General features: G+C 33.4%; 1 protein-coding gene across 1 annotated transcript; it reads right to left on the bottom strand.

The window, feature by feature from the left end:
- Nucleotides 1–12,612: 12,612 nt before the first annotated feature.
- On the bottom strand, nt 12,613–71,369 carry LOC115889686 (transcription factor Sox-8). Its single transcript, XM_030909744.1, has 3 exons — nt 70,952–71,369; nt 40,879–41,025; nt 12,613–14,263 (listed from the first exon to the last, which is right to left on the bottom strand). The coding sequence occupies exons 1-3, from the start codon at nt 71,170–71,172 to the stop codon at nt 13,450–13,452; spliced, it is 1,182 nt and encodes a 393-aa protein (XP_030765604.1). The 5' UTR covers nt 71,173–71,369; the 3' UTR covers nt 12,613–13,449.
- Between the last annotated feature and the right edge of the window lie 720 nt (nt 71,370–72,089).

Below are 72,089 nucleotides of genomic sequence, written 5' to 3'. Positions count from 1 at the left end.
TAGTTCCTCTTCAATAGCTCGCTTCCATTCTGCATGATCTGGCCTCGACATGGCTTCTAGAACACTCACAGGAGTATCATCTGTCACTAGAACTTCTTCGGGAACAATACTTTCATTTTGCTCAGCAGTAGTTAGATACGTAACATAATCAGTGAACTGCTTTTCTCGCCTTGGCCTCTGAGATCGTCTTGCTGCTTCTGGATCAGACAAAGTCGTGTCTGGCACATCTGGTTCATAGTCACTGTCTGTAGAGTCCATATGAACTGAAGATTGTTCTTCTGACTGTTGATATAGACTGTCAAGTGAACTATGTAAGCTGTTTTCACTAACCTGTGTATTTTGCTTATTTTCCCCCACTTCAACTGACTCCTCTGTTACTTCACTGCCATAGCTAACATTCATTTTATTGGTTTTCAGGTTTTCATGTATAATAACATCTCTGCTTGTTGTTACATCATCAGTGTCTGGGTTGTAGATCCTATAACCCTTGATATGATCTGAAAAACCAACTAAAATATGTTTACAAGCTTTTTTGTCAAATTTAAGACGCTTCTCTTTAGGAATATGAGCCATTACTGTACTGCCAAAGATTCTTAGACCTGAAACATCCGGTTTCTTCCCTGTCCACTTCTCAAAGGGTGTTTTTCCATTTAGTCCACTGGCTATGCATCTATTCCGTAGATAGTTAGCGGTATTTACTGCCTCTGCCCAAAATCTTTTTGGTAGACCTGCATCATACAGTAAACATCTTGCTTTTTCAACCAATGTTCGATTGTGTCTTTCTGAAAGTCCATTTTGTTCAGGAGTATAAGCGTTCGTCTTCTGGTGTATAATACCTTCTTCCTGAAAAAATCTCTCGAACTTATTGCTACAGAACTCACCACCTTGGTCACTGCGGAATATCTTGATGTTTCTGCCTTGTTGTTTTTCGACCATTGTTTTAAATTCCTGGAAATACTTGAACACCTCATCCTTTGTCTTCAAAAAATAGACAAATGACATTCTTGTAAAGTCATCGACTAAAAGTAAAAAATATTTTGAGCCACCAATAGAAATCGTCTCCATAGGTCCACAAACATCTCCATGTATAACTTCAAGCACTTGGTTGCTTCGTGTTCCTGTGGTTGGGAAAGGTAGCCTGGTTTGTTTGCCTTCACAACATACCACACAATTTGACTTGTCAATTCTTGCTACTCCTTTCAACTCCATGCCACTTACACAGTGTTTCATCTTGTTTAAGTCTTGGCAATTTATGTGTGCAAGCCTCCTGTGCCAAAGTTCACTGTCATCGCACGCTGCAAGCATACATTTTTCAACTTTCATGTTTACTTTATACACACCTCCAACTAGAGTTGCTGTAGCCACCAAGTCGTTATTCCTACTGTATATCGAACAACCTTCTTGGTTAAATGACACTCTATTTCCTTTAGCAATCAGTTCACTCACTGACAAAAGATTTGTCGTCAGATTAGGCACGCACAAAACACCATAAACAGTTATATTGTTCTGTGTGTCTTTTACACTTGTAGAAATGTCCATATCGCCTAAACATTTCACTGCTAATTTTTCGTGGTTAGCAACAGTAATTTCTTCAATGTCTGGTTTTCTCTTGTTGTATAATGCATTTTCATTGGGAGACATATGCCTACTCGCACCAGAGTCCAAATAAAAATCATTCTTATTGTATTTTCCGCTTAAAAATACAGCACTGAAAGCATATTTCGAAGAATTCGACGAAGAAACACTTAAATTTGGGCATTTCGACTTAAAATGTCCAGGTTGTTTACATTTGAAACAAATTATTTTACTTCTGTCAATTTGGCGTCTGTCAGAATCACGCCGGTCATCCACAGATTGATTACTACTGTTAATTGACACTTTTCTGTTAGAATTACTGCCACCTCTTGACTGATTTCTGAAGTTACTACCGCTTGCTGCAAAGGCACCTGCTTTGCCGACACTGCCAGAGTTTTCTTCTTGCATATCAAGCAATTTACTTTTGATGGTATCTGTTGTGATTGCGATTCCTGCATGCTCGATCGCCATCAACATGGGGGCGTACTTGTCTGGTAAACCGGCCAGCAGAAGGGAACCTACCCATTCTTCGCTTATATCAAACTTGGTTTTCCTTAACTTCTGTGATGTTTCAATCACTTGATTCACGTACGACTCCATATTTTCACAACTACTCAATCTCAAGGATATTAAATGTCGCAAAAGCCCTATTTTTCTGGTAAATCCCACATCTTCATAGAGTGATTGGATCTTTTTCATAGCTTCATTGCATGTGGCCGCGTCTTTAACATGCACATATAAGGAAGGATCTAATGTCAACACGAACTTCGCTTTAGCTTTTGCCAGAAGTACACTGTCTGTCTCGGTGCCTTCCAAACATTTAGAAAGTCCCTCGAGTACAAAAACGTTTTCTACCGCAAAGCACCATTCGTCGTAGTTTTCTCGACCAACTAGCTTCGGAACGCTTGCCAAATAGTTGACGGCCATCTTGTGAAAAAAGGAACGCCACCGATACCCGATTACGACGCAACGAAAAACGACGTTTTTTCTCTTCCCTTTCACTCCGTAACTACCGAAATTCCGTAAACTTGCCGTAACTACCGAAACTCGCGTTTTGGGCTGGTGTCTGGGTCCATAACCTATTAGATTTTAGGATAAATAAAACACCAAAACGACCTATTTTGTACTCGATACAACACACACCATCTTTTATTTCAGACTACTTTTTATTACCCATAATTCCCATACACAGTTCCCATATGACATTCTCATCTACTTCCGCTAGGGTGCCGGTAAATTTAAATTTTTGATACAATATTCCAACAAAGCCTTTGCCGTAGAATAGACCAGACGCCCATTCTTGGGTATAAAAGCTACCCTGGTCAGCCTCCAAATTCTCGGTATATATCCTAAGGCCAGACTAGCTCTTAGTAGTGTACAAAGTTTGCTCGTCACGTTGGGTATCTAATTTGGCAAATAAATAAAGCTGTCTCTTTAGTTGTCAGTTTTGAGTCAATATTCTTTAATTCTCTTTCGTATCGATTGCTTTTTGAATTGGAGCCAGAAATGACTCAAAACGAAATAAGTAAATTACCAACAGATATTCAGGCTGAGGGGACAAACGCCATATCCAGACTACTTCCATTTAAATCCCGAATAACTTATGAAAAGGAATACAAAAATTTTCAAAAATGGAAGCAATTAAAAAACGTGCGAGAAAAAATAAAGTTGTTAATCCATCCTCGCTGTTAAAGTATCATTTAATCTACACTTACGGTTAAAGTACTATTGTATCTACTATTTTTGATAGATATAAGGCAATTTTAAGAGTTGCTATGGAAAAAAGAATTTTCTTATAATATTATGTAGTCAGAAAGATACGTTGACTAAACAAAGACATTGATTTTTTTTGTTTTGCGTAGAATTTTGAACATCCTGTACGATTTACGCGATTACCATATTTATATCAAAGTTAGTACACATCATCTAAAGTAAATACCTAATATAATTTTGATTTCATGACAGATCTAGTATTTTTAATATTTTTTTTAAGAAAGACTGACAAATACATATTTTTTATTTATTTATTAATATCTCTGAAACCAGCGAAATATATTTACTCATATCTTAGGATTATGTAAAGTGATCTAAAAGGAAGCCAAAATGAAGTAACATCTAGGGCGTTCCATTAAAAAAAAATATCCCGATCCACTTACACTTTTTTGAACCACCCTACAGAAATTAAAATGTTTTCTTGAAATAGATAGTTTATTTCAGCAACCAAGGAAAAATGGATTATACATTCTAAAGGCACTTTTATGTGTAGAATACAGCGGCGTAGTCAGACTTTTTTCGAAAAAAAAATTTTTTGAAATATTAACTATACTTATGTTTTTTTTTAAATAGAACCCCCTGTATATTTTTAAATTTTCTTATTCAGCTTGGCATGGGCTTCTCGAAAATGTATAACACTCTATATTTATTTTCACTATTAACCTCAACATTTCAAATTTTTCTTAAAATATCCACTTAGTAGATAGTGGGCCGCGCCGAGTAACAAAGTAAACGGTTGTCATGGTGATCGGGACATACCTTTGATGGATGCGTGACATTTCATCTCAACAGATTGAAGTGTGTGTATTTTAAATAATAAAAAATGAGTAAATTTGAAAATTTTGAGAAATACACTATGTTAGAATGTTATATTGAGTCTAACAAACATAAGCAAATGGTAGCTGATTTATATTTTGAGCGGTATCCAGAGCGAGAGCAACCAAACCCAGCCATTTTTAAAAGGTTAGAAGATAGTTTAATCAATTTTGGATCTTTTCAAAAACCGCGTCTGAAAAATTATCATGGCGCATCTTTTTTGAAACACCCTGTACAAACTTAAATATTTATTATTATTTACGTCTAGCCATCCCAGTACATCAATATGTTTCGATTTGTGGCACACTCTGATCTTCACGTTGTCATTTTTTCTTCCTTACCCTATTTTATTTGTTTGCTTGTTTATATAAAAAAAATAATTATGTCTCTATTTAGGTTCACGTCATTAGCAGCTCGTGTGGCTGTAGTAATTGGCCCCGAAATTGAAATTGCTTTTTAAGGGTTTTCGGTTCCTCGCAGTCATAAAAATAAACCCCAAAAATTATGGGTACTAAAACCTAGTGGTGTAGAGAGGCATGTGGATCGCTTTAGATTTTTAGATGTTGAATGTTGAACTTTGCTTGAATAATGTCGAGAGGTTAATAGTGAGTGGAAATATAGCTTAATTTTTTTATGATATGATGTACCATGGACGTTAGAAAAGAATAAAATGGAATATGATCTACATCGATATACTTTAAGGGTCTTTAAAATGTAATATGATCTACGTCGTACTTTATGGGTGGTCCGAACTGTATTCCGGAAATATCGCCGGCATATTCTGCAGATAAAAATAAGTAAAATAGTTCGCATAAATGTATGTCCTAAAATGCTAGGTTCCGGAGATACAGGGTGTAGAAGTTTCATTTTTATTTCGATTTTTTCCAAATAATTTCTGAAGTAACGTCAATATTTGGATGAAAATTGGTGTCTGGGAGTTTTTTCACATGAGAAATTTGATTATATGGCTCCTACTTGGAAAGGGCGCCACCTACATATTTTTAACTGGTTTGAAGAGTAATAACTTTTCATCCGTAACCTGTATAAAACGACTAAGTAAAAAATATACATTTACGTTTTATGCATAAAAGGGTCTCTTGGTAAAAATCGCTACGAGTAATGGCTCTCGAGATATTTGGAATCAAAATTATGAATACCTGCCATTCATTGACATAAATTAGGTTTACCATTTTTTTCGAAAAAAAATTTACGATTAATTTAAAAAATAAAAAGTTCCCAAATTTATCATTTCAGTCAAATAACTATCTACTCAACATGTTTATTTTTGATCAATAATGACGTGTATTGACCATTTCCATCCTAAATATCTTGAGAACGGTTGCTCGTAGCAATTTCTACCAAGAGACATTTATTACGTCAAAAATCACGGGAATGTATACTTTTTCACTCAGTAGATTTATACAGGTACGAACGAAAAATGATTACCCTTCAAAACATTTAAAACACATGTATAGGTGACGCGACCTACAAGTAGGGGTCATGTTGACTTCAAAATCAAATGTTTCGTGTCAAAAAACTCCCAGATACCAACTTTAATTTAAATATTGACGTTACGTCAGAAATTATTTGTAAAAAATCGAAACTAAAATGAAACTACGTGCTACGCGCTGTAGCACAGAAACTAAGCATTTTAGGACATAAATTTATGCGAACTTTTTTACTTATTTTTATCTGCAGAATATGCTGGCAAAGTTTCCGGAATACAGTTCGGACCACCCTGTATAAGAATAGAGTCTCTGCAATCAAGTGAAATCTGACTGACTGTAAATTTTCATTAACCTACGATAATTTTGGCATATCTGTAGAAGAAAAGCATGTGATTGTTAGATATTTGTTTGACCAGGACCGGATTATTTTAATTTTTTTATAATAGATACCATGCGGTTATAAGTCTATGATAATATAATATTAAAAATGCTGATGTCATATCCAAAGAACCACTCGCTAATGATCATGATATTTTTGGAATAAACTTTATATGGAAAATTTAGGGAGTATATAGAACATACCGCATTTCGTTTAAAAAAATATAAATTTGTTGTCAAAATACATTTCAATTACTGATGTATATAATCCCACTGAAAATATTTTTTAAACGTAGATTACCAAATTTTATAAAAAGGATAGTATAAAGCTTCAAATAAGAAACCTCGTATTGACCTTTTTGTGGACCGGGTGTTTCTCAAAAGTGGTTCATCCTTATAACGTTTTTATTTTTTCAGATAAAAAAAAACAAGATTGGGTACATAAGTATATGACATAAATCAGCATTGATTGACGTATTCAAATCTTTTCGATCAGTTCCTGTTTTACCGGAAATTACTAAAACTTTTGATTTTCAAATGACACCCTCGGTATTTGGTTAGTCTTTAGTCATTTTTGCATTATTGTTTATTTGAAATGGTAACACGCGGTTCATAACGGCAATTTGACACAAAATACCAAGTTTGTGCTAACCAATTATTCGTAGAAAAATGCTTTTTTCAAATATGCTAATGAGCCAGCCGTTTGTTTGTAAAAAATCAGATATGATTAAAAATACGATTTGGCCATCTTTTAACCGGCCACAAGACACGAAAACCATGGATCAAATCAATTTTTCCAAGGCTCTTAGATACAAAATTAGTATTTTACCAGAGCCATGGCACTCTAGGTTAAAATTTAAAATACGAATTTTTTAAGCATAAATGTCAAAAGTCAGTGTCATTTTCTATCGAATAAAGTAAAAAAATCCCGAGGGTGCCATATAAAAATCAAAAGTTGTAGACATTTCCTGTGAAACACGAAGTGACCGTAAACAATTGAATGTGTCAATAAATCCTAGTTTATATCATATACTAACATAGAAAATCTCGTTTTTTAATCTACAAAAATAAAGAAGTTATACGGGTGGGCCACTTTTGAGAAACACCTGGTATAAGGCAGAGCAGATTATAAATTATATTTAATTAACTACAAACCCCCTTGTTAAACTGATAAAACTAAAATTAATCCAGTAAAATTGTATGGCCGTATAGAGAGTGAAAAAAAAATTACGGGCAAGCTGATTTTTTCAGAGTTTGTCAGCGACTTGTCTTCTGGGTGTAAAATTAAAAAAAATCGGAAATTTTCCCCTTGGGGTTTTTGAGCAATAGGGGTGTTTTTTTTGGTACTACAACAAAATAATTAGACCCAAATTGGACATAAGAACATTCTCTATACTTCGCCTAATGATTTTTTTATAAGTTTATTATTTCCGGACTTAGCGACCGTTTCATAAGCCCTTTGCACAGTGGTTCCCCTTAATTAGCTGCGCGGTCATAACTGTTAGATAGCTAGATATAGCTTGACTGCGCCTTTTTTAATAGAAATTGATAACAAATGCTAAATAAACGTATATAAAAAACTTAATGTAATATGTAGTAAAAAAATTGGGCCCAGTTCGTGTGATTTGTATTTTAAGTTCTAACTATTCGGAAAGGTACTATACAGATTATATTTGCACATATGTAGGTACATGTTTTTTCATGTTGAAGAGGTCAAATTTATTTTAGATGTTGAAAAAATAAAAGAGACAGTTGTTTAATTTTATAAATACAATTTTATTGTCAGTTGATATACAGTGTGTCCACGAAATAAGTTGACACAAAGAGAAAAAATAAGTTACTTTTGTTTTAAGACAAAAAGTCAATCTTTAACCACCCGGTATAAGATCCGGCGGCAATTCGCGGCAGCCAGTGGCAATTAATTTATATGCAATATACTTTAAGCAACAAGTATTATCATGCCGTTTAAGAGGATTTGAAAGGGAAAATAGTTAAAAGTCTTAAAGAGTGACAAGCAAAAATGTAAAAATACTCTTTTTGTTGCATTCAAATAAATTGCCATAAAGTAATACCTATTACTTAGGTTTAATAAGTCCAAAAAAGAAATTTTAATATGAACTACCCCAATTTATTCATGAACTGGACGCTATCTCCAAAAATAATGAAGCTACAAAAAAAATCACGAGGAAAAGTTGCTTGTCCATTTATTATGAACAACTTTCATACGGGTCAATTTGCTGTAAAACAAACTTTTTGAAAACCACCCCAAAGGGCTCATGAAACCTTTGATGAAACGGCCGCTAAGTCCGGAAATAATAAACTTATAAAAAAAATTCATTAGGCGAACTTATAGAGAATGTTCTTATGTTCAATTTGCGTCTAATTATTTTGTTGTAGTAGTTTTAAAAAAACCACCCCTATTGCTCAAAAACCGCAAGGGTAAAATTTCCGATTTTGTTTATTTTACACTCAGAAAACAGTCGCTGACAAACTCTGAAAAAAACAGCTTGCCCGTAATTTTTTTTCAAATGACAATTTTATTGGATATAAATAGACACTTTATTTTATTATTGTATTACATTATCCTAAAATGTTTATTACTAAGAATCGGATAGAAAATGATCAGCTAAAGTTTGACAATGTATTATTTAAAAACAATACCTCTAAAGCTCCGGCTACACATTAAGTTTTACCTTACGTTTTGCCTGCCAGTTAAAACGGAAGACCGTCTGAAACACTGACGGCAGTTATCTAAACGGCCGCCCTTCCGACTTACTTGACGTTTTGAGGTTTTGTGATACGAATTCGCCCAAAAGGCCTCGCATCTTCTTATATGTTCAATCAACGGTAAAACATTATACAGTCATATATAAATAGTGTGTACTAATTAAATTATACTTATTCCAACTTATTAACCTTATTGTTATGTTAAAAAAATACTTGTTATGATGTAAAACATTGTTAATTAGTGGTATGTGTATATTTTAGACACGATTAAAAAATAAAACAATAACGTTAATACAAAAATATTTATTGACTACTAAAACGGAACAAAATACGTAAATAAATGTTTTTCAGAATATTTATAAAATTAATCTTAGGTTTACAAAATATCTGTACAGAGATTCTAATAGTACAGCGGAAAAATTCTCATTAATTTTCTCATTAACATAAAAAAAATTTCCACTTATTAGTTTAAACATTGTAAATATTTAGAAATACGGAAAAAATGTCGAATATAAAACGCTCTAGTAAACTTAAATAAGTCTAAAAAACAAAAAAGCATAATGAATATAGAGAGAGTCGTTTAATACTTTCAACCAAAATGGTTAAAAGAAAAAAAATATTATATACATATATACAAAAATAAAAAATTATTATAATCAATAACCAAATTCTAAAATACAAAAAATGAGATTCTTAATCCATCATGTAAAGAAATTCGTGTAACAATTTCAGTATTTCAACTATTTTCACTATTTCCACTGTAAACACTATCAATTTTATTTACAACCTAACCTTTTAAAGTTGTATTAATTAAATACAAGGTTACTTTTTATGCTCTTATATAATTAATACTGAATTCGTCAGCAAAGTTATCGCAGTTATTCAAACGTCAATCAAATTATGTACAGTTTAGTATCTTTGAAATATGCGCAACAATAATGATTCTCAAAAGAGAATAAGAATATTTTTTCTTTAAGTAATCTATACAAAACTGGCCCTTTTCATTGTAAACCAAAACAAGTAATTTATGAAAGAGAAACAAATTATATAATTTTATCAGGAAAAAAACCGCCTAAATATAATCCAAAAATAATTGTGCAGTATCAAAATAAAATATATGGAGCGATCAACAATGATTGAAATAGTTGGCAATACTCTGATAGAGCATTTCAAGGGTTAGTGATTGGTGCTGTCGCTAGAGCAATTATCAATCGAAAAATTTTAGGAAATGTCAGTTCAACGCAGTCATTATGGCTTTTCTTTACCTTCTTGAAAAAATTTTGACTTTGATATTTTAGTCTGGTCAAATTGTATTTTTTTGAGGAAAGTTTTGGGGTAGTTCTGATTTATTTTGTTATTTATTACACATGTTGTATTTTAATATTCCAGTGATAACCCATATGCACGTCCCTGGTGGATTTATCGACACTTTTTTTGCATTAAAATATGTAGCACTTATAGTAATTTTTACCCTCGATTTCATTCGAATCACTAAAAGTACTTCCGCAACTTCAGGAGGCACAGGTAAAGGCATCTTCTCAGAGGAACTAGACATCCGACGATCTTTAAGGCTATCGGATGGCTGTAATGTTCTACAAGCAGAGGTTTACCCCTTGTTTACCCCATAAAGGAAGCGGCTAGTTGTATACGAGAAGAAAGTGCTGATAGACCAATAGGGGATATATATAGTGATATACTCTGACAGCTTAGCCGCTTTAAGAAGCATCACCATGCAATCAGTGATATCCAAAACTGTGATGGAATGCCGGGAAGCACTGTCCTGGCTGCGTCAGGGCGGGGCTACTCTGTGCTGGGTGCCAGGCCACAGCAATGTGGTGGGCAATCAGGAAGCAGACAGACTCGCCAAAGACGGGACCAGGAGAGAGGCCGTGGCAGATGACCCACCACCTGTGATAATCAACACACTGAAGGAAGCTATAGGAACTGCCATCAAGGCCAAGCAGCAAGAGACGTGGCAACACCGTGAAGACTGCGCTACAGCTCGAAGACTATGGCCAGTGGTAGATAGCAAAAAGACAAAACAACTACTAGAGCACAAAAAGGACCTAATACGCATAATTGTAGGTGTCGTCACTGGAAACTGTCCCACGGGGCTGTAAGATGGAAAAAAGTCTCACCTCGTGAGATGGAAAGTTTCCAACGACGACTACTGCAGAGAATGCGGAGAGGAAGAAGAAACCATAGAGCACCTGCTGTGCCAATGTCCGGCACTGGAATACCGACGCTTTAAAACTCTAGGACAAGGTTTTTTGGAGGGACTAAAGGAAGCAGCGGAAGCCGACATCAGCGACATCGGGAACTTTGCAAAGAGCTGGAAGTGCTTTAACGCAAAAAAAGAATGAGAGGAAGGTTTGGTACAACAATAACAGGGGTATCACAATGAGCCCAAGGCCTCCGAGTGAGGGATCAAACATGATCCCAAACCCCAGCAACCTAACCTAACCTAACTTAACTAAAAGTACTTGGAAGAAAATTATAATAAATCTAAAGATTATTAAGATTTTAACACCCTGTAGCTACGAAACAAAGCAGAATCGGACCTATGTTGATATGAAAAATAAATCTTATTTTTACATGAGGAACAACATTTCAAACACCTTGTATATAATATAAATTTGATTTTTTAATTATGGGAGGTAATATTAAAAATAATCATAATATTTACTTAATAATTAAGGAAATATACAGGGTGAGTCATAAATAAGTACAAATATTTTCAGGACTGGTATATCTCGATAAAAGAAACATATTTTCTCTTTACCATTTTTTCAAATAAATCCAAAATAACCAAGTTATTTAAGTTAGAAAATTTAAAAAAAATATATTTTTTTGGAAAAATTTTGAGAGCCACCGGCTTTTTTTCTGTATTTGCATCCCTTTTAATGCACTAACCATCGAGTAAAGCTGTAACTATGGTAATATCAGATATTAAGAATTATACCGTGGGAAAATTTGCGGTGAACAAGCAGTTCTAGAAAGTTTTCGAAAAATATACAGGGAAATTTAAAAGAAAATGCACGATTTTCAACATTTTTTTTGCGAAAAAAAACCTCATAGACGTGTTCCTGGGGTCGAAATATACCACCCCTGAAAATATTTGCACTTATTTAAGACTCACCCTGTATAATCGTTGACATCACAGTCTATATGACACTTAAAACTAAAAAAAAAACATACTAGGGTTTTTAATAATAAATTAACAGTATTGGAGTAAAAAAAGTAGGTATTAAGGTACGCGCACACTGACCAGAGCTGCAAGCGCCGCATCGACCGAAAATAACATAGATTAAATGAAGCGATGCGGCTCTGATTAGTTTGCGCACCTTCATTGAAAGTAACACAAACAATAACAATATTTGTCTTCGGTCAATGCGGCGCGTGCGGCTCTGGTCAGTGTACGCGTACCTTTAGGCGGAGACAACCAAAAACGCTAATTTTCAACTGGCTGTTGAGCCAAAACAGTTCTTCAGAGAAAAAAAACTAATTAACAAAAATTATAGGAAATTATATTTACTTTAATTTTGAATAGAAAGATTATTTACGAAAAGTTAATATTTTTAAGGTGCCCGGTGGCGTAGAGGTACAGGCTCTCGTCTACAAATCTCACGGTGTGGGTTCGATTCCCACACCCGGCATTTCATCAGCCGATTATTTTTATTAAAATAAAAATAGTTTGGGTACCTAGGTCGACTCAGCCTTAAATGAGTACTTGGGATTCACAATCCTGAGGTAACAATAGGCGGTTGAAGCGTAGTGCTAGCCACATTCATTACCTTCCTTGTATACCGAACGGCTCTAGTATAGCAAGCTGTACCTTGCTACTCCCAAGGCGTTAAAGGCTATATACGGGAGCTATTATTATTATTAATATTTTTAAAGTTATATACAAAAAACTTTTTTTAAAGGTTTTTTTTTCGACTTTTTTGCATTTTTCTCCATTTTGTTCCATCATGAAATTATGTTAGTAAACATCAGATTCGAATTCAGCACCCCCAAAATTACACCAAAAAAGTGTTTTTGAGTACAAGATGACTGGATATTATTCGTGATATCGGCATATGTTGCTATTTTTCAATATAACTATAGTGTTCAACAAGAAAAAGAAATACTTACATAATCATGGCTTATTTTCATCCCAACGTCCAAAACAAGCTTAGAGATTGGACGCAATAGGTTAAGTAACTTAAAAACAACCGATAAATATACGAATTTGTTAAATTTGCCAACCAAAAGAGTAGCCATCTATTTCAATCATTGTTGATCGCTCCGTATGTAGATGGCACAAAATTACTACTTTTTTCTTAAATAATAATGTCAAACAATTAATACCGTATGATCGAAAAATTGGCATCCATTTGGCGTGGAAATGACGATCGATGACAATCTCCATATAATTTTACATACAAAATAACAGCATTCATTTCCAAGCCATCTCTGAAGCCGATGATTTTTTCAATCGTACATTATTATCACAGAATACGTAATAAATAATGATTTATTATCCTGCGATATTATTCTGTCGTCGGAAGTTTTAAGAAGCTATTAAATTATTTCGTAATTTTTTTAATTCTTATTGCTCTATTCATCATAAGAATCATGTTGTAAGTATCCAGCAAAAAGATTTGGTAAAGTCACTGTATATATTTACAAATACCCCACTTATATTTTCGGTAAAAGAGATACTTTGGATAATATTCTATTCAAGTCACTTCTATATGTTGTGATGTCCAGTCCAAGGCTCGCTGTTTGACATGCTTTCTACACTACTGAAGTTACCAACAGCAGTACTACTAGTGAAATTTGGTCTCTGTTGCATATACTGATAAGAAGGATATGTGGATACATACTGACTGTTCCCCGCATAATACGGTGTAGCAGAAATGCAAGACTGATGCGTGTAAGAACCAGAAGCATTCGTATGATCATATCTCTCGTTTTTTATTACTGACGTAGGTTGAAGTTCATGATACCTACTGTAATATGGCTCCTCAAACACTTCCGATGAAGCTAGAACGTTTTCCACGCAAGGTCTCTTAGATTTGTAGTTGTTATTGCTCTCTTCTTCATGAGAATTATTTTTATGATATCCGGCAAAATTGTAAGGCACTTCCGAGGGCAAATATTGGTCCAGATCACTACTATCCAAACCATCATCGTTACCATAAATGGCATAACCGCCATCGACCAAATCTGTTATGCGATGGTAGTTATCGATGTCGATACCATGAGGATCGCAAGGTTTCAGTAGCTGATGCGAAGTTATCTGGGGGCTGTTTGGTTGGGATGAACAAGTTGATGGACTGGTAGAGCTGTGACTTCTCGGGCTACAAGGCGAATCTTCTTGTTTGAGCGATCTGGAGAAAGAGGTGCTTTGGCCGTGGGACATCTGGTGGCTGGATTCGGAAGCTTTACTTGGTTTTCGGCGTCTTGGTTGGTACTTATAATCTGGATGTTCCCTCTTGTGGATCACACGAAGTCGTTCGGCTTCCTCGATGAATGGTTTTTTGTCGTTTTCGCTGAGTACCCTGAAACAAAAAAAGTATATAAAATCAAAGGTCATACTTGCATTTGATAAAAATGTATAAACTATAGTGTGTCAGATTTAAAAATGTTCTTTTCTTGCAGTTGACATCACTAAAGCTAATTAACAAAATGACGACATCTTAAAAATATATTTATAATTAATTTTCAGAGAGCTAGGCGCTGGGTCATACTATTGGCCTTAGAGAAAGTTTGCATGCACGTTAGTACTGTTTCACATCGAGCGGATCGTCTGCGCGGACCCTTCGTTGGTTGAGCAAATACCATAAGTTTATATGAATATTGTCACATAGACGCGGATCCGGATGATTTCGTCCGACGACAATCCGAATGCGAAGATTGACAGAACGAGTACACCGTTTAGAGATGTGCGATTCTGTAAAAAGAATCGATTTTTTGGATCAATCTAGATCGAATAATCGCGAATCGATACAAGAAAAATCGTAAACTAAAAAATTCATCTCAGTAAGAATCGATCTTTTTTTTAATTCAATTTTTGACTCTGATTTTCCGTTTCCGGAATAAATTAAAAATATATTTTTCTATTTTTTATGATTTTTTTTTATACACAAAGACACAAAACATATAACAATATAGAGTAAATCCCAAATCACCATATGTGTAAAAAATTCTTCTAAAAACCAAATGCAAAGTCTGTCTACAAACCAAATGCAACAACTCCAAAGTCCATATGTAGCATTTCTCATACCGGGTCCAGACCAAGCAGACAAAACAACGACAAGACAGAAACATTCATGTTTTACGACAAAATTGCGACAAATCCAATACATTTCTGCGACATTTTTGTCTCATTTTTCTTTTGTTTCAAAATTCGGAGACTTTTCAATGTCCCGTCTCGAGTCGGTAAAGATCAAAGCGTCTATATTTTGTTCGTATATTTTACAAGTTGTCAGCGCAGTGTGGATGGCGTGTGCTGCCACTAGTAGGAGACCAGTGAAATCACACATGGTTAATAAAACTCATTCGCAACAACTAAATTTTTGACTTTGTTGTACTTTTGTCCTTGCGGTGTGGACAATTTGTCTCAAGTTTCTCTTGTCAGAATTCCCCATTTTTTGTCGCAAGTTTGTCTTGTATTTTGTCTCAAAATCGTGTTTACTCTTTGTCACCTTGGTCTGGACCCGGCATTACATCTATACTGTCCTAAATACTAGTACTTTCGTAAATCACACTGGTACAAATTGAGTAACAATATAGAGAGTTACTGTTTCGGCATCATTGAAAATAACAATATAAATTATTTAGCGGTTTTTTTGAAAACCTTACTTACCACATGGTAAATATCACCTTACTTCTTAAAATGATATTACCCTATAACCTTGTGGTATGCATTGAAATATCTCAAAATAATTAGAGCACAGAACAAAGAATCTATGATATGTTTTTTTTTTCCTACTTTACTTGCACTACTTGTAAAGTCTTATGTATTACTGGACGTCTTATTGCCCTAACTAAATACGATATACTACAAGGTGTCTCCGCCATTGCAATTATGAGCTAGACATTAAACAGACAATTTAGTAGCCGGTTCTGTATAGGTGACTTCATCCTAAAATCAAACGTTTTTACCAAGCTAATGTTTCGATAAACAAATTTGGAGACAAATTTATATCGAAAAATTATTATATTATTTATTTTAATCCAATAAAATTGTCATTTGAAAAAAAAAATACGGGCAAGCTGATTTTTTCAGAGTTTGTCAGCGACTGTCTTCTGAGTGTAAAATTAACAAAATCGGAAATGTTTCCCTTGCGGTTTTCGAGCAATAGGGGTGGTTTTTTTAAAACTGTACTACAACAAAATAATTAGACGCAAATTGTACATAAGAACATTCTCTATAAGTTCGCCTAATGAACTTTTTTTTATAAGTTTATTATTTCCGGACTTAGTGGCCGTTTCATGGAGCCCTTTGGGGTGCTTTTAAAAAAGTTTGTTTTACAGCAAATTGACCCGTATGAAAGTTGTTCATAATAAATGAACAAGCTTTTCCTCATGATTTGTTTTGTAGCTTCATTATTTTTGGAGATAGCGTCCAGTTCATGAACAAATTGGGGTAGTTTCATAATTTTTGTTTAGTTCTAGAAATTTACCAACTTAAAGGTGTTCATATTAAAATTATATGCACACTTCCCTATGATATGTATTTATTTCCCCAAAACGAAACATGGAATTCATCAAGTGAATGAATATTATGATTTTTGTTTAGTTGTATCGTCTTCTTTTATGTCATGGATCCTCAGATTTATTGTTGGTTTCTTTTGTTGCTTCCTATGAAGTAAAGTCGTCGTCGTCAGAATCGCAAATTGTAGGAGAATTGATATTTTGAACGAGTTTCCTAGGGTGAATTTGCTGAAAAAAGAGTAACATTGAAAACTACCCTAATTTGTTCATGAACTGAACGCTATCTCCAAAAATAATCAAGCTACAAAAAAAAATTCATGAGGAAAAGTTGCTTGTCCATTTATTATGAACAACTTTCATACGGATCAATTTGCTGTAAAACAAACTTTTTCAAAACCACCCCAAAGGGCTCATGAAACGGCCGCTAAGTCCGGAAATAATAAACTTATAAAAAAAAATTCATTAGGCGAACTTATAGAGAATGTTCTTATATATTACAATTTGCGTTTAATTATTTTGTTGTAGTACAGTTTTAAATAAACCACCCCTATTGCTCATAAACTGCAAGGGGAAGATTTCCGATTTTGTCAATTTTACACTCAGAAGACAGTCGCTGACAAAGTCTGAAAAAATCAGCTTGCCCGTAATTTTTTTTCACTCTCTATACGGCGATACAATTTTAGTGGATTATTTCGACAATCAAAAACATGTAAAATCAGGTGATGGAGATTATATCAATACAAAATTCCACTGCAATGAGTAAACAATGTTTATAAAAAGGAAATTGTTTGGTTGTGGGACGAGCGGAATTACATGCGCCGGCACAAAACGTAAGTAATAACAAACACAACAAAATCGAGATTAAAAAATAGTTGTCATTCCGGTCATATTTATCCCTTATCTGTGCCATGTGCTGCTTATGCACTTCTCAGAAAACGGAGAGTAATGCAATAATGTGCGGATCTGGGACGCACATCGTGTCTTAATTAAGCGTTTACGCTTATCAGAATAAACGTATTAATTTTTGCGATTTCATTTATTTATTCAACGGTCTGCAAGTCCGCCGCTGCTAATTTTCAGATTTTGCAGATAGTGTGCGGTGGAGTTGTAAGCAACAGAAGAAAGAAGCAAAAAAATAAAGTCCTGGGACAGAAGTTAAACCTTTAACAGCTAACATGCTGAAATGGAACACAACAGTTAACCTGCGATCTGGCATACAGTTATGGTATTTTTTATGTTATAAAGCAATATAGACAGAAACAACTCCCCTTTTGTCAGGACCATTTATTGATAAATTATTTAAAGAGTAAGAAAAATAAACTAAAATACACATACATATATCGTAACCGTAACAAATATATCCCATCAAAAATGATACATGTTCGAAAGGGTTGCCACCCTCCCTATTGCACAAATTTATTTTTCTTTCAGTTTTATTTATAGCTCTTTGAACATATCTTCTTTTTATACTTCCGAATACATTTTGTACTCTTTATGGTAAATGTTGAAAAATATTGATTTGGTTGGTTTTGAAACATCGCTGGTCCAGAAACCTCGCTGGCCATTATACTGCTCTACCATTTTCAATCCATCTTCCGGGGAAATGATTTTGATTGTTTATATTATAATACTATATTCATCATTTATTTTATATTATTTTTTTATTTTCATTGTATTTGATTTTCGGTATTCAATGTTTGTTATTTCAACGTCATTGTTAAGTTTGAAAGCTTATCAATATTGTAACGATGAATAGTAGATTAAATATTAAAAAAAACTGAGGCAAACTTAAAATTAGTTTAAATAAATTGTGTTCAAATGTCCGAAACAAAAAAAAAGTATAAAGTGTGGCCTCGAGTGTGGCATATCATTGTACTGGGGAGACCGAGTTCTTTCAAAAACTGAAATAAAAACTGCAGGTTTGCATTTAAAAAAATTAAGTCGGCCTCTGTATCTCACAAATTATCAGCTAATTTGAAAATCTAAAAATCCTATCAGATAGCCCTAATAAAGTGGCTATGAGAATGTGCAATTTATTTTTTGATTTTCTAAAAAGTAACGACAGGAAAAAATAGAACTGATTTTCAAAAAAAATCCGTTTTTTTTTTCAAAAAACTCAGCATTCCTTGAAATTTTTAAAACCTTTTTGATGGCATCTTGTGAACATCCCAAAGCGCAACTTGCCCCAATTTAACCATGTTTGTATCTATTACGGTTACCGAGATACCAATACTCGTACCCCGAATTTGTACACCCTGTATAGCCGTTACCGGTAACTGACTATCCATTCGACTCGAAGTTGCACAAATGAGATTTCAGTGGGCGATTCTTATTATCTTTTTATTTTTGTTTTAATTTTGTCTGCTTGGAATGTCTTGATTTAGCCATAGTCTCACGCCAAATTATTATTCTGCTATCCGCTCTATTAGCTGCTGTGTAATAATGTCAAAATAGACAGCGACTGTTAAATCTTGTGCTACAAAGTAAAACATATTTTAAAAAAGTACACCTGGAGATAACATTATCTTTAAACATTTAAACATGTACCTATCTACATTAGCTCCTAAGAGACTTCCAACGAACCTAAATAAAATCAGTATTATTAGAAGTATTTACTGACCAGTAAATAGCCTAAAGTGGGTCATACACGACCGGAACATCACGCAAAAATCCGTCTTTCCGCCCCAGTCATTCTATCTAATGACCGGTAACGACCGAAGGAGCGTCGGTGGGGCTCCGTTATCGGCGCATAGCGATGGCGTGCGTCGCCTTACGCGGCCTCTTTGAAGAGAGGGGCCCCCGCAGAGGCGCGGCCCGACTGAACGTCGCGGGGGGCGTAGCGGGTGGGCGGCGTGGTACCGGCCTAGACGCGGACGACACGGGATTAGGTTTGGAATTTTCGCGACTTTAGGTATTAAAGAATAGATCATATAAAATTTCGAAGAAGTAGCTTTAAACCTCATACCATGATGTCAACCAGAACTGCAACCAGGGTGCAATAATTTAAATCAACTTGATTTAAATCCAATGGATTTTTTATTGTAATTATGGATTTAAATCAAAATACCTAATTAACTTCTTTAAAAACTTATGATAAATAGAAAGATAACTGCAGAAATTATAAAAACTTTTCCTATAAAGCTATAAAAAAAGTATTCTTATATTAAATATACCTATATCTATTCACCAAATAAGTACAAAGTTACACTTGCTGTTGTAACGTTTAAATAATTTAATAGATCGAAAAATAATTGTAAAAGATATAACCATAGACTTAAAATAAAATAATAACATATATCACATATTCCTAATATCTATTTATCTATTAAAATGTTGGACCGATTTTTGAAATTATTTCGTGTGAATCCATTAAACTTCTAAACGAAAGAGATTTATTTTGAAATTGTGAAGTGCCAGAAATCCGGTATTTGAATACATTTCATTCGCAAACTCTGGTGCAGAACTAGTTTTGTCTGATGTCAGGTTATATTTTTATTCTCGCGGATTAATCAATATCAAAAGATAAACTAGAGTCAAGGCTGTTTTATAGCTTTTTTGACAGAACAGCTGAATGTTGATCAAGCTAACTTCCGCCTTCCCTAATTTAGGAACTAGTTCATTCCAAATTTCTACCGACATTTTGTTCTGCAATAAGAACTTTGCACTTTGAACATTAGATGGTAGTAATTTTATTCTTGACTTAAGCTTAATACAGTCATGTCTATTTCCAAAAAAAAATCCCTTTGATCTAAGCGACCGATTTTGTTTTTGCGGATATAGGGGCATCGGCAAAATTCACAGAATAAAATATATCGGTGATCGATGTGGAAAAACGTCACATGCCGTAGAAATGTTAATATTGTCAATATCGGGCAGAGTTACAAAGATTTAGCCATTTAGGATAGGACTTTAAATAGAAAATTGATTAAATAAAAAAAAATCCGATAAAATCAAAGAAATTTGATTAAAATCAAAAAATCGATTTTTTATTTTTTTTTAAATCGTGATTTTTACACCCTGTAAGTTATTTTTAAAATGAAAATGATTTAAGTCAATTTCAACATAAAGTTTAAATTATTTAAATCGTAAGTCTTTAACTTAAATAATTTTCTTTCAAGTCAAGTCATGTTTGTAAAAACTTTAATCAATAGAATGTGATTTAAGTTGTTTAATTCCTGATGACCTGTGGATTTAAGTCGGCAAAATGACTTATATCAAAATAATTACCGTCAAGTCAAGAGAGCCAAAATTCAACTTGAGTGCCTATTCTCTAATGTAATAATTCTTTTCTTGTATTACCAACTGCCGATTTTCTTATTGCCTATAAAACAAATTCATTTTGCTCTTAAAAATTAACCTAGGCATGTGTTGATATGAGTAAAAAAACAAACTATTCAAGAGGCATGGTTCTGACCAAAAATAATGTTTTAGGAAAATTTGCCCACGAAATTATTGCACAGGGTATTTTAAAGATAGGGTAAAAACAACTCTTCGATTAACCCTGTATAATAAGTCAAATACTAATATATATTTATAATAGACTGAGTTTACGAATTAAAACTGATATATTTATATACAGTTTGTTAAAAAATCAAGAAAATAGGGCTAAAAATTAAAAAAAATATAACATTTTAAACTAGACCAAAAATGTTTCCATTGCGTTTTTTTTTTGGCATCTGAGTCTTGATTTAAGTCTTATATAAAACTTAAATCATTCTAATGGCTTAATTCTTTTTCTATCTCGGAATAAAAATACAAATTTAAATCACACAGTGAATCACTAAAAAAAAGTTGAAACCAAAGTAATCAAAAATAATTCGTGCAACTTCGTGTCGACAGGATAGTGAGTTACCGGTAGCAGTTTGACGTTTGACTTTTAATGATCATTATTTTTCATAATAAAAAATAACTAGATCAAGAGTTTTAATTTTTTCATTAAATTATAGTTAAAACGCTAACTAAAATTAATTCAAAATTTGAAGTTTGTGAGACTTTGGAAGTACCGTAGAATTTGATGATCGGTGAATGAATCGAAATTAAAAAACTTTGACTACCAATAACTGATAAACTTTAAGCTTCATTATTAGATATACAGAGTGTCCCAATATTCCGTGGACATAAAACTACTACCTATTTTTGGAATCAAAATAAGTTTTATCAAAGCAAACCTTTGCAGGAGGGTAAAAGGACAATAACTCACAATCTTTAAGTTGTTTAATTTAAATTTTAATGCTTAAAAAGCAAGGGGGGCGACATGTTTCGGGAATTGAAAATATTCCCATCTTCAGGCCCAAAGCTAAAAACAATTACAGAGGTCAAATTTATAAAATACAATCACAAACAATTAAGTAGAAGAAGAAGTAATTTACTCTCAACTTACATTACTAATACAAAAAATATATATAAAAAAAAATATATCACTAAAAATAAATTTAACTATTGCTTAAGTATTTTTCTTTGAATTGTGCATTGAGGTATGATTTGATTATTACCTTGTTTTTTCTTTCAATTTATCTAATTATAGTTGATTATACGGCTCCCCTCACCTTATGATTTTAGTCTAGTTGTTTTTAATTTTTCAAATTTAACATACCATATTGTTATCTGTGATTGAACAATTTTTGTGATAGATATAATGTTTTGACTTTGCAAAAAAATTTTTTTTGACTTTTTAACTTGTTTGTGATTGTATTTTATAAATTTGACCTCTGTAATTGTTTTTAGCTTTGGGCCTGAAGATGGGAATATTTTAAATTCCCGAAACATGTCGCCCCCCTTGCATTTTTAAGCATTAAAATTTAAATTAACCAACTTAAAGATTGTGAGTTATTGTCCTTTTACCCTCCTTCAAAGGTTTGCTTTGATAATATGTACTCACACTGGGTTAGAGAACGTTTAGTTTCAAAATAAGTTTATTGGACACAATTTACCTCTAAACGAATGTGCTTCGTTTGTTCCGCTAGAGTGCATCTCGAGCGTCGTTTTTTAACAAGAGAAAAAAATGTAGTAAATACTAGAAGGACCATTCTACGAAAAAAAAAATCGGTCATCGGTTAAGTTGGAAAACATTTATACCAAAATTTATGTAGGGGTGAGGGTAGTTTTCCCCTTCCCGTACTTATTATTGATTTTTATGAAAGTGAAATAAAAAAACACTTATAGCAAAACAAAACACCCAAAATCTCATTCAAATGGTTCTTAAAATATCTGAAAAAAATATGTTTATTATTTTAAAGTTTGATGCCCTCTAACTCTTTTAACCTCTAAGAAAAGTACACTCTCCTCTTTTCTAGACTTCTCTCGACTTGTTTAATAACACTAGTTTAGCACAATTTATACACTAAAACACTTTATTATAAACTCAGGACGACCGTTTCGCAAACAATCGAGGTATCATCAGCAAATGATGAAAACCGATTAGTCTTTTTTTTTGTAATAGCAGACATATATTGCTAACATAATGAGCAAAACATGCATTCTGAGCCCAAAACAAAATAGATATGTAGCTATATTGTAGTTAATTAATGTTATTTTGTTCTTGTAAGGTCAAAGGTTTCAACATTCAACTGAATTCGTGAAACAAGTGACACAATTTTAAAACTTAAATATTAACTTAAAACTTTAATATTTTTCTTCTATACAGTAAAGTTTTAAAATTTTTGTACACTGTTAACTAAATTAACTAAGTGCAAGTAAATTAAATAAATATTATATTCGAATTAGATGCGATAAAGTTGTAAAAGTGTAGATGCCGTTAGTCGGAATTCTAATAATAGATATAGTAAAGCCGATTAATAATGTTGATAAAGTGTTCTGCCCGCTGGAGATCTAAATGGTCTTTGAGAAATTCAGTGGCCTATGCCAAGATTCTTATTTATAAATCTGTCATCGTATATTCATACATCATGTTGTTCAGAAAAACATAGTAACATTGCAAATATGTTTTTATGGCATATTATAAAACACATAATTGCGTAATAAAATTTTATATCCTCCTTATGATTGAATAAAAAAATAGTTATATATTTTTTTGTTTTATGGAACAGAAAATCTAAATTATTGTATGGTAGATGTCTTGGAAAAGGCCTATACGTATAAGGGTCTCAAAAATACACAGGATATGATTAAAAAATCCGGGGATTAATACCGACTCCTTATGCATATACTCATATTAATTTGTTTTATTTCGCTATTTGAAAACTAAAATAATCAATGTAAAAACTGACAATGTCAAGAGACTGATTGATCTATACATGTTGCCAATTTTGGACTTTGGAATGGCAAACTCTTAGAAACATTGTAAAAATACCCAAGACAATGAAATTAACAGTCGAAGCTTTATGTCGCAACACAGATTTATGTAAAGCAGATAGTGGATTAAAATTCATGTTGAAAGAACTATCAAAAGTTAAAACGCCACGAAGCGCAAATCTACAAGATTCATTAAGAAAACGAATCAAGCAACCCAGAACCATTTATTCTGACATTCTCAGCTTTCTTACAAATTCCAACTTTATAAACTCTGAACCAGATGATTGCTTCAAAACATCGAATTGTTCCCTAATTAAATCTGAACTAGAAAAACTCTTGATCAGGCTAGAGTTCAACAATGGAGATGTAATATTGGAAAAAGCAATGGAAATATTAATTCTATGATAACTGTAACGTCATTTTCATTTTTTGATTACCCGATATTACTATCGTTCTATTAACACCTATGTTTAAAACAAAGTAAACTAATTTTAAATATTTATTTATGTAATTAAAATGTTGTTTTGGTACAACATGATTCACCAAGCAATGTGTCATACACTAACATACCAAATCTCTTTTTTTTATCTGAAAAAATAAAAAAGTTATAGGGATGAACCACTTTTGAGACGCACCCGGTATTTGGATTCAGGACGTCATTTTGCATAAGAATCAGGGGAAATCTTACAAGGGTTCGTGAATTATACTTTTTTAGTCAGACCAGTGTTATCAGACAGATACAAGACTAGGTTCCCTAAGTTTTTAACTCAGACTGCATTTAAATACCGTATGATCGAAAAAAAACGGCGTCCAGTTGGCTGGGAAATGACGATCGATGACATTTCCCATATAATTTTACATATAAAATGACAGCGATCTTCACTTCATAGCCATCGTTGACGCCGTTTTTTCTCGATCATACGGTATTTTTCAACCTATTATAGCTCATAAGTGCACTGTTTTAAGTGTTGGAAATAAAAAAACATATTATTATCTTTTCTTTTATTTTATATTAAACTTGTTTTTTTTACAACGCGTGCACCCTTCCCTATTGAAATCTTATTTATAGATGCAGATACCTAAGCACAGATGGTTTCACGTGCTTGCACAGATATCAAAATCCACCAAGAAGCTTCGAGCAAACAAAGATTACTATTTTACATTCATTATTTCCTGTCTTATCAAGAAGAAACGTACAGGGTGATCAATTTTGAGGCATGAGTTAATATTGTCAAGGTCAAGGTTTATTACTGGTTGCATAACTGCATTACTGCTACGTAACCGCAACGTGCATTGAGAAACCTAGCGAATTCGCCAGAAAGTAAAAGAAAATTACAGAATTCTTTAGAACGTTCCAGAAAGACTCTCCAGGGGGTATATAAAGGCCCGCGCTTTGGCAGTTGGCAGTTTTGAAGTTTGATATACCCCGCTTTAAATTGTGAATTAATTGGCGAAGGTGCCAGTACTGTTAGAGTAATAGTAGTTGCATAAATTGTGTTGTAAATAGTATAAGTTGTGTGTACAGAGTGAGACAAATAAAATCGTTAAGTATTTTATCGTGAGTTTAAATTAGTGGATCCACGGAATCCGTAACAATATCATAAAAGTAGAAAATATAAAAGCTGATTCCAAAAAAAGAACTTCCATTGTCTTGATTAATTTAACTGAAATCGAGAGGCAAAAAAGAATAAGAATTAAAGAATAATCTTTTTCTTGATTGTTTCCCAGCCAAAATTTTTTTTTCGTGAAAAAAACCCTCATAGGCGTGTTTCTGGGGTTAAACTATACTACCAGTTAAAATGCTTGCACTTATTTCTGGAACACCTTGTATTTCAGATGGTACGTTACGATATAAGAAACCTAGAGGTACGGCGTCGGCAATTGGTTTCCTAAATCGTACCATTCGCAAGACTTTGGAAAAATATATATTTCTGTTAATGAAATAATAATTTCTGAAACAATGCTTATAAAAATCTGAAAAAAAAAACAAGATGCGGAAGGGATCAAACTAAATATTCGCAGTAATCACGAACACCCAGTCCGAAAAAGTTAATTTTTTAATTGTTTTAACTTTTGTGCAAGGCGGTACAGTTTAGACTACTCATAGTTTTAAAAAAACATAGCAACAAAGTGATATATGGCTTTAAAAAATAGTTTTGATAAAGTAACATTCACCACTAAAAAACTTTTAAAGTAGCTATACCAAAAAATATTTCATTAACGAATCCCTTTTATATTCCATCAACCAAATTTCAATTTTTGTTTGCCATTTTCCTGATATTACCCCAAGACGCTAAGTTTGAATCATCCTGTAGGTATAAAATAGTGGGGGAGAATGTCGGATGTAAGATCAGCTATATAAATAAACAGGAAATTGTTTAGTAATAATTTTAATGATATGTGTGCACAAAAAGGCGATAACGATAGCTCGGAGTAATCTCTAAGGTTAGAGGCGTATCTGCTTAGTTAATTGAAGAATTTTTTAAATAAGATTTGTCGTAATTAATTCAGAGTTTAGATAAGAGTAATCTCTATCTCTGACAATAATAACAAATTAAACCTTTTTTATACAAAAGTATATTAAGTATATCAATGAGAGAACTAAAGTAGAAACATTTGATGCTGCAAGCATTAATTACATCAATTTACCACTATACACATCTATAACCAACTTATTTAAGTTATCGACGAAATATTTTTTTAAACCGTTTTTATATCAAACATTAATAACATATTTAGTAATCGAAATATGGAAATTCGTACAATATGGCAATCACTTACGAAATGTACGCATGCAAGTGTCCTCGGCAGACAACGTCATATATGGCTGCACGCAAATACCTATCTCACCGATGAATACATTGCTCTAGTATTGAATAGACTCAGTAGTTTTGGGATGTAGATTAATTCACACTTGATAACGATCTGTGTTTACATTTGACCGAAACATTGTGTAAAATTTAAAAATTTGAGACAATGTCAGAATTGTCAGTGCAAGAAGATACAGTAATGTTCGGTTATAACGAACCTCATGGGATCGGCGAAAATGGTTCGTTATAAGTAAAGTTCGCAATAAACGATAAATGCTGATAAATATAGAAGATGTGGTATTTTTATTAATACATAGATATGGTACATAAAATATATTTTGTAACATGGTAGATACATTAACAACTGTTCTTAAGAGTCTAATTTAAAAAAAAATCTTTTATTTTAGTTTGTATTATTTATGTGAAATGAATATATGTAATTCTACTTCGGCACACTTTGCGGAGTATTTCGTGACTGAAGGAAATGACGAACGTTATCAACATGTTGAAGTGCCTCTGATGTGGTCGGAACTAGTCTCAATTCTGTACTCTGTACTCACAGGTTCTTCATCTTCCGCCTCTTCATCTTCATCACTATAAACTGAAGAAGACACAGAAGCGATAATGGTATCATCATCCAAGTATTCGACACTTACAAGATTATCATCAATATGGACAAATTCGTTAAACTCATTTTCAGAACAAGTAAGTTTGTCTAGAATATTGTTATCATCTTCTTGTCCAACTTTTTTCAACCATTCGGCTACTGTCAAGTCATCGTCTGAATCCAAATGATTTTCCACTTTTAGGAAACCACAGTGTTGAAAACAATTAAAAATTGTTTGTTTTGATATCCTCTGCCATGCCATATGAATGAAGTTTTTTCCCATCCAAGAGGTTGATAGAAAAATTTTCATACTATCAATAAAATGTACCATTTTCGAAAGAAGAAGTCGACGATAATGGCTCTTGAAGCTATGGATTACACGCTGATCCATAGGTTGTAGTTTGGAACTGGTATTTGGTGGCATGAGCGGTAAAATAAGTACCGTTTTAGGTTCGTTATAAAAGAAAAATCTTACGATCATATCAAAATTTAAGGTTCGTTTTATGCGAAAGTTCGTTATAAAAGGGTTCGTTATTTGAGAAAAAATTATCACGCGCTTAGTAATACCGAAGTTCGTACCTATAGATTTGGTTCGTTATAAACGAAAGTTCGCAATAAGCAGATTCGTTATAGGCGGACATTACTGTATTTCAACTTTGTCACCAACATTCAAACAAACATTATTATTAATCTCTTATAGCTTACAAAAAATGTTACAATGTAAATACAGGAGTTTCATAATATGTTTTTTCTAATTTTAACACTTAAAATTAGACTTATCATAATCATTTGCCGTTATGAAAGATGATTAATCTCGTAACTAGTTACGAAATAAGTTTCTTTTCACAACTATATATTTTAAGTTAACGTCTCTTTTTTGCTCCTAAGGCTAATCTGGACGGGGCCGACTTTGTTTACGCGGAATCCGACCCGCGGTCTTCGACCATATCATTTTCAATAGCCTACCGACTTGGCGAGTGTCTATATCGATATCCCACCTCGAACTCGCGTGAATAAGCAGTGTGTGTCAATACAATTTAGACACTTGCCATAGAACAACAGCACGACAGATTTCGCGGACTGTCACCCGTCCATCCATTCGCATCGTCTAACGTCACTTAAGTTCGGTGATCTATCGGAAACCGGTGTTTTGACGTAGCTGGGCCGTTGCCATCTCCAAAATCAATCATTCGTTGTATTAACATTCTTCTTCTTACACCATCAGGACTTTAAATTTTTGTAGGCTGTTCCACATTTTCCTTTAGATTTCTGGAAATAAAGATTCCAGGTCCCTTTGGCAATATTTTACCCATCGCTTGAAATATCACTTATTTTATACTAGTTTCGATGCTCAATTATTTCAATCAATTATTTAAAATGAATTGATTCTTCTTTCTTCTCTCCAAACCAAACACTGACACGGCGATAAATAATAGTTTTTAGGACTTTTTTATTGTTTCACTATATATATATATACCTTTCAGTCCTTAGTTAATATAAGTAAATTTGTTGTCACTTTAAAAGTGTGTTTACACAGAATACTACATCAATTGACATGTCATTTGAAGGGGTGGCTGCAATAACCAGGCAACTCCATTTTAATAAATTTGTGCAAAATCGACAAAGAGCACCTCGGTTTGGTTTGGTGTGGCAGGCAGCTCCAACTAACGTCGCCATTTATGTACTGTTATATTAAGAGAACTGATTGTTGCAGGAAACGATTGGCCAATTTTCGAAAAAAATTGTCAAAAAAAAGAAAAAATGTACATCTATATCTAACTCATTTTCTAACCTATATTCTTCTTTTAGGTCTAGTTTTTTTTACGCAATAATCTTCCTTTCACATGCATAGGCAAAAGAAAGCTTATGCATGTGAAAACTGGACACTTAAAGGTTGATTCTCACTATACCTTCCATTTCTGTTCCATATCCATTCCTATCCGTTCCGTATTTTTTATTGCATTGACGCTATACGTACGTTTAAGTTCCGTATCAGTTCCATACTTTTTATTGTTTAATTTATATCATTACGAAAGTTTTATTTTAAAAATTTGTATCTTTTGTTAAGGTAATAGATTTAATTAAGAAGTCAAAGAGTAAATAAATATCAGCAAGATGTTAATTTAATATAATTAATTATATAATTGACAATTTCCGATACGCTTCAGTCCATCCGCCAAAAAAATGTATGAAAGGAAAGGATATGGAACGGAAGGGAAACGGAACGGATAGTGTGCATTGTCCTATTCAATTACATGATATAATATTTTATTTAAACGGGAGGGAGCTGATATGGAATGTATAGTGAGAATCAACCTTAAAACGGACATTATAAGGAAACTGCGGATAGCACAACGGTCAATGGAACGAAATATGCTGGGAATAACCAAGAGAGACCGTAAAAGTATAGAGTGGATACCACAAAATACCCAGGTTCTACAGTAGATCTGATCCACAGAATCAAATCCCTCAAGCGGCATTGGGCAGGGACACCAGGCAAGAAGGACGGAAACCCATGAACCACAAAAATTACAGCATCATACCCACGAGGAATTAAAAGACCTAGAGGAAGACCGTACCTGAGATGGGACATGATATTAGGAAGTTACCGTAGTTAGGAAGAAAGACCGTACATGATATTAGGAAATTAGCGGGGATAACTTAGGCCCGCATAGCCAACAATAGACAACAATGGGCTCAACGACAAAGAGAATATCGAAATATGTGATGGAGGCTACACCATAATTGGAAGCTTTCTTTCAATTTTAGTGCCAAAATTTTGGTAGTTTAAAGTACAACCTTACCCACTCTCACCATTTTGAATCAAGTAACAGAAGCTTTTTTATATGAAATGTGTAAACTCGAAATATTCTTTCACATCAGTTGAACTCCTGTGACTTCATCAATTCACTTGACTCGTGAAAACGAGCTTTAATAATTTTTTTTACCGAGAAAGTGTCAAAGGTTTTTTAGATGACATTCGTACTGAAATGAAATAGATATTGTAGGTCACAATTAGAAAAAATCTTGTATGCAGAACATTTAAGAAGACCTGTTTTATGTTATTCATGTCCATTTCATTACACTCCTAACTCCATTCATTACACAAAATAGTTTATTTTCCAATTAGTTGCATAAATAACTATTAAACCCCTGTATAAACTCGTAATCAAGACATAAATTCATCTAGCAACCGATTTTTAAAACTGCAAGAGAATTCTTAACCTTCAGAATGAACTCTACACCTAATCACACACACACACACACATATTTATTTAATAGTGTCATGTCATTCATTCACACTGAAGTAGTTATGAAAAAATATTTCTTATCTATTTTAATAAACTGCAACAAAATAAAAAGTAATCACTTTTATTAATAGTATATAACTTCGACTTAATTTATTGTTTATACAAAATTTATGAATGAAAATTATCTTAACTGCCGAATACAACGTTATAACAGATTGCTACTGCAGTCAATGCAGTCGTATTTTTCCAAATGTATGCAATATTATTACAGACTCCTTAAAAATTTGTAGCATTTTCAATGAATTTTGTATAAAGTGTCCAACCTAAAGATTTGCATAAATTATTTTTATATATATTACAGTAAAACTTGGAAATCCAGCAAATGTAAATCGCTCGCTAACAATTACGCATTGGACCAGCCTAATGCGTAATTGTCAAGACCAATAAATTTGCCAACTTTTACTAGTAATTGATAGCCGTCACTATAGCGATAGTAACATTTAATAAAAGTTGTCAGTAGAAGTAATTTTATTGTACCTATTGTCATATCTATGTTAAGGTGACTTACCACTTATCTCAAAATTACAAAAAAATGGTTAACAAAACAGAAACACCAAAATTATAATATTGATTTTATACTTAACAGAGCAACGGCCCAACTACATCGAAACACCAACCGGTTCCCGATAGATCACCGAAGTTAAGCGACGTTAGACGATGCGAATAGATGAATGGGTGACCATCTGGAAACTTTGTAGTGCTATTGTTGACTGGATGAGGTCGGATATGGGTCGGATATCTCGTGAATAAGAATCAATTATTTAGATTAATGATATGGCCGAACACCGCTGGGATTCCTTATTGTGATTCCGTGTAAACAGCGTAGGTCCCGTCCAGATTGGCCATAGCAGCAAAAAGGAGACGATAACATAAAATACTTTATACTTAACCTCTAAAATCCTCAAGCGTCTATTCGTTCGCGGGTAACTGACCATCAATCGACACAAAGTTGCACGAATGAGTTTTGATTGCTTTGTTTTCAAATTTTGTTCGTGATTCCCTATTTTTTTTTAATTTAATACGAATTTGAATGTCTTGGTTTGAAATTCGAATGTTGAGTCAAGTTTTCAGTAAGCTACTATATCGATAGGCTCTGGTAGTAATTTCCAGGTATTAAGTTATGGGTAGCTGCTGGGTAACTGAAGATAGTCAAAATGTAAACGAATTGGTATGCTAGCGTTCACTAGTACTTAGACTCCATCAGTGAATGTTGACATTCAGTAATAAATTTGAAATAGTGAAAACCGCATCAAAATCCGTTCATAGGTTTCTCAGTAACCCTCTGGCATACAAAACACTAATATTGTTTTTTTAATTATTTACTTTAGAACAATAGTACATAGTACGTATTATTTTTTGTAATCGGTTCTATGTGTGTGTTCCATGTACAGATTTTTCAGCCTCTATTCCCTTTAAATTATTCGGTCGATCATTAAATGTACTGAACTTTTTTGATATTTACAAAATTAAAAAATCGTGATAAATCGATAAAGACATATTTTTAGTTTGTTGTATGACAGTTCAATAACTTAATGATAAAACATTTCTAGAAATACCGTTGGATCATACTGTACGTATACAGAACGTATACGTCTATGTGATTTTATTGAAGCATAATAAGTACGAACGTACGCTAAGAAGAATGAAATTGTACGTGTAATTAATAATAAGATACTGTTTTGGCAAGTACACGTCATGATAAAGAGAAATTTCGAATATAATAGCAGTATCTTACAAAAAATACAAAAGTACCGCTATAATTTGCAGTCTATTTCGACACTTAACTATAAGGGCCCACAAACAATGAAGAACGATGATGCTTTAAAATTTAACGACACTACTGATAGTTTTCTCTCGTATTAGTTTCAGGATATCTTATAGTCTATTGAAATATTGGAAAGTACACAATTTCAGCAATGCATGCAAATGTTTTTTATTTCTACCTCAATTCTCGCTTCAATTATACATACATACATCACCAAATGGTATGTTTAAATTCAAAATTCTACAAAAAATTCTGGCACGGAAAAATACGCCTGAAAATTTTCATGTATTTTAAGGTTGAATATATTTTGGTCTAGTAGGCCGATATTTGTGATTTTAAGCTGTTTTTAACTAAATGATTTGACATATTTTGCCTCTTTTTAAATTAAAAACAAAAGTCCCCATCAGTCCATTATGATAGAAAACAAAATGATATTTTTACGAAAATTTAAAATGGTTTAACAAAATAAGGAACTTAAAAACAACTTTAACATCAAAGTGTATCTTTGTATTTTGTTCTTTGATTCATCTCAATAGATTTTTGTGTTAGAAATATTAACTTTTAAAGGAAACGCAAATAGCAATGGTGAACGCTTATTAACAACATGCGCAGAGTATAATCTTTGCATCACCAATACGTGGTTCATGTTGAAGGACAAGTTTAAAGGTACCTGGAAACATCCTAGATCAGGCCACTGGCATCAATTGGACCACATAATCGTTCGAAGGACGCATCTAAAAGATGTTAGGCTCACAAAAGCTAGAGTAGATGCCGAATGCGGCACTGACCACCGACTTTAATTTCAAAAATGAAAATCCAGTTAAAACCCAAACATCCACGCTGTAAAAAGCAAAACAACATGACCAGATTGAACGTACGGGGTCTAGAAAACAACAATACCGCCGACGCCCTCCGGGAAGCCATCAAAGAATCACTTCCACCGATAACTTCAATCTCAGTATTGGAAGCTGAACAAGGCTGGACACAATTAAGGGATGCGATTCATAAAAACCAGCGAAGCAGTACTGGGAAAGTCGAACAAAAAGAAACAACCAGACTGGTTTGACGAAAATCAACCGCATATACAGGCTTTGTTGGAACAAAAGCATAGAGCATATCAAGCCGTCACTGCAAATCCACATAATCCAAGACTGGTAGACAACTTTAAAGCAGCCAACAACACGCTTCGAAGAGAACTGCGCCAAGTAAAGGATAACTGGTGGTCACAAAAAGCGAATCAGATTCAAGAGTACGCCGCACGCATCACGATTATCGTAAATTCTTCGAGGCTGTAAAAGAAGTATACGGCCCAACTAAGAAGGTAAGCTGCCCAATCATGGCTCAAAATGGCGAACTTCTAAAAGAGGAAGAACAAATTAGAAATCGCTGGAAAGAACATTAGAGCCATATCCTTAACCAAGAAAACAACCCCAATATGGAAGCATTAAACACAATACCTCAGTATAACAGCCTCGATGTATTAGACATCCCAATAACAGAACAAGAAATAAAGACCTCCATAAAACAGCTTAAAAACAACAAATCAGCTGGCTGTGACGATATTCCGGCGGAAATCTATAAGTGTGTAAGTAAAGAACTTATTGGTCATCTTAAGGCTCTCTTTGATGTCGTATGTGAAAGCGGAGAGGTACCTCAGGATTTTCGCAATGCGAATATAGTGAATATATTTAAGAACAAAGGAAGTGCATCAGACTGCGGAAATTACCAGGGAATTTCGCTCTTGGCTATCGGCGGAAAAATTCTTGCAAAAATAATGTCAAACGGCCTGCACCCACATATAGAAAAAATTCTTCCAGAATCGCAAACGGGTTTTCGTACCAACCGCGGCACCGTCGATTCCATATTTTCCATCCGTCAACTACAGGAAAAAGTAAAAGAGCAGCAGTCTAAACTTTATGTTGCATTCATCGATCTAACAAAGCCTTCGACTCTGTGAACAGAGATGCGCTTTGGGCAATTATGGAAAAGTTCGAGTACCCAACAAATTTCTTACAGTGTGTAAAACCCTCCATAACAACAACAAGTCAAGAGTGTCACATCATGGATCACTGAGCGACCCATTCCTAACAAATACAGGAGTTAGGCAGGGATGTGTCTTAGCGCCTCTCCTATTCAACATATTCATGGCAGCGCTCTCCATTATAGTGGACAGCAAACTGCAGGAGAGAGGATTGGGCATTAGATACAGATATGACGGGGTCTGTTCAACATAAAAAGACTCAGGGCAAAAACACGTACAAAATTTATCACAGAACTTCAATACGCTGACGACTGCGCTCTAGTTGCAAACACGGTACAACAATTACAAGAAATGTTGAACACATATACCTGGGCATACGAGGCTTTGGGCCTTAAGCTGAACATCGGCAAAACTAAAATCATGTGCACTCCCCCGGAAGATCACAACAATGCTATAAAAATCGGAGAAGAACTATTCGAATATGTGGCGGAATTCAATTACCTTGGCAGTTTGATTTCGGAAAAGGCCAATATTGACTCTGAAATTCAGCACAGGATTAGTAGCGCCTCAAGAGCATTCTGGAAATTAAAAGACAGGGTTTTCTACAATCATGACTTGAGTACAAAAACAAAACTTGCAGTATACCGAGCAATTATAATCCCCACCATGATATATGGGAGCGAAACCTGGGTGCCTTACCGCCGACACATGAACGCATTGAACAAGTTGCAACAGAGACACCTTAGACAACTCTTAAGAGTCCGGTGGTTCCATCATGTCTCAAACGTATCGGTCCTTGAAAAATCTAACTGCGAGAGTATTGAAGTCATGGTCACAAAATCCCGCTTAAGATGGGCTGGTCACGTATGCAGAATGCAAGAAAACCGCATACCAAAATCTCTGCTTTACGGTGAGCTTGTGGACGGTAAGAGGAGGCCGGGTGGACAACTGAAAAGATACAAGGACATTTTCCACGAAAATTTAAAGGGAATTAACATGCAGAATGAGTGGGAAAAAGCAGCTCACAATAGAACTCAATGGAGAAGGGTTGTAAACTCAGTTAACAGCGGCAACCAAAAAGTAGAGAGGCAACAAAGCAATGAGATTTTTGAATGTCCGGAGTGCGGTAGGCAGATAACATCACGTATCGGGCTTTTCAGTCACAGAAAAGCTCATGAAAGAAAACGCCTTGCGTGACCATTTTCTTTATGTGTGTCGAATACTCGTCAGCGAGTAACGGCTGTATGTATGTATGTATGTATGTATGTACTGGCATCAAAAATGGGCATTAGATACAGATACGACGGCGGTCTGTTCAACATAAAAAGACTAAGGGCAAAAACACGTACAAAATTCATCACAGAATTGCAATACGCTGATGACTGCGCTCTAGTTGCAAAAACTGTACAGCAATTACATATATCTGGGCATACGAGGCTTTGGGCCTTAAGCTAAACATCGACAAAACTAAAATCATGTGCACTCCCCCGGAAGATCACAACAATGCTATAAAAATCGGAGAAGAACTACTGGAATATGTAGCGGAATTCAATTATCTCGGCAGTTTCATTTCGGAAAAGGCCAATATCGACTCTGAAATTCAGCACAGGATTAGCAGCGCCTCAAGAGCATTCTGTAGGTAAATTAAAAGACAGGGTCTTCTACAACCATGACCTGAGCACAAAAACGAAACTTGTAGTGTACCGAGCAATAATAATCCCCATCATGTTATATGGGAGCGAAACCTGGGTGCCGTACCGCCGACACATGAACGCATTAAACAAGTTGCAACAGATACACCTTAGACAACACTTAAGAATTAAATGGTTCCATCATGTCTCAAACGTAACGGTTCTTGAAAAAGCTAACTGCGAGAGTATTGAAGTTATGGTTACAAAATCCCGACTAAGATGGGCTGGTCACGTGTGCAAAATGCAAGAAAACCGCATACCAAAATCTCTGCTTTACGGTGAGCTTGTAGAGGAGCTTGTAAGAGGAGGCCGGGTGGACAACTCAGAAAGTACAAGGACATTTTCCACGAAAACTTAAAGGGGATTAACGTGCAGAATGAGTGGGAAGTAGCAGCTCAAAATAGAACTCAATGGAGAAGAATTGTAAACTCAGTTAACAGCGAGAACCAAAAAGTTAAGAGGCAACAAAGCAATGAGATTTTTGAATGTCCGGAGTGCGGTAGACAAATAACATCACGTACTGGGCTTTTCAGTCACAGAAAAGCTCATGAAAAAGAAAACGCCTTGCGTGACCATCTTCTGATGCGTGTCAAATACTCGTCAGCGAGTAATGGCAGTATGTATGTATGTATGTATTAAAAATTCATGTTATTACGAGGGTTGTCTTTTATATTTTGTATATAGAAACATAGTAGGCGCCTATTAACATATATCAAAATGTTAAAATTATTTGTCATCTTTAGTGGACTTAACGCCAAAGTTTTAGACGGCTTCATTTAAATGACTGTACCTAAACTGAATTTTTGAAGTTGACGAGTCAGTCGAAAAATGGAATTATACCGAGAAAATTTTCGCTAAATAATTTTTACAATTTTTGAAAATAGTGGTCTGAACATGAATGACTTGTCGAGTTGGTTTCTGTTTTCGAACATCAAGCACCACATCAGTCGACAATTCTCCATTGGTATAGAGAATTTGAACGTGGATGGATTAGGCTTAGATCCAATAACAGGTCCACCAACAACGGCAATCAGACACTCATCCAAAAAAACGTAGATGCTGATCAACGTCATGGAGCAACAGTTTCTCTGCAAGATCAAAGAACTATGATTGCTAATTGGTACATCTCTATTTGAATGCCGGAAGTAATTGCTGAGTGTCAAAAAACCAACCCTCAACAACGAATAATGCTCCACCAAGACAATGTCAGTTCCCAGTTCCCAGCTCGAAAAACAATTGAGATTTTAAATAAGCAAACATCGAATTGTTGGACTATCCTCCATACAGGCCCGACCTAAGTCCGAACGACTTCTTTACTTTTCCAAAAATTAAGAATGAACTGCGTGGTCAGAGGTTCCAGTCACTAGAAAATGAAGTCAGAAACACAATTTTGAAGATACCAATAAGAGAGTGGAATAACTGCTTTCAGAATTGGTTTCAACGGATGCAAAATTGCATTTCTCTTCGTGGAGAATACTTCGAAAAACAATAGTGTTTAAGAGTTATGTACTGTTTTAGTTATGTTTTTTTCTACTATGCAAAATATAAAAGAAAACCGTCGTATTATTGGCAGTTACTTTAGCAGATAGTTTTAAGTTCAGAAGTTGTATCGGCTATTGTTGCTTTAATTGAACATAAAGGAAATTAATTTCTGGACTCAAAACCACCTTTGCTAGAATAGCTACCAACAAACAATAATAATATGAGTTGAGTCTTCTTCAAAGGCGAATATCTCCAATAAAAAGAAAGCTATCGAGATGAACCAAAAAACAGTCTATCGAGAAACATGCGCATTAATGAAAAAATTTCTTTTAAATTCTGTATTTTGTTAATTCATTGTACAGGATGTTTTAAAGTTGCGCCAAAATAACAATATTTTGTTTTACGTCGTATAGAGACAGATATGAACAGAAAAACAGGCTAAAAAGTCAAATTAATTTAGCTACACATTACACACTACAATAAAATATAATGAACTTACTAAACTACCTACATGAAAATTGTAAGAGATCTTTTTTTCCTGTCGGTCGGTGACGAAAAAGAAACTCAGATTTAAAAAAAATATCTGTAAGGAGTATACTAGTAAAATTATGTCAATGCATTATTCTACACCCTGTACATATGTATAACAAAAGAAAATTTTAAATGGTCGTTATCAATTAACGTCGCCAGATTCAGGGCGAATACGAGTATTATCTGGCAACGCAGGAGAGATTTTACTCGATCATTGACCGTGATATGGACGCATCTGTATAACCCCACATTGACCTCCAATATCTCGGATTTCTTAATTAAACTAAAAATAAATCATTTTTAATTTAAAGTGTTGTATTTTTTGTCCCACAAATCGATGGATATTATATTATTGCCTTTGATCAAACCGCTAGTGTATTTTTGAAAATCTTTCTAATAATAGTTGGCCTACCTATATGTATAATGATATTTGTAAACAAGTTTTAATATGTAAGATAATATATATATTTCTGTACTAAAATTAATTTATTGTAGATGCATCTGTATATTTAATAATATCTAACAGAACTTGTGCTGGTCACAAAAGTACATATAAGGAATGTGTTGCATTTGTTCTCAACTTATACAGGGTTGTTCACCACATACGACACGGAGTATTGTAGCTAAACGATTAGATTTTTACAAATTGTAAGTTTTGTGTTCGTTGAAGGACGATTAGAGCTACAATTTAAAAATATTTTTTCAAGATACAGAGTGTCCCAAATAAGTAAAAAATATTATAGTTGAATTTTTTTAAATAGAACACCCTGTATATTATTCTATTTTTGGATTCTACGATTGAAATAAAGGTAAATTTGATTAAGGTTTATCACACTTAAACCTTACCGTTTTTGAAATATTTTCAATTTTGTGAAATTGCAGTAAAAATTTTAAGGCTTAATTTCTCCAAGGGTATCATATTTTTTAATACTAAATATTTACTGAAGATTATTTATTGATCAGATATTGTGCTGCAATAATATAAATTTTACTACCTTATACAGAGTGTTCAAAAATTTATATTAAATAATTACTAGCTTTAAACGGCAATAACTTGTTTAATTTAAATGGAATACCCTATATATTTTACGTGAAGCAGATGCACAATGTAATTGTCTATCAGAATGTATTACACCATTTTTTACCCATCTCTTCAAATTTTCGTAGAAAATGCATTTTCTTATAATTTAGACCTCATTTATCACTATACCCATGGAATATTGACATTTCAGATTTTTTAAAGCACCATATATGTGCTGTTGCAAATGTACAGGTGGTAAATATTGCAATCCCATTGGTATACAAAAAAAACTATTTATATCTTTGTAATTAGTTAATTACATACTTTTAAATTGTTTTAATTGATAAAGTATTCTAAATAAATGTGGATTTGGCTCAAAAATCAATATAAAAATAAGTTATGAAAATGAACGTCTCTGTTTTTGCAAATAAAGCATTCGTCAAAAAATGAAATAAAATTTAGAAGGTGTTACTTCTTACCACATTGTCTAATACACACACAAAATTCAGTTTTTTAGTATTTGGAGCAATTATTATAAATCAACGTAAACAGTCAATTAATGTAGTTTAAATACTGGGATCATATTAATTGGTCCTCTTCAACAAAAAATAATTAAACAGTTTTTTTTATTTTTTAATTAAATAAGCGAACTATATCGACAATATTAGTATCTGTACCCTTTGAAAATTTGTTACATCTTTAAAAATAAGCTAAAATATCAATATTCCATGGGTATAGTGATAAATGAGGTCTAAATTATAAGAAAATGCATTTTCTACGAAAACTTGAAGAGATGGGTAAAAAATGGCATAATACAATTTGATAGACAATTACATTGCGCATCTGATTCACCTAAAATATATAGAGTGTTCCATTTAAATTAAACAAGTTATTTCCGTTTAAAGCTAGTAATTATTTAATATAAATTTTTGGACACTCTGTATAAGGTAGTAAATTTTTTATTATTGCAGCACAATATCTGATCAATAAATAATCTTCAGTAAATATTTAGTATTAAAAACTTTGATACCCTTGGAGAAACGAAGCCTTAAAATTTTTACTGCAATTTCATAAAATTGAAAATATCTCAAAAACGGTAAGGTTTCAGTGTGATAAACCTTAATCAAATTTACCTTTATTTCAATCGTATAATCCAAAAATAGAATAATATACAGGGTGTTCCATTTAAAAAAATACAACTATAATATTTTTTACTTATTTGGGACACTCTGTACCTTGTAAAAATATTTTTAAATTGTAGCTCCAATAGTCCTTCAATGAACACAAAACTTACAATTTGTAAAAATCTATTCGTTTAGCTAAAATACTCCGTGTCGTATGTGGTGAACAACCCTGTATATAATTTTGATAGTATACCTATTAATACCTTAAGAAAGATTGAAGAGTCCATTTCACTAGTCCAAAAAAGTAGAAAAATAAGCGTTCGGCATTTAACGGTTTATGTAAAACTGGCTAGGTATTTTTACACAAATGAAGAAGAAAACTAAAGATAAAGGATTATACTATGTCGGTATTGTAGCACATTTTTAGGTAACATCTTAATTTTTAAGATTTTGATGGTCAAACATCAAGAAAATATACCTTATGTTTGCACTAAATTTGCTCAAAATTAAAGAAATAATTTAAAATTCCGTTACAATACCGACAAAGATTGAAGATTGATTTGTGATTACAGTGATATATAATTTATATGGTTTTATAACAAATTGCTCGCTATTTTATGGCCAATGCAGAAGCTCTACAAGCCTTAATCAAAGCATTGGTGTGTTTGGAATTTTAGGTGTATCTTAACACGACAGGATCGGGCTAAGCTTTAAGCAAAATGGAATTTGACCAAAACTTGAATAGATAACACCCCAGAAATTAAAACTATTATAATATTGAAGACATTATTGATCAGAATGTTTTACAAAAGATTTGACAAATGAAAGTGATGAGATGTTACTTAGCTGTAATCTATAGTATATTCTTATTGATGAAACTTACCTCCATAATTTGCCAAGTGTCTTTGATAATTCTGCGTTGTGTAGTTGAGGATACTGATCAGCTAGTTTCCTTCTGGCTGCTTGTGCCCATACCATAAAAGCATTCATGGGTCTCTTCACGTGCAACTTCCTTTTATCAGAAGCAGCTCTGTAATAAATAAAAAATAATAATATAAGACTTTACCATTTATCTCAAGTAGTTGTATTTTATACTTTTGGTGTTTTTGTGTTACAAATAAGCAGATTCTAATACTCTATTGCTCTCAGGTTATGCTGCGAACTTATTTTCGATAAAAAATATCCCATTAATGTTAATAATTTTAAAAAATCACACATATACGAAGTGCAGACATGAGAGCTTCAAAAAAAATATATAGAAAACTAAGAACAAATAATATAATAGTCCGATTCCTTCTAGTGCTCTAATTTTGTCGCTTCAAATTTCAAATTTATTGTTACACGGATTGGTTTTGTGCTGCTTTATTGGTTTTAATATGCTCAATAGCAATGTCTATGCAGTACCTAGAATAGATTTGATTTTTTTGGCATGGCTATTTGCCTGGTTGGTTTGTTGGTTGCTTAAATGTGGTAATAAATTAGCACAATTGCCGTTTTGATACCAAATTACAAAACAAGCTCACTCAGATATCCTATACCTAGGAATTTTTGAGATATCCTATACCTAGGGACCCAATTGGATTGTTAAATGTTTGTAACCATTCGGTTGCATTGAAGAAACAAATAGCTTCCGTTTTACGTTTCCCGACAATCTACGAAGCTGGAGCTTCTGAGGATATATGAGGAAACGATTCCGGATCCCGTACAAAGCCCAATGCACAAATGTATGTTCCCCTTTCTTTCGGGTCCTTGCAGCTTCGGCAAACTTTATTAAAAAGGATGCCCATTCTTGTAGCATGTTCGCCAATTGACCAGTACCCCTTATATACCATCGTTATCCTGGCGATCGTCCGATTCTGCTGCGACCTTTACAGATCTATTGTGATCTCCAGATCTATTGTGATCTCTAAGTTCCCCAGTCATCTCATTTTCAAAAAGTGTGAGAACTTGGAGACTGAACCTTCCATAATGCTCTTGGCTTATAATTACCAAGTACAAAGAACCGCATATTTACCAAACTGTCGTGCTCTTATAGAATGCTGCAGTTTCATCTTCTGATTAATAATATATCCAAACGATTTTGTCCGTCAATCCCATCAGTTTCCTGACCCACTACTACAGTACTAACATGAAAACCATAGTGGATCTAATGGAATTGGCAAACGACACCATGTGCAGATTGTATGCCTTCATAAATGCACTATTTTTGTATAAAATTTCACTTTAAATCATTTGCTTAGGTAAAATTGTTGTCAATTCTAAATCCTTAAGTTTTTACTAAAATTGTAAATAATATTGTATCACCAAAAAAAAAAACAACTAAAGGGAACATGCATATCTAAAGTCTATTAAACCACCAGGAGATTAGTATTTAAAAAATGATGGAAACATGTGAAGCTGTATGTACAGATGGGTGAGTAAATGGATTGGGATAGGTTATTGTAACTATTTAAAAATCTTAAGAGGGGTTATATTTAATGCTATCAAAGTAAATTATTGTGTAACAATAACTCGTTTAATTTTATGCGTTGAAAAATGCACTGCTGTAAAATTACGAAAACATGACTCGGCGGTCTGATTGCATCGACTATTAAATCTGATATTGTTTCGAATTCATCAATCTTCAACTTCAAAACGGTGGTCGCATTCATCTCACTCCGCCCCTACGTCTTTCTCTGTCTCCCATATATTAACATTTAAACCTATTTTTGGTTGCGTATCTTGTGAATAAAATGGTTTCTAACTGTTTAGATAAGGATCCCGCAGAATTTTACAACCTTTATATCTTTTACATTTTGCAAACAATTTTTCAAATACTTTTAACTTTTTGGTAATCACTGTATATTAATTCTCGGAGTGAAAATTCTTATTAAGGTTACATTGTATCTTAAGTATTTTTGCTTAAACTATCACCTTTCATATCTGCAGCTGACTCTAGAAAAATTAAGTGGGAAAGATCCAGTTCTTATCGCAAGCAATGACTAACATAAAATTACCATTATCTGCCGTACACATACTCTTATACAGGGTGATCCAGCGTTAATGTAATAATCAATTTTTTTTTATTTAAATTGATATAGATAAAAGCAAACACATGGTGCATGTTAGCAATAGGTTGTTATAAGCCAAAAATCGCAAAGGTAAAATCTTAAGAGACTATTATTACGCTGTACTGTTCAGGTCTCTCTCAGGGGTCGGGTAAAGCGGGTGTGTGGTCGAAGGAAATATATATTTCAGGGATCTTCCTAAGACTTAGCACGATCCTGTCGTGTTAAGCCACACCCAAAATTCCAAACACACGTGCTTTGATTAAGGCTTGATTAAAGTTTGCACAGCTTCAACATTTGCCTTAAAATAGCGAGCAATTTGTTACAAAACCATATAAATCATAAATATATCACTGTAATTACAAAACTTCAATCTATTTCCGTATTGTAACAGAATTTTAAATTATGTCTTTATTTTCACACAATATATTTAACACAAGAAATATTTTGTTTGACCTTCAAAATCTTAAAAATAAAGAAGTTGTCTAAAAATGTGCTACAATACGGATAGAGTATAATCCTCTATCTTTAATTTACGAAACCAGTTTTACATAAATCCACAAATGTTATCTGTCATAAAACGTTAAATGCCGAACACTTATTTTGCTACTTTTTTGGAGTAGTGAAATGAACTCTTAAGACTAACAGAATATCTCATATAGAGTATGTCCCCGAATTGTCTTTACAAAGGCAAAAACTTTTTTATCACTGATATTTTGAGAAAAACTCATTCTTGATACAAATTTTTGCTTGTTTTAAAATGGCTAATCCCGTTTCCAAATTTCTTTACCGTTTTAGAAAAAATTAAAAAAAATATGAAAATATGGCTGAAAGAACAAGAATTTTGATTAATGTCTTATTTTTGCTGCTCTTAAGATATCACATTTTTGTAGCATTGATCTAAATAAATGTTGTGCTTCTTTAACATTTGAAAACAGCAAAAATATGACGTTAATCTATGAAAGAATGGAAACGAAATTATATTACCATAGAAACGCGTTTTGATTTTTATAACGAAAAAATTCAGCTAAAAAATATATTATCAGTGGCTATACAGGATGCTACAAATTCGAGGTACGAGCATTGATATCTCAGAAACCGTAATGGATACGAAGAGAGTTAAATTGGGGCAAAGTTGCGCCATGGGATGTTCACCAAGATGCCATGAAAAAAGTTTTAAAAATTTCAAGGATTGCTGAATTTTTTTGGAAAAAACTAATTTTTTTGGAAAATCAATTTTATTTTTTTTCCTGTCGTTAGTTTTTAAAAAATCAAATAACTAATTGCACATTCTCATAGCCACTTCGTTAGGGCTATCTGACATTATTTTTAGATTTTTAAATTATCTGATAATTTGTGAGATACAAAGGCCAACTTGATTTCTCTAAATAGGGACCTGCATTTTTTATTTTAGATTTTGAAAGAACTTGGCCTCCTGAGTACAGTGATGTGCCAAACTTAATATTTTATTTTGTTTCGGAAATTTGAACACAATTTATTTAAACTAATTTCAAGTCCGGCTCTGTTTTTTTTTTAAATATTTAATCTATTAATTGTTACAATATTGAGGAGTTTTAAAACTGAATAATGACGTGAGATAAATCATTGAATACGGAAATTCAAATACAATAAAATAATATAAAATAAATAATATAAATATAAAATAAACAATAAAATCATTTCCTCGGAAGATGGATTGAGAATGGTGGAGCAGCATAATGGCCAGCGAAGTTCCTGAACCTGTGTATTGACGTCATTTGTAAAAATGAAATCAATATACCTCAACATTTACAACAATGAGTACAAAATGCATTCGGAAGTATAAGAAGAAGATCTGCTGAAAGGGCTATTACATAAAATTGAACGAAAAATAAATGTGTGCAATAGGGAGGGTGGTATTAAATAAACCCTTTCGAACATGTAGAACCTTAGAAATTTGTTTGTAGAAGTTGATATATTAATAACAACTAGGATTAATATTATGCATATTATTAGATCATACATTGAAATTTCAAATTCACAAAAAAAATTAAAAATTATATTATTAATTTTAAATTGCTGAGCTGGATATTATTTATTTAAATCTTTCATTTGGCTCGATTTTCCTTATTGTTGCGATGAACATAATCAGGTTAAATAATTTAAAAATCCAGAGTCGGGTTTGAAATTATTTTAAATAATAATTGAAGTTTTGTTGTTGTTAAAGTATCTAAAACAAAAAAAAAGTGTGGCATATCGTTGTCCTCAGGAGACTGAATTCTTTCAAAATCTCAAATAAAAAATGCAGGTCCTTATTTAAAAAAATTAAGTTGGCCTATGTACACAAATTATCAGATAGTTTGAAAATCTAAAAATACTGTGAGATAGCCCTGACAAAGTGGCTATGAGAATGTTCAGTTAGTTTTTTGATTTTCTAACAGGACAGGAAAAAATAAAATTGATATTCAAAAAAATTCGTTTTTCTCAAAAAACTCAAGGCGCAACTTTGCCCAAATTTAACCATCTTCGTATCTATTACGGTTACCGAGATACCAATGCTCGTACCTCGAATTTGTAGCATCCTGTATATTGTTTTTTTTATTTTCTCTAAAATAGTATGGAAATTTGGAAAAGTTTAAACGAAATTTACTATTTTAGAACAAGATTTTTTTTATGAAGAATACATTTTTCTCAAGATGTCAATAATATAAAAGTTTTTCCTCATGTAAAGATAATCCAGGAACATACTGTATAAATATGTTACTTTTATGATCCTGTAAATGTTATAATTTATAAAACTACCAAAATAAGATAAGTTTTAAAAAAAAATATTTTTTAAGTAAGAATTTCTTTCTTAGTCATTTTTTAAGTGTTTAACCTGTTAAATTGAACCACTTTGTATATAATAGTATTATATTTATATAAATAGACGATGATTAATATTTATTTTAAAAGAACTATATATAATCTGTCGGTCACTTTGAAAAAGATCTCTCATCAAATTTATTTATTATTCCTTTAAAAAAATGCTGATTATTAAGGTTTATATCAATTTTTATCTTTAAGTGTAACATCATTTTTCTTCTTTTAAATTTAATCAGTTTTCTTATTTAATATACCTAAAATCCATTTGGCATTAAAATTCAAAAATAATTTTATTGAAAAATTGAAGTACCTACTATAATTCGGGTAGGTTAATATTTTTTTCAGACTTCAATTTCCGTTTTTAATATTTTCAACTCTTCAAATTATTTTTGACTCCTTTTATATCTAAATAAATAAAACAAAGTAGAGTGAGTTACACAACTTATAAATGAAGAACCGCTGCACGCTGGATTAATTTTAATGATCTCGGATTTGTTGGATACTTCTCCCCACCAAATAGAATAACCTCCGAAGGGAAACGACGATATAAGAAGAAGAAGAAGTAAACAAACGGGTCCAGTATTGTAACAATACCTGTCTTACAAATGCACAAGAATTGATTCGTACGAAGTCATACCAGGCACCCGCTATTGTCTGTGGTCATGTATCACGGGCAGAGGGTGTAGGGGGTCTTGGCTTAACCGCCCGGACCAAGAGGAGACAACCTCATCAAAAACCTTTATATCTTACGTGGCTAGATAGACGACTACTACTGGTTGAGACCTCTACTGGTCTCAGCCTTGGGGCACCAAGAGGCAACTCATTGTATTCTCGTCTCCCTTACTTCTACATGCAGGGCTCTGTAAAATTGGAACGACTAACCTTGGCAAAGCTGGTGATACAAACAGCTTTGCCAGAACTCCAATCTAAGAATATCGAGTTGGCGAGTCATCAACTCGAAGGAGATTATATATTATAGATCCGGGACAACACCGGTACAGGTCTAAGTAGAGGCCAAGTTAAAGAGGGAGAGAAAATGGAGATTGATCCTCCAGCTACAACCTCAAGAGTACCTCAGCCGGAGACAAGCGCCTTGACTGTAAAAGGTACGGAGCACTAAACCCCAACCCGGCAGTGTTGTTACAATAGGTACAATTGTACTATTTTGGGTACATTTGATAGTCAAGGAGTACATAGGTACAATTGCAAGAAAAAATGTACAATTCTTACTTCTCAAACCCAAACTAACCCATACTTAAACCCACGTACATATTTTTAGACGAACGGTGATACGCGATGCGTGGATTTGAAATGCAGGTTGCTAGGAGCAGAGGCACAGAATTATACATCACTTGAAATGCTGTTAAAGCCGCACGGATGTCAAAGGTAAGTTTGATATCCGTGCGGTGAGTAGGAGGGGGGCTAATCATTGCGACCTTAGAGATCTATTGTGTCCTGATGTCAAACGTGACGTCACGTAATTAGTTCCCATTTAACCAATGCTATTCAAAGCTCTTTGTAGCTTCTGTATTGCTGTCCTCCATTTGCGAATTTCAAGTTCCAGAGCTTTACGCCCTGGGCTGCTCAGAACGGTTCTGAAAGGAGCTGTGCGAGATAGTCTGGTGCCTCCATATGGCGCGGAACCAGTTCTGAACTTTATGACTCAATTGAATGGAGAGAGAGTATCGCGTTCTTGAACAGTTCAGAGCTGCTTAACTGCGTGAAAGGAGGACAGCATATGGTGTATAATTCTGTGAGGGTGCATCCACATTATCCTAAAAAAAGCGGATCGGCGGCGGTGTATCGGCGTAACGACCTTGAATCGATTTCCAGCAATTCTATTGGCTGAAAAATTCATCTGTCAGAAATTTTATCTGTCAAATTCACCTGGCAAAAATTTCAGCCAATAGAATTGCAGGAAATCGATTCAAGGTCGTTAAGCCAATACGCCGTTCCGCTGTTTTTAGGATAGTGTGGATGCACCCTATGTACCAAAACTTGGTAAAAAGGTAAATAGAGAGATCACATGACCCCACATTTTTGCACCAAAAATGTACAATCCCACTTAAAAAAGTACAATTTCGACACCATTTATAGTACAAAAATGTTTGCCCTTGTAACAACGCTACCCAACCGTGGAAGGGTGTATACCCTCGTAGGAGGTAGATATACACTCCTCGGAGAATGAACAGCTATTGTCAGAGGAGGATAGAAAATACCCTGTTAAAGTAAAAAGTAAAAACGGTAAGTTAAAAAAATCACTGGTATAGACAAACAAATAATAGGTAAAAACGAAGTAAAGCAAGCGGTCGGACGTTGTGGCTCCGCAATAAAATAAATCTTTCGAAACCTATTACGTCTAGAGCCGCGTGCACGTATGTATGTGTGCGCACACACTTAAAAGATGAAACGGACCCGGCCGTTAGGGCCAATTAACAAACCTACCTTAATTAACACGCTTTCAAATCTTTTCTCGGCTCAGGATGGGCGCTTAAGACGCTCCATGCTGGAGAATACCTTTTGCTCATAATATTTTCTCGATTTAAGGCAATGTAAGAAGTAGCACAAACAGTTCGATAGCTACGAGTATAATATCTTCAATCGTTTACATGCACGAAACTGAAAACTTTTCAAGTAGAAACTAAAAGATTGGACAATAAACACGATAAAGTCTTAGCAAAAAGGCCGTAAGAAAATAACAGAAGACTTTTTTCATCAGTAGCTCAGTCCATAATGATATATGGCACATGTATGTGGGTAGAAGCGATATGAAAAAAAGTAAAAAAATAAAAATTGAAAGTAAAAAAAGAGTAAATAAAAACAATGAAAGTAGAGATTGTCAAAAAAGCTTCGTTCGTTACTGGCGCAAGAACTATTAAATACAGAATCAAATCTAATCAAGGAAGAGATTAAGAGAGTAAAAGCTTTAACAATCGACTTATTCACTACTTCGACTCTCTTTACAAAAATTTTTGACTGGATACCTTCATAGAATTCGAGAAATTGGAATTATATTTACCTACGAATAAAATTATTGCAAATTATTAATTTATATTTTCATCAAACCTATGGTATTCCATCTCAGGCTTGAGAAGTTTCCTTAAAATCATAATGCCACCCGGGCCCCCAGGTTCAATCATGAACCCTTGAATGCAAGATGCCGCAATTGAGGCGGTTTGTCGGAAACTTTCAAACAGCATCCACACAGAAAGAAAATCTCGCAGACAAATAAACTTCGGCTTTGTTCTATTTAAGATTAAGTGGCGATCGTTAACACCTTCTTTCGTTAAACGGTGAAATTCGACCTTTTAGCAACTATACCTCTCGCTCTCCGATCTATTTCCCAGGCTTACTCACCGTACGTCTATTCGTTTCTTATTTGCTTAGTTGTTTATGCCTAATTAATAAAGTAAATATCTATGTGAGCCTGACCGTCACACTAGTAGATTTTTTCAATTGCATTACGAGATAATAAATACATACTTAAATTAGTCTTGTTTAATTTCACCAAAAAATACCATACGAATTTTACGTATTCGAAAGCCGCCAACTAGACTTCCCAACAAGTAGTTGCAACTTTACCTAACTTAACTACCTACTAATTATTAAATGATTAAAAATAAAATACTAAAAACTATATCAGTCTATAAGTACAAAAACACAAAAAATTAGGTCACATGCCGAACTAATCCCGAAAAACTAGAAATTCGGAGTAACCATAGGACAAAACATGAAATTAAACTCAACCAAATTAGAAGTTATCTGCAGTTGTGGCCATCATGGCGGCCATCATGCTCTACCCAAATAATTAATAAGAATTGTTTCAACCCTTTCCACTTAAAAAGATGAAGAAAGACAGATATTCTGGTTCACGTTATATTGTGGTTAGCACTAATACATATTATAGCAGTTCCATATAATTAAATTATTTCATCGCTTTTCATTTTAGTACATTATCTCCCTAATAGCTGACTTTTGACCCAACGTTTATATAGAATGTTGAATGTTTGGGAGGTTTGGTTAGGTTAGGTTGGATATATTCTGTGTCTCTTTTGTGGATCTAGTGTGTATCTCCCATCATACAGTCTCAGGGCTTTGACAAAAGCCAGTATCTGAGACGGCTTGACAGAGGCTAGTTCTCCATCTCCGATATCAGTCGTACCAAAGTTTATGGCACGAATGGTTGTCGTTTCGGAGCACTCAGAGATGAGGTTCTGATGCTTCCCCATTTTCCCCACAGAATCGCCGTTGTTTCTTATCTTCAATCTATTGAGGTGTTCGTTGAGGAGACAGTGTCCTGTTAAAATCCCCGTGACAATCCGAAGATTGTTCTGACCGTTGTAACCCTATATTATTACCGTATCTTAGACCGTTGGGGGACTCCTAATAAAGGTTACAGATGGAGTCTTCCAAGTTCTTCAGTTACATGGAGTCTTCCCAGTTCTTGAGTTACGCTTTAAGTTGATTTGCACTTGGGAAGCAGAACGGTTCTGGTCCAGATAATGGAGTGCTCGATTTTTTCTAGCTATATTGTTTATTTTTCATTGCCTTCTATCACCTCTATCCCTTGGTGAGATGGTACGCAGAGTAGGAGAACTTTATTTTTTTGCCTAATCTGTTCAGTTTTTCTTGAATTGATGGTTACTGAGTTGATCCCTTTTAGTGCTGCTTGTCTATCGGATAAGTTAGTCAGATGGTTATTTTCTGTTTCTGATAGTTCCTATAACGGTCTAATCTTAATGTTTGCTTACGAATCGCCACTTGAAGTTTTTCGTATTTGTTTTGAAATTCCCTGTATATGCAATCATTTTGGCGTAGCACCTAATGCAAAAAATATGGAATATTTGGCAACACTCCAAAGACCAGTAAATATTCCCGTAGTGATTTAATTTTATTTGTTAAAAATAATACTGTCGGGTGGTGCATCGGCCTTGGAAACATAGGAAATCCCATGCAAATTCTGAAATGTCCAAATATTTGAAGTCGTAAATAAGTTTTTAAAAGTCCTGGTATGCTGAAAACACATGCCAAATTTGAGTAATTTTGAACAAGCCGTTTTAAAATATTAATTTGACTAATTTAAATTAAAACTGAACAGTACAAAACCAGATAAATGCTGTTGTGGTCCTCTTCAGAAGGGCCAACTTGTTGAGGGTCTTTTCGGGTGTGGAATTAATGTACACTGTTGTTTTTTAATATAACTTAACTTTAATTACGATAAACTAATTACAATAGTTACCCTGAGGGAAACTGTGAAAAATAATAACGTGTTGAAGAGTAAAAAGAGAGTTGAAGAACAAAAGCAAAAGAGTGTTTAGCAAAAAGAAGTATGTGACTAAAACAGGGTTTTAGCAAAAGAGATGTGAGGGCCTGTCTTGCAGTTCCTTAAATAATATCTAAGCTACAGAAATGCCAGAGGCGTACAGTACAATTTTTATATCCTTAATCTAATATTCAGAGCAGTGGACGACACTGCCCTAAACTTACATTGTTCAGATAGACAGACGTCTGCGAAAGCTATATAAATTTATGATCAAAATTCCCAACAGTAATAGTTAAAGTTATCAATTAGAATTATATTGTAGGGTCGTTTATGACCTCAAAGGTATGAAGGTTTTTATTAGAGATGGGACATTCCTAAACTAATATTACAAATTTGATTAAAATGAGGACGGGATTATAACACCTCCCCCCTAAGAAAAATTTTTTTCATAACAAAAAAAAATTAAGAGAGAAAAAAAAATCGTCAAATTAAACAATAAACAATACACACAATAACTACACTATTCTAAGAGTAAAAGTTTGAAAAAAAAAAATAAAAAAGGTAAAAATACACTGAACATTTTAGTCTTTAATTAATCCATATGAACTGATGGTGTTCTAGTCGAGCGTCGACCACTTAAGTTTAAAAATTCCACGGCTGAACGATTACTTAGGAGTCCACTTCTTCCAGCTTCTTCTTCCAATATTTGTTCAAATTGGGCCTGAGTTATTGGATTTGGAGTATTAATATTTGTATTAAATAGTTTAATACAGCAACCTTCAGAGAGGGTCCTGGGCTCCTTGGTACAACATAGTAATCTTCTTAGCAGGTTGAACAGTCCACACCATTTTAGAATATTATACAATAAGATGATCGTTACAATTGAACCAATTGCTGATAGTCCAACAGTATACCAGTATGAATGTTGCACAATAAATGGTTTCTTCAATTCTATGTCTAAAAGATCGTCCATCTGTTTAAGCTTGTGATTAGCGAAGTTCAGTTCATCCAATTTTAAATTTGTTCTCTTCACTGGCTCGAGATTTGATGGGGTTAAGTTAAGTTCTTGAATTCTTATAACTTGAGGATGCTTGCATATGAATTCGTTTTCGGTGGTTTTCGTACAACTTGATAGATCCCACATCGCTACGTAATATATCTTACTAGTTTGATTACTGAATTGATTAAAGAATTTTGTATTTATATTTAAAAATTGTTAATTTAAGTTAAAACTTGTGAATACTAGCTTTAAAATTTTGAATAGTATTTGAAATAATTCTTATTTGTTGTTTCATAGTAAGTCGAGTTTCGTAATTAACGGTAAATAGTTATTTTATGGCTTGATCATAAAATTTTGCATCAGGTATACAAACCATCAATTAAAAACGTATGAAGTGCCATTAAAAATTCCTCTTTTCAAATTATTATATCAAAAAAATATTATCGAAACCTGAATCTTCATTAGTATGACATAAATTAAAAGATCTTTGATGTTATATTAGAGGGCGAATTTAGTTTATCATTATAATATGATAAATTTAGGTGCGTGAAAAGAATGATTTCAGATCCGGATATCTTGCATTTCCCAATTTATGATAATATATTCCCGTTTGTCCAGGTAGATAAGTTATATGATAATTAGAAGTGTTAGAGGGTTATGGAAAAAGTACAATAAGGTATAAAAATAAGGCGAACATTTTAATCTGAAACAAAGGGTTTTATCATGTTAGTATGATAGATAATATGTCTTTTCCCAATTTGAATTTGAAAATTTTTTTCATTAAGTACTTTTGTTATTCTATACTGGCCTTTAAAATTAGGGGATAATTTTTTGTTTAAGCCTGGAGAAACTTGTTTATTTAATATATATACTAGGTCATTAGGTTTATAAATAGTCGTTTTAATTTTTTGATCGTAATATTCTTTTGATTTAAGTTTTAATTTATTTATATTTTCTTTAGCTTGAGTTATAAATCTGTTTTCATTCTCGGTAATGGGTAATGGACCAACTATATTAATCGCTAATTTTTCGAAAGCCTTTTGGCTGGTGGATTCTTTTCCTTCCAGATCTGAAGAAAAATAAATAGCAGCAGGTAAATTATCGAATAAATTTGAGTTTTTAATATCAAGTTTCGGGGTAATTTCTGTGGTTTGATAATGATATTTAATAAAATTTTGATAATTGTCGTCTTTTGATATTATATTAATGTTGATATTTCGTGATAGAGCATTTACATTAGAATTTATTCTGCCTTGTTTATGGACAAACTGAAAGTTTTGTTGTCCAGATACATTTTGTTTTTTCGAATATCTATAAGTTTTTGCTGATAAATTAATTTCGTGTTTCATAGTTTGAGTACAAGTAAATTTATCCGCCAGGAGGTGAAAAATATCATTATATTCCGTACATAAATTTAAAATCTGTTCTTTTTCCTCAATATTTAAATGTTCTAGTCTAAGGTTTTGATTTAATAATTTATTTCTGCTAAATAAATCTGTTGAATTAGTAAAGATATTAAGAGTTTTAGCATTATTATTTAATGGTTCTAAATAAACTGAAAATGGTTTTAATTCGTATTCCGTTACTCTAGTGTTTAGAATTGTAGCAAAAGCTTTTTTATTAGAATTGACCTTAGTAATAGCTTTTGATAAGTAAATACCCCTTTCGAGTTCTAGATTAGGTAATATTCCTTCGTTTAAATCAGAATTTAATACATTAACTTCAATAACAGTTTCTGTTCTGGGCTTTAAAATAAGATAATTATTATTATAAGGATTAATATTCATTTTTAGATGTAGCGGAAAAGGTAGCGAGTCAAGAGAGAATAATTGCTTTTTTAAATCAATTTGGGCGTTTTGTGATTTAATAAAGTCGTATCCGATCAGACCGTCATAAGGGACGTTTGTTTTCTGATTAAGAATATGGAACTTTATTTTCAATGTATGATTCCTAATATTAAATGGAATTATAGTACTACCCGCCGTTAATACAGGAGAATCTGTACTTAAACCGTGTAAGGTTAATTTCTCGCTAGGAAAAATTTAGTAATTTCAGGATTTAACTTATCTAATTTGATTAAAGATACACTAGCACCTGTATCTAATAAAAATCGAAATGTTTTATCTTTATTATTAGAAAAATCAGACTTAAATTCTAAAAATATAGAGTTATTATCGTCACTGAGAATTTTTAAGTTTGATTGAGTATCTGTGAATGAATGAATATTTGATACTTCATTTGGTATTTGATTAGGTATATTCTGATTCGATACCCTTTGAAATTTTTTATTTTGTATTTCATTAGAATTTGTGTTTTGATTCGATACCCTGTGAGAATTTCTATATTGTAATTTTCTACATTCTTCTATTGTATGTCCGTACTTTTTACAATATTTGCATTGTTTAATATTATTATAATGTTCACTAGTAGAAGATTGATTAAATTTATGATTATTGGAATTATTAGAATTGTGTTTGTTAAAATGAACTTGGTAATTTTCATTAGATTGCGGATAATTTTTGCGACAATTATTTGTAGAATGCGAATTGTTACGACATATTTTACAGTATTGATTGCTTTTATTAGTTTTTAACATATTTAATATTCTTTCTTCACAGAGAGCAGCATTATGAGCCTCCTTAATGCAATTAAATCCTTTATATCTTAACATTTGTGAAATTTCTGGTTTAGAGTGGTAAATGAATCTATTTAAAGTTAAATCGTGTATAGTTTGAGTTTTTCCCGGTAATTCGGCATCGTTTCGACAACTCTGCTTAGCAGAAGAAATTGTACGATGGTTTAAAACTTCTAAACGTTGAAAGAAATCATCTACGGATTCATTAGAATTCTGTCTACAGTTATTTAGTTCTTCTATTAATTGGACATAATGTTTTCGCTCTTTATATAAATCTTTTAACTTTTGTCGTAAAATTTCCCAAGATTCAAAGCTTTGTGTTGTTAGTTGCTCTTTTGCTGTACCTGATATTCTTGATAATATAAAATATAATAGAGGCAATTTTTGATTTTGACTGGCTAACTCATTGGCACTATTACAATTTGCCAAAAATTGTCCTAATTCGTTTCTATCACCGCTAAATCCGAAAGGAATCAACTTACAAATAAAATCTAACGATAATGGATCAGTATTCGAATTGGTATTCATGATGAATTTTGTTAATAAATTTAGTTAAAAAAAAAAATGATTAATAAAATTTTGTAAAGTACTTTTAACGGAGTTAAAAAAAAAATACTAGTAAGTTATATAAAACGCTCGATACAAAATCTAAACAAATATACAAATTCCACTTACCAACGGTATTCTCCTGGACCAGTTTCCTGTTTTTCCTCCTTGAGAATCCTTTTGTCCCGTACTATCCCGTCCTGTCCTGAACTGGCCTAACCAATCCTGAATCCTTATCTGGACTAACCCAATCCTGTATCCTGTCCTATCCTGTCCGCAGCGCCAATTTTTGTTGTGGTCCTCTTCAGAAGGGCCAACTTGTTGAGGGTCTTTTCGGGTGTGGAATTAATGTACACTGTTGTTTTTTAATATAACTTAACTTTAATTACGATAAACTAATTACAATAGTTACCCTGAGGGAAACTGTGAAAAATAATAACGTGTTGAAGAGTAAAAAGAGAGTTGAAGAACAAAAGCAAAAGAGTGTTTAGCAAAAAGAAGTATGTGACTAAAACAGGGTTTTAGCAAAAGAGATGTGAGGGCCTGTCTTGCAGTTCCTTAAATAATATCTAAGCTACAGAAATGCCAGAGGCGTACAGTACAATTTATATATCCTTAATCTAATATTCAGAGCAGTGGACGACACTGCCCTAAACTTACATTGTTCAGATAGACAGACGTCTGCGAAAGCTATATAAATTTATGATCAAAATTCCCAACAGTAATAGTTAAAGTTATCAATTAGAATTATATTGTAGGGTCGTTTATGACCTCAAAGGTATGAAGGTTTTTATTAGAGATGGGACATTCCTAAACTAATATTACAAATTTGATTAAAATGAGGACGGGATTATAACAATGCCAACATACCTTAAGTTGTCAACTTATAATTCTGTCAATGTGAGATTATATTTCCTAAACCTTAGGCTTTTGTCTAATTTGAACAAGTTTTAAATTACAAAAAAGCATATCGGGCACTGTTACATTTAACCATAGATTGACAACTTAAGGTATGTTGACATTTGCCTGGTTTTGCATTGTTACCTGTTCAGTTTTAATTTGAAAATAAATGCACTTTTTCTTAAATTAGTTAAAAAGGGCTTGTCCAAAATTGTTCAAATTTGACGTGTATTCAGCCATTCGCAGACCTGTAATAAAGGTATTTACGACTTCGCTGTAAAATCAATAGTGTACCTAGCCAATATTTGGACAGTTCAAAATTTGCATGAGATTTCCTATGTTTCAAAGACCGATGCACCACCCAGTATATGAACGAGCATTTTTGAATAACATTATAGAGAATTAGAGAAAGGCTAGCCGCAAATATTTAAATATCTATAAATAATTCCATTTTTAAGAAACTTATCGACGACAAAATGGAATTGTTCGAATTTCGTAAAAAATATAAACATGTCATGCTGTATGACGCCAAGAAAACTGTTTAACCGCACAAATGATATGCTACTGTATCATCAAACCGCAAATAATGACTAATTCTCGAACAGCTATGTTTCATCATGGGAAAAATGATTTCCAACAAAACTGTGCGGTTTTGGTAGTATCAGAAATAATATTTTTACCTGTAAATTGATAGCGACTGTTTGGGAAATTTGTTTTAAGTTGTGAGTTTCATTTCGTGACAAGCGTTTTTGAAGACGTTTTGACATCCCTCCCTCTCTGGTCAAATTTGTCCCTACCCCTTTCCCTCCCATAATCTCACGTGAAATCTTTCAAAATTTGTATATATTTGAGTATAAAGCTTCATTTAAGAACCTCGCAATTAGTGGAATAAATTAGTGGTTTCAATTACACTTTATATTTTTTAGTTTACGATCATTCTTCACAATGTCTAAAAAAAATACATTTAAAATTAATTTCCTAGCAACAGCTTGCGGTAGGCAATTGTATCCATACAGAACGCCTAATATTAGGTTATAAAACAATAAACTTTTGATTTCAAGCCATACGAAGCCACATCTCTTGACGGATGATAATCAAAGGCCAAAATAACATTCCTCGCAAGTTTTGAAGTACAATTGAGGCGGCAAGTTGCAAAACCCGCCTTATCCCAAAAACCTTGTTTCGAGATAATAAGCAAAAACTGTTTTAGCAAATGTTTGAAGCGTTATTTTACAAAAAAAACGTGTCCATTAAGTGGAATCATTCATTTGTATCTGGTTTCTGTAGAAATAAAAATTAATTAATAAATTTAATTATTAAATTATTAAATAAAAATTAATTATTAGGTAAGCATTTGAAATGGATAAGATGTCAGTATTAAGACTATATTTGTGTAAAAAGCGTATGAAAAAATGCAGGATTTGTAACAATAATAAACAATAAAAGCAAATATAAGTGCAGGATTTGTAACAATAATAAACAATAAAAGCAAATATAAGTGGATAAGACGGATTTTGCTGCAGTAACGTAATTTGTAGTGATTTTTATATAGAAATAGGCGTCTTTTGCCGCAGTTTGGGACTATGTTTATGTAGATTGTAGCGTCTACTATTAATATATACCATTAGGCTATTCTTTTAAATGGATAAGGCGGGTTTGTTAACTTTCTGTTCGGTTCTGCTGTTCAATTTTAAGAGGGCTTTAAGTAGTAAATTTAGTTTAAAAACGGTTATATTTTAAAAACCACTCGGTTTAGTACATGACGTTATGAACGGAAAGTTAGTGAAAAATCCACTGAGCTAAAATGATATACAGGGTCCGGCAATAGTGCGTCAGGCATCTGTAGCTCCTAGATTAAAAAATTTGAAAATTTTGTTTAAGTGCAAACCTAAATTATGTACTAGGATGTATTTCAGGAAAATATTTTAACTTCTATAGGGTGGCTCAAAAAAGTGTGAGTGGATCGGGATTATTTTTTTTAAATGGAACACCCTGTGTAGTGTTCAATAGTTTAGAGATTATTATTATATAAAAAATGTACTCTGAATAACTGTAAACAACAATGTTTATCTTTACGTAATGCAGAAAGGCGAGTTCAGTCAATACACGATAGCCAGCAAGCAAACAGTATTTTATTTTAAACCCCAGAGTTTTCGTGTATTCTACAGTGGCGACGAGGACTAAACCAAACAGATATTGTGATTCGGTTAAAATACAATCGAGTAAGTACCTAAAGTTTTAATTGGAAAATTACACCAAATATTTACTATATATTGACCGATTTCAAAATAAATTAACACTTTAACTGCCACGTTAAACACTAGTGACTAACATTTCTTTGGTAAGGAATCGGCCGTGTCAAACGTTCTGGGTTTATTTTACATCGTATTGTATATTAGAATCATTTTCCTGGTTCCTTCAAGTATCAGAGTACATTAATAACAAGACAATGAAAATTTTATTTTATAAAGAAATGGAAAAGGCAGCTAAATGTTAACAAAAAAAAATCTTTTGGTGTTAATTTATAATACTAAGTACATGTGTACATTTAAGCTTAATTTAATACAAATAAAAGAGACTAAGGTCCAAATTAGAGGGACGTAGGTCCATATTAGAGGGACGTAGGTCCAAATTAGAGGGACGTAGGTCCAAACAGAGGGACGTAGGTCCAAACAGAGGGACGTAGGTCCAAATCAGAGGGACGTAGGTCCAAATCAGAGGGACGTAGGTCCAAACAGAGGGACGTAGGTCCATATCAGAGGGACGTAGGTCCAAATCAGAGGGACGTAGGTCCAAGTTAGAGGGACGTAGGTCCAAGTTAGAGGGACGTAGGTCCAAAACAGAGGGACGTAGGTCCAAAACAGAGGGACGTAGGTCCAAATCAGAGGGACGTAGGTCCAAATCAGAGGGACGTAGGTCCAAATTAGAGGGACGTAGGTCCAAATCAGAGGGACTTAGGTCCAAATCAGAGGGACGTAGGTCCAAATCAGAGGGACGTAGGTCCAAATTAAAGGGACAGAGGTGCAAATTCGAGTTTCATTTATATGCCATTAAGAGATTAAGTCGAAATTAAATGACAAATATATATCGATAATAGTTAATATTTGGTGTTAAAATGTAAATTAATTAAATAATATGTATACTGTAAATGTATCATAACTAGGTAACAAAGTTATAAAAAAAAAAAATCAGTAATTATTAATTTTTTTAAGCTTTTTTAAGCCATATTTGAAATAAAGTAATAATAATTGCAAATTGTTTATCTGAACATTAGATTTAGATCATTGTCCTTAATTATTAAAGCGTTAATGTTTATTTATACCTAAGATGTGTATATACGACTCAATCCTATATATATTTTTATTCCAGAAAATTAAAATCGACGATGAATTTATCAAGTCTTTCAACCCTGGAGAATTTTGATTGTGAAGGAGAAATTTCTTCTGTTGCTTTAAGATGGAGAAAATGGAAAAGGGCTTTGAATATATACCTAGAGGCAGCAAGTATCGACAGTCCCGCAAAAAAACGAGCTGTATTATTACATATGGGGGGAATAGGCATTCAAGAAATATACTATAATATTCCTGGGGCACATGTTGAAACTTCCGTTGATGTAGATATTTATGAAGTCGCTGTTCAAAAGTTGGATGAATATTTCGCTCCTAAACAAAGCAAGGTGTTTGAAAGACACATTTTTAGATTATTGAAGCAAGATCAAGGAGAGAAATTCGAGAGATTCCTCATACGCTTAAGACACCAAGCAGAAAAGTGTCAATTCCAGAATTTGGAGGAAAACCTTATCGATCAAATTGTGGAAAAAGGATGCAACTTAGAACTGAGAAAGAAAATATTAGCAGTTGGAGATAGCATGACTTTAGAGATGATTATAAATGAAGCTAATTCCTTAGAATCCGTAACACGACAGCTCGGGGAATTCTCAGGAAATCCAGATACGCTAACCCAGGACATTAATTTATTGCAACATAAGCCATCTGGAAGTCGTCGTGAAGAGGAATTTTGTAGGCGATGCGGTAGCACAAAACATTCTTCTACAAGTTTAAATTGCCCAGCTGTAAATCAAGAATGCGGAAAATGTGGATTTAAAGGACATTTTATGAGCCAATGCAGAACAGCTCCTGGAAAAAGAAAAAATAAAAGGTTAAACGTCATTCCCCAAAAGCGGCAATCCAAATTTAAAAAAGCGAAAATGTCGAACGCACATGCCATTGAAGAAAACTCCGAAGATGAAGGCGACTATGTGTTCCATATCGATCAAGACGACACACTATCATGCAAAATTGGTGGAGTGAACATTGATATGCTCATTGACTCAGGCAGTAAATGTAATTTACTGAGCCTAGATGCCTGGCAATATTTAAAACGTGAGAGAGTTCAAGTCCATAACCAGGTAAAAAATCCAGACAAAATATTTTTAGCCTATGCCAGTAAGGCACCCTTGACTGTCGTGGGATCTTTTGAAGCATTTATTGATGTTGGAAATCAGCCTATTAAAGCCGTATTTTATGTAATAAAAAATGGAAATAAAAATCTACTTGGTAAAAGAACGGCAATAGAGCTAGGTGTTCTAAAAATTGGTTTACATAATGTCAATGCCACAACAAGCCCATTTCCGAAATTTAAGGACACAGTTGTAGATATTCCAATTGACGAAACAATACAGCCGGTAAGTCAGCCATATAGACGAGTACCAATTCCACTGGAAGAAAAAATCAACAGGAAACTTAAGGAACTTATTGATTTAGACATCATTGAGGAAGTGGCAGGATCATCTAAATGGGTATCTCCAATCGTTCCAGTATTAAAGGACAACGGGGAGGTTAGAATCTGCCTTGACATGCGAAGAGCAAATTCAGCTATTATGCGTGAAAATCATCCACTTCCAACGATGGACCAGTTATTACCAAAATTTAGAGGTGCAAAGATATTTTCAAAATTAGATATAAAAAACGCATTCCATCAAATCGAAATTTCACCAGCCTCCCGTCATATTACTACATTTATTAGCAGCAAAGGATTACTACGATATAAAAGACTGATGTTTGGCATATCTTGCGCTCCAGAAATTTTTCAGAAATTATTGGAACGTGTACTTGCCAAATGTGACGGTGTTGTAAATTTCATCGACGATATTTTAATTTTTGGAGCAACTCTAGAAGAACATAATATGAGATTAAATAATGTTTTAACAACTTTAGATCAAAATAACATCCTACTAAATAAAGATAAATGCATGTTTAGATTGAGAAGCGTTGAATTTTTAGGTCATCAGCTCTCAGCAATAGGTATCAAACCACTAGAGAGCTACATAGGAGCCATAAACACATTTCGAGCACCCAAAACTATTATGGAGATACAAAGTTTTTTGGGGTTGGTAAATTACGTGGGAAAATGGATCCCTAATCTAGCAACGCTGACAGACCCGTTAAGGAAGATACTTAGGTTAAAATTAGGAAAAAAATCCAACATAGAGTCCTACTGGAAGGCTGAACAGCAACATTCGTTCAAAACACTAAAAGAGACCCTATCCAGCATCAAAACATTGGGATATTATCATCCAGGTGACAGAACCCAAGTCATAGCTGACGCCAGTCCAGTTGGTCTTGGCTGTGTACTTATCCAATTTGACGAATCTGGTCCTCGAATTATATCATTTGGAAATAAAAGCCTGACAGCTTGTGAGAAGAGATATTGTCAGACGGAAAAGAAGCTTGCGCTGGTATGGTCAGTGGAACATTTCCATATGTACCTATATGGAAAAGAAACATTTGAATTGGTTACAGATCACAAACCACTAGAAGCCATATTTAAACCAACAGCCAAACCGTGTGCGCGCATAGAGAGATGGGTCCTTCGACTACAATGTTACAATTATAAAGTAGTATACCGCCCTGGAAAATTTAATATAGCGGGTGTTTTATCCAGACTGCCAAGAATAGAAAATATAAATAAATCATTTGATGAAAATTCTATTTGCCAAATACTAAGCTATTCAAGACCTGTTGCTGTTTCATTATCTGATATCAAGAGAGCTTCAGAAAAAGACCAAGAAATCACCAAAGTAAAAGAAGCAATATTTCAAGATGTTTGGGACCAATCAATTAATCAATATAAAATATTTAGTTCAGAACTGTGTTTTCATGAAGGAATTCTATTAAGAGGTGACAAAGTTTATGTGAAAAATTTAATTAAAAGTAATAAAACTTGTCCAAACTTCAATCCAAGTCCGCATACAGTAATAAATAAAAATGGAAGTGATATTCAAATTAGAAATGATGAAACAGGTCAAGATTATCGAAGAAATATAATACATTTAAAGAAAATTGAAGGAGAATGGAAAGTCACTAATAAACCAGAACAAAATGATAGTAGTCATGAGCATGACTAGGGAGCTATTGAATGAAGTTAAATGTATTGTTTGGATAGTGGGTATTTTGTGATTTAACTTAATTTTGTTGTTACAAAATAGTGTAGTCCCTAAGAGATTATTATTAGCATTAAGTTATACTAGTTCGTTGTTTATTGTAAATTAGAATTAGTTAAATTAATATATCTAGGTAATAAGTTATATCGTTTTAGTTATAGGTTGCAGAAGTTATATCTTGTTGCTAATTTTGTTAATGTATTTCAATTTGTTTAAAAGAAGAAGGTGGATGTAGTGTTCAATAGTTTAGAGATTATTATTATATAAAAAATGTACTCTGAATAACTGTAAACAACAATGTTTATCTTTACGTAATGCGGAAAGGCGAGTTCAGTCAATACACGATAGCCAGCAAGCAAACAGTATTTTATTTTAAACCCCAGAGTTTTCGTGTATTCTACACCCTGTATATTATTGCATTTTTGGCTTCCCTTCAAATCACTTTACATAATCCTAAGACATGAGTAAATATACATATTTCGATCATTTCAGAGATATTAATAAATAAATAAAAATTATGTATTTTTCAGCCTTTCTAAAAAAAAATATTAATAATACAAGAACTGTTCTGAATCAAAACTATATTAAATATTTACTTTAGATGGTCTGTTCTTACTTTGCTATAAATATGGAAATCGTAAATCATAAGGATGTTCAAAATGCTACGCCAAACTTTCTGAAATATAAAATGATTATTCTTCGTTTTTTTTTTAAATGGAACATCCTGTATATTATTTTTTCAATAGATGGAGAATTTAAAAATGAACATTTTTTTGTATTTAGAGTATTTCAACATTTTTAACAGTTTCGCAGATATTCCCGGTTTTGTATTTCATATGGTATTTTCCACAGTAAATTTTCATCAAAGCCACCTAATGATTTTTCTCACGTATTTTACCATTGGAAGCCCTATATGAAATAATACTGCATGTATCTGAAAAATTATTAAAAATTTTTAAATACTTTAAATACAAAAAATGTTCATTTTTTAATTCTCCATCTAATAAAAAAATAGTATCCAGGGTGTTTATTTTAAAAAAACGAAGAAAAATTATTTTATTTTTGAAAGTTTGGCGTAAAATATTGAACATCCTGTATAGTTTACGATTACCATATTTATAGCAAACTTAGAACAGACCATCTAATATAGTTTTGATTTTAGAACAGTTCTTATATTTTTGATATTTTTTTAAGAAGGGTTGAAAAATATATTATATTTTTGATTTATTTTTTAATATCTCTGAAACTAATCGAAATAGATTTACTCATATCTTAGGATTATGTAAAGTGATCTGAAAGGAAGCCAAAAATGTAATAATATACAGGGTGTTCCATTTAAAAAAAAATCATCCAGATCCACTCACACTTTTTTGCGCCACCCTATAGAAGTTAAAATATTTTCCGGAAATACATCTTGGTACATACTTTAGGTTTGCACCTAAACAAAATTTAAAAGAAAATGCACGATTTTCAACATCTTTTTTTGCGAAAAAAACCTCAAAGACCTGTTCCTGGGGTCGAAATATACCACCCCTGAAAATATTTGCACTTATTTAAGACTCACCCTGTATATCACTGCAATCACAAAACTTTGTAACGGAATTATTTCTTCTTCTTCAATCTGCATAAAAAGTAGTTAACAAATATCAAAATATATTTCCTTCTTCTAATACACAATAACAGATTTTTTGCACTTTTTTAAAATAGCTTTTTTCTAATCGATGTTTTAGTGTGCGAACCACAATACATTCTCGTATTTCACGATAAAAATTCGCGAACAGCGTATTAAAACGATATGAAAATTGCTCTGCCTATCGTCTAGAACCCTCAAGATAGCCACGGATTAATACATAGCTACGGCAGTACCGTGGGAGTCTACCTGGATCCTATCTCAAAGCAAAGAGTACTCGCTATTTGTTTTTCTCATGCTAATTGCTCAAGTGTCACACCGCCAAAAGCCGACGATATAGTTCCTAGGTTCCTGTTTGAGAGAGACCTTAGGGCCCGGTTACACCTGCTAAATAGGAAATAGAGCCTGATAAATAAATAAGTGTATCAGATCTGTTTGACCGGTACTGAGATAATAGAATTTATGATAGAGATACGACATTTAATAGTAGGAAAATCAAGTTTATGTTTATATCTACACTGACAGACAAGAAAAACAACTTCTTTTTTTTAAATAAAAATGTTAAAATACTTTAAAGTTCAATATAAACTTTCCGGCACAAAATTCCGCCACCCTAAAAATTTTGACTAAGTTTGATGTTGACTTTTCAATTTGTAATCCGATTTTTATGATTATGGTATTAGTTTGTAGATAAATTTGTTGGCATTACTTTTTATTATTGTAATGGCTTATGTATTTCGGTTTAGGTTGGTTTATATAATATAATAGCTCCCGTATATAGCATTTAACGCCTTGGAAGTAGCAAGGTACAGCTTGCCACACTAGAGCCGCTCGGTATACAAGGAAGGTAATGTGGCTAGCACTACGCTTCAACCGCCTATTATTACCTCAGGATTGTGAACCCAAGTACTTTTAAGGCTGAGTGGACCTAGTTACCCAAACTATTTTTATTTTTAATAAAAATAGTCGGCTGACGAAATGTCGGGTGTGGGATTCGAACCCACTACCTTGAGATTGGTAGACGAGAGCCTGTACCTCTACGCCACCGGGCCACCGAAAGGTTGGTTTCTACCCGGGTAAATCAAAACTTCGTTTTTTTGCAATAAATTCAAAACACCTTATGGAAAAAATGGGACGGGCATTTTGGATAAAAAACACTTTCCTGAAATGTTAGATTTATTCCTAACTTATATCTATGCTTTCATGAGCTATGCATTTTTAAATAAATTATTAATATTTTTACAATCTTGAATTTGTTGAAAATGGAGCCCTTAATGCTCACCGTTATATTTGGGATGTCCTCCAAAAAGTTGTCGTTCCATTTGCTCCTTTCATTGGAAATAAATTTATACTGATGCATGATAATGCCAGGCCCAAGTTGAGCGAGGTAACGACTAGTTAACCTAAGGGTAGAGATCCAATCGAACATTTATGCGATGAACTTAAAAGAGCTATTCTTCGTCGTCCACAAACTTCGCAAGAGCTATGATTGATTGAGATGAGATTCCTCCGTTAATGCTAGCCTTAGCTCTAGTGAAGGGTGTTCTAAATCTACAGTTTGATATTCATCAAACTGATCAAGAAAGAATGACTACCCTTATTCATTCAATACGACAAAGACCTCGAGCTGTTATTGCTGCGAGAGGTAGACATACATGCTATTCAAATTATTATAAAATTATTATTGTTTTTGTCAATAAAAAAATCTCTGAAATCAATACTGTACTTAAAAATTTGTAGCTCATAAACACAGTTTAAAGAATATAAAATATATTATATATTCTATAAACTGTGATAAAAGAATAGAGATAATGGGATAATTCAAAAAATGAAATGTTAGGAATACATCTAAGATTACAGGTGTTTTTTATCCAAAATGCCCGTCTCATTTTTTCCACAGGGTGTTTTGAATTTATTGCAGAAAACAAGGTTTTGATTTACCCCGGTATAAACCCACCTAGCCGAAGAATATAAGCCTTAAAGTAATAAAAAATAATGCCAATAAATTTATCTTCACACTGATACCATAATCATTTCGGACTTTTTAGCCTCCTTTTAAATTAAAATTTAAAGATCCCGTGTGTATATTATACGAAGGAAAACAAAATGTTCCTATTTTGGCGAAAGTTTCAAATACCCTGTAGGGTGGTTTAAGAAAGTAAGATATTTGCATAGTAATTTGTCAACATGGTGCATCTTTCATCGATAGTTTGTTTTTGATTCATCTCAATAACTTTTTTTTTTGCTAGAGATATGATTTATGACAACGCTCCGATTTCTTACATTCCAAAAATTCTTCTTTAACACTAAAGAAATCTCTTTGCTGTACTTAGATTTAAGAACTTCCGATGCTTCGTGTTTTCGACCTTATTGTATTGTACCGACAAGTACCGAAACGTGGACCCTTAAAACAACCGAAATTAACAAACTGATGGCCTGATACCTGATGTGATGGCTTTCGAAAGGTGGTGTTATCGTCGCATGTTACGAATTTCTTGGGTCGACAGAGTTGAAGAAAGATAAAATAAAAAGTAATATAAGAAAGAAATATACGAAAGCCTTAAAAAGAAAAAAATAGAATATTTTGCTTAATAAATTTGCTATACATGCTTAAAGAAATCCTAATACCAATTACTGCAGAATATTATGGAAGGAAAAATCCAAGGAGGACGTAGTCGGTATGAAATGACATCGAATTGATTATTTAGAGCAGCCGCAAATAAAAAATCTCGTGTTTAAATCTCCTCACCCTGTGCTGTTTTTTTGCTGTTGCCAAATTAACCTAACCATATTGTATTTTTTTTTGTCAGATTTAAGTTATTATCATATATGATCTAGTTAAATGACTAAGTGAAGTTACTGTAAAGTATTGACCGTATACCGGGTGGTGCCTTTGAAAATATAGGAAAGTCCGTGCAAATTTTGAACTGTCCAAATATTGGCTACTCTATTAATTTTACAGCTAATTCGTAAATAGGTTTTTAAAGGTCTACCTATTCTGAATGCACATGCCAAATTTGAACAATTTTGAACAAGCCGAATTTAAGTAATTTAAGGAAAACTGCAACTATTTTTAAATTGAAACTGAATAGGTAACAATGCAAAATCAGTCAAATGTCAACATTTCACAACTTCACTGTAAAATTAACAGGGGACCCAATATACAGGGTGGCCCATCGAAAACGTTCCGCAAAGCATAACGGCCAGGGTATTTTTTTTTTCAGAAAATTCAAAAACACGTCAATTTTTTTTGTGAGGGGGACAACTTTTGCCCCAAAATGATTGCAAAATCTTCAACCCTCTGAGCGGGGGTGTCATCCCCCAATTTTTTTCAAATGGGAAGGGGGGTCAAGTGGTACCGCAATGAAAAGTGCTTTCTGTTATCTATACTTTCCCGTTTCGTTTTTGAAAATCGGTCGAGTCATTGAGAAAATATGAAGGATTGAAATTTGAAAAGTTTATTTAAATATTTATCAGAGTAAATGATGAGGATAAATTCCAATTTGCTGTTTTTTGGTATTATTTCTAGATGTTTGCGCATTTTTTCACTTGCCACAAGGTTGAACGATCAGGTGCGGTAGTTGCTAGATAGCTGTTCTGTGACTTGTGCGTTGAAGTTCTTCTCAATACCGTTAAACTTTTTAACAATTATGGTGTACCCACTTGCAGAAGAAGTGGAAATGATCGAACTTTATTTTAAAAATAATGAATGTGGCAATCGGGTTGCGCAGATATTCATCCTAACAAACACCTTTATGGCAAAATTGTTCGCGAGTTAGTAGCAAAATTTCGCGAAACTGGTTCCGTTATGAATAAAAAGAGGCAGAGGGAAAATCCTGTAGTAAATGAAGCTATGGAGGTATTCGTATTAGGCCAAGTTGCCAAGTACGCTGAGTACAAGAAAATTAGCCAATGAAACCGATGTGAATCGTACAAGCGTTCAAAAGATATTAAAAAAAGTTCCACCCGTACAAAATGCAGTTGGTACAAGAACTCAACGAAGACGTTTTAAAATAAAGTAAAATAAAGTTTATTTTTAAAATAAAGTTCGATTATTTCCACTTTTTCTGCAAGTGAGAACACCATAATTGTTAAAAATTTAACGATATTGAGAAGAACTTCAACGCACAAGTCACAGAACAGCTTTCTCGCAACTACCGCACCTGATCGTTCAACCTTGGGGCAAGTAAAAAAATGCGAAAACATCTAGAAATAATAAGAAAAAACAGCAAATTGGTCGAAGAAATTTATCTTTATCATTTACTCTGATAAATTTTTAAATAAACTTTTCAAATTTCAATCCTTCATATTTTCTCAATGACTGGCCGATTTTCAAAAACAAAGCGGGAAAGTATAGATAATAGAAAGCCCTTTTCATTGCGGTACCACTTGATCCCCCTTCCCATTTGAAAAAAATTGGGGGATGACACCCCCGCTCAGGGGGTTGAAGATTTTGCAATCATTTTTGGGGCAAAAGTTGTCCCCCTCACAAACAAAATTGACGCGTTTTTGGATTTTTTGAAAAAAAAATACTCTGGCCGTTATGCCTTGCCGAACGTTTTCGATGGGCTACCCCGTATAGACAGTTCAATATTTGCATGTGATTTCCTATGTTTCGAATGACAATGCACCACCCGGTATATGTAATTTCAGGTAAAATTAAAGATAGTTTTAATGTGTTATTATTACTACAATTAGGTACATAAACTCTCTTTTGCCCGAAGAGGGTTTGGGTACGGTTGAAATCATTTTTGTGTGTGCGCTTGAAACGGTAAATATTAGTACCTAGTTGATTTATGTTTAATTATTGAAATATTTCGTTTTAGTTTATTTTCAAATCATTTTCATTTAGCAGCTTTGTCATAAATAATACTGTAGATTTTACCCATTTGTCTTACTTGTTTACTTAATGTTCTTGCTGTGTTTTTTTTTCATTTTTTTTAAATTGTTTTTACTTGTCAAAAACTAATTAGAATTTTCCTTACGACTTACTTACTTTTCGATAAATACTCAAATAAATAAAATACTGAAAACTGATTAATGGTTCAATAATTGTAATCTTACAATGAGAATCAACGTTGAATGAAATATGTTTCAATATTAAAATTTGTATTACTAAACACATGCATTTCAATTGATTGAATCAAATTGGTTTTTGTTTTAAATATTGTATACTCCTCAAAATACCAATTCAGGAACTAAAATGGTATAGATCTTTCGAAGATAGAAAGGCGCTCTTAAATTACATTAACATGTGTATTAATCGAGTGATTATGATATACTCAGGGGTAGACTGGGGGGGGGGGGGAAGGGGCGGTCCGCCCCGGGCCCCTTCTTCTAGGGGGCCTCCAAATCTTAATAAGTAATTTTTTATTCAACTGGCAAACAGGCCAATATGGGTTCAGTAGTTATAAAGCAATTTGTAGTTAGAGTATGCAAACCATAAGTATACGCAAACTAAACACAGTATAAATGGAAACAGATATTTACTTAATTATCAATTATTGGCCCCAGTAATTGTCAATGGCATTTTTCTATTTACGAAATTAAATCAAGCGGTAATTTTCTTTGTTTAGAATATCGAATAATTATTATTTTTTATATTCGAATAATTATTATTTATTCTTGGACCTATATAGGAGTATACCGCGATTTACCTGGAACGGTCGCGAAAGTAACGCGGCTTATAGGTATGTGGAACCGGTATTCCGATCACTTTGTCATCATATATTGCCATTAAATATATGCAAACATTCGCTCGGGGATTGTTTTATTACGTCAAATTGCATTCGTTTTTCAATTTAAATGTATTATTATAAGCTTTAAAAAAATTGATGTTATCGTTTTTGAGGCCTTTTTGGAGCTGAGGCCCTTAATCCCCTGGTCGGGGCCCGTCGGGTCTCTACATGAAAACGGCACTGCCGATGAATAACATATTTATATCTACAGTATGTCCGCGGATTGTCTTCATAAAAATTTTTGCTTGTTCTAAAATAATAAATTGTTGTGGATATATTATGTGGTATGAGAGAGGCCAAGTCATACACAGCGAATACAATACTCAGTTCAACTAATTTTTTTGTAGATGATCATTCTAATTCAGAAAAAAATAACGACCCTTTTCAATCACATGACTTCTTGTAAACAAAAAAAAATGTGACATCGAATTTGACAATAACAAAATCACATTTTTGCTGGTATTTTAATTGTCGCTTTCTCTGGGCCGTATTATAAATTTTAAGTAATGTGAAGGTAGATTTTTGCGAATAACTTTTAGATGCCTATTCCAAATAGAACAAAATTCTAAACGACAGTACAACTTTAACGCCTTCTCAAAAAAGTATAGGTAATACAATTTTTGCATAAAATAATCTGAGGAGATAATATTTAACCTTTTCAAAATTTACATGGGATTTCCTATGTCCCGCGTTCCGATGCACCACACGGTATAACAAAACCACGAACAATAGAAGTCAAATTGTTTCAACCGTAGATACCCAGTCTTGGCATGTGTACCCGGTCACGGGAGAATAAGAACAAAATTACCAGGACTTGATCGAAATTTGATGGTTAATACCAATTCTAGTATTTTTCTTCTCATTCTCCTAAAATTGAGATAATTTTTTAAATAGAGATTTAATTTACTTACTTTGAAGCTATAGGCACCAGCGTCCAATCGTACCCTTGCAACACCTTGGTCACCGCGTCGTTTATCTCGCTCTTGTCCAACTGTTGCTGCTGTCCTATAACCACCACCGGTGCTCCTGCAGCTCCCTCAGGAACCACCACCGGACTCCCGGATGAATTATCCTGCGACGACGACTCGACCGACGATACCGCAGGAGACGAAACAACCGCTCGCGATAACATTGTGATGCCACTCAACAAACACGTTTTATGAATGAACAGACCGACAAATGTCACCTGTTGATCGACCAGGCGCCCGAAACAATTGAAGGCTTGTTTCCTGGACTACTACGATGCTGCTACGTCGGGCGCGATTCAATCGGGAATGAAAGGAGCGCTTTTAGCTCTGTGTTCGCTGTCTGTGTGTATGTGAGTACTACGGTACGATATCTCGACATCTCGCGAGACGGACAAAGACGGAGAGGTCTCTGTTTGTGGCTGAGTCGTGTGTTGGGGACCAATGGACGTTGAGAGAACCAGCTTAAGTCCGCCTCGGCGTGGCTATTGGCCGGCGGACCGTTTTGTTTTCCACGGTTTAAGTTAATTGCCAGTTTCTTCTTTGGTGAAATCGGCGTGGTGGATTTCGGTGCGTTGGTGTGGGACCGATGCGATGGCTAATCGAACGGGAACGTGCTAATTTGCGCTTATTTTCGGTTTTTTTTTTAATAGCGTTAGTTTGGATAGTACCTAGATATTCAACACAAAAATTTGTAATTCGTTTTGTGATCCAAAACTTAAATAAAAAAACATATACCATGTGGCGCATCGGAAGACGGGAAATCTCATCCCGTGTAAATTTTAAAGGCCCCCACAGACGTAGTTCTTTTTTAGCAATTTTGCCCGCATGAGTAAAACAGTACGGTTAAACACAAACAACGACTTCGTTTTCAGTTTGTTTGAAATTGCGGGCAAAATCATTGGTAATGGATTTTACGACGACGTTAGCAGTGAATGATTCAGCAATGATTCAGTTATTAAAGTAAAATTATTAAGCTATTAAAATAAAATATTCTAAAAAACAATGTTCCAAATGGGCTAAAGAATGGTAATCGAAGACAATTTTCACATGTTAATCTTTTGAATGAATTCAACAAACAAGT

Source organism: Sitophilus oryzae, unplaced genomic scaffold, assembly GCF_002938485.1.
Source record: "Sitophilus oryzae breed Bouriz unplaced genomic scaffold, Soryzae_2.0 scaffold_829_pilon_pilon, whole genome shotgun sequence".
Taxonomy (NCBI): domain Eukaryota; kingdom Metazoa; phylum Arthropoda; class Insecta; order Coleoptera; family Curculionidae; genus Sitophilus; species Sitophilus oryzae.
Note: the sequence above shows the minus strand (reverse complement) of the source record. Positions and strands in the feature narration are given on the sequence as shown.

Coding starts and splice junctions, on each gene's coding strand:
- LOC115889686 (XM_030909744.1), bottom strand. CDS start 71,172: ATGTTATCGCGAGCGGTTGTTTCGTCTCCTGCGGTATCGTCGGTCGAG. Junction 41,026..70,951: donor CTGGTGCCTATAGCTTCAAA/GTAAGTAAATTA, acceptor TATTTATTACAG/AGCTGCTTCTGATAAAAGGA. Junction 14,264..40,878: donor ACACTTGGCAAATTATGGAG/GTAAGTTTCATC, acceptor TTTTTGTTTCAG/GGTACTCAGCGAAAACGACA.